We start from the raw sequence: 72089 nt of genomic DNA, 5'->3' as shown, positions 1-72089 counted from the left end.
CAACTGAGGTGGGATAGTGTTCAAAAAATTATTTAAATCACTCCTCTACAAAGGTCGGGATCACAGGGATTCATTACAGGACAGAACTTCACCTCAGGATTATCATTGTGACTATAAACCTTCTGAACAGCCTGAAAGTACAGAGAAACATGAAGCTTTAAGGATGAGAGGTGATCTTCTGTTAAAGAGCAAGAAAAGAAGCTAGAAGCCACAGCTGTTAGCGGTCACAGCACAGGTAGCCAGGACAGCACTGATAGTCATAAAACTGGAGCCTCTAGATCTCAGGATTGACTGCCTGGTGCCAAGCCAGAGTCCTCTGAATTCTCTTTTCACTGGCAACGTAATCCTAAACTGAACAGGTTCAGGCACTTTTGACATTGCTGCTGATTACTGTGATAGGTACTTAAAATGGACAGATTTGCAGAGCCCAATTTTCAGTCATCATTCAGTGGTTACATAAAAGGCAAGCAGAACTGGTTGAATTCAATGACATCTCTATTATGATTTATGGCACGACAACCACATTCGCTGTCGGTTTTCCTGACATGCAGCATTTCTTTAAAATGACACCCAGCTGGTGGAGGCATACATAGCGCAGGACAATTTATGTCCAGGCATAGTTAGATCATACTTGCCAAAAGGGTGTGATAACTTCTCTTCTCGAGCAGCTTGCCAACAAATATTACCCTCTGCACCATCATCCAAATCAATAAGGCGAAGTAGATATTAGAGGAGATTCATTCTCAATGCAGGCTGGTATAAGCCCAGAAAATAGTGGACCATCTAGGATCAGAAAGGGAAATTAGATCTTTTCACCGCTATTTGTGATTTGAAGTGGGTGTCTGATTCAAAATGCCTCTATACTAATTCACCTTTACTTTTGTGTACCTAAACCTGACAGCAAGATGAATGTAGGTCTACCAAAGTCAGAAAAGAGAAATTTATAATGAGGAATAAAGAGGTGGAAGACCTATTAAATACATACTTATCATTCTGTTTTCCCAAAGGAAATGGAAAGGAGGAATTGGAAGTAATTAATCTTAGTAGGGAAATAGTGTTGGGGAAGCAAATGGGATTAAAGGCAGATAAATCCCCAGGGCCTGATACACATCATCCCAGAGTACTTAAGGAAATGGTTCTAGGAATAGCAGATGTGTAAGTGGCCATCTTCCAGAACTCTACAGACTTAAGAATGAGAACTTTTTGAGATGCCTTTTCTTTTTCTGTGCAGAAGAATTGTTGTCCAAACCCTTGGTCAACAGACGTGCTATATGATGAAACTGCAGCTTTATATTACACGATAGATAAAGCAGATCCTGTTCAGCCAACAAGTCCAAATGGGAGGATGTTCTTTTCCGTGGACATAGAAATGTAATTGTCAGGTAATTCAGGTGTCCATGCATACTTTTGCTGGTGTGCACTCAAAGGGCAACAGTTTTGCAAATGCGCAGGAAATTAGCTTGTCTGTGTGACACCTACTTGTGAGAGGCCTGCACAGTTAGTGTATTCACGAAAGCAGAATGGGCGGCTAATCAGGATAAGCAACAAATTCAATTACTAGATCTGACAAAAGAGAATCCAATCAAAGTTCTTCTAATTTGAGATCTCAACTGACAATGTGCTACTTAAGTTGGCCAAGGGTATTTGTGAGCTACCTCTGAGTCACAAACAAGAAAGCTTGTAATGGAAGTGTAGAAGAATCATAGAATCCCTCAGTGTGGAAACAGGTCCTTCGGCCCAACAAGCCCACACCAACCCTCAGAGCATCGCCCTCCCCATCGCAGACCCATTCCCACCTAATCTACACACCCTTGAACACTACAGGCAACTTAGCATGGCCGATCCACCTACCCAGTACATCTTGGGACAGTGAGTGGAAACCACAGCACCCGGAGGAAACCCGCACAGACACGGGGACAGTGTGCAAACTCCACACTGGCATCGCCCATGGGTGGAAATGAACCCCAGTCCCTGGTGCTGTGAAGCAGCAGTGCTAACCACTGACCCACCATGCTGCTTGTCAGCAGTGTCAGCATGTCAGGATATAATTCACAGTGTGGTGCCAAAAAAGCACCCTGCAAACTGACGTGTAAATAAGGTGGCACAGTGGTTAGCACTGTTACCTCACAGACCAGAGACCTCGATTTGATTCCAGCCTTGGGTGACTGTGTGGAGTTGGCAAGTTCCCCTCGTGGATGTGTGGGGTTCTGCTGGGATTACCAGTTTCCTCTCTCAGATGACAATATTTAGTGTTGTCCATTTTACAAAACTCACCAAGCAAGCTAGACAATGAGGAAACTCAAAGAAGAAACCAGAGCAGGTACCTGTTGGGATAACAAGGTGTAGAGCTGGATGAACACAGCAGGCCAAACAGCATCAGAGGAGCAGGAAAGCTGACGTTTCAGGCCTAGACCCTTCTTCGGAAATGGGGGAGGGGAAGGAGGTTCTGAAATAAATAGGGAGAGGGGGGAGGTGGATAGAAGATGGGTAGAGAAGACAGGTGGAGAGGAGACAGACCAGTCAAAGAGGCGGGGATGGAGCCTATAAAGGTGAGTGTAGGTCGGGGGGTAAGGAGGACATAGGTCAGTCCTGAGAGGATGACCAGGTCAAGGGGGTGGGATGAGGTTAGTAGGTAGGAGATGGGGGTGGGACTTAAGGTGGGAGGAGGGGATCGGTGGAAGGACAGGTTAGGGAGGGAGACGAGCTGGGTTGGTTTTGGGATGCGGTGGGGGAGGGGAGATTTTGAAGCCAATTTCAGTTCACCACTTGATCAAAATTACAATCAATGTTGTCTGCTGCAAACCTCCGCCCAGGACAATGTCACCGGGCACATACATTCCTCCAAGGACATTGGCATCTGGCATCTGTCAGCCTATCATGGCCATCTTGGCACTTCTCCTCTACACTGGCAGCATTTCTGGAAGCATAGACTTGCACTGAGAGGCTGCAGCATGAAAATGTTTTGTGTACAGCGTGAAGCACACAGCTTGCAGACTGGACTAAACCTGCTTGCTCTCTGAGTGCTCCCTCTCTTAGCACCTACCTACATGCTCACAGCATCTATGCTTTGCTGTATCTTGCCGATGTTTACAGTCACATAAACAAATAAACTGTCTTACTGCTAAGCAGTTCTCAGGTCTAGGAGGTGCACATCTTGTAGACAGTGTGCTACGTAAAATTAGCATCTATATCATGAGCCAGCTGCTTCTGCAACAAACATACCGCACGTTCGGCCATCAGCAGCCATATCTTATGATCTTAAGGTTTCGTCCTCATTGAAGACCATGGAGACAGCCAAAAGTCAGGGAGTCCCCATATATTTAATCAAGGACAAACTCTCATACTAGTCAAAGGAAATGGCCACAGTCAGGCATCCAGTCAGGGTTTCAGGGGTCATGGGATCTGCAGTTCTGCTGTCTACTGTGTGGGTTCGTGTTTCTCAAATGGCTTCATAATATGTCTGGTGGGTAGGGCTAATGTGATCAGGGAGATGTATCGGCACGAGGCAGGGGTCTTGGCACGTCTTTCCTGGGGCTGACCAGTCATGTCAGTCAAGAGGATGGGCCACAGTCAGTCCATTGGATCCAATCACAGAAAATACAAAGGAAAGGACAATTGTGGCTGTTGTCATGGGACAGAGTCTCACCAGGTTAGTCTGTGGGACAGGGGTCTGCAGGTTCTGGTTAAGGGCCAGTACAACTGTGATTAGGCAGGTCAGGGTCAGGGAGGAGGCGCAGCTGGGTTTGGAAGGGGACAATATGGTGAAACAGCTGGGAACGGCGTGATGTGGCATGAGGTGGGTTAGGAGCATCCTCGTTTCAAAGTGGGTGGAGCAGTGAATGACCACACCAGGCATGGTAAGCTTATATGCTAGAGACTGAGTGAGAAAAGCTGGCAGATGTAGGCACATGTGCATAGATTTAGTGGCAACATGGGATATGTAAAGCTTGTGGGGCTAATGGGATAGACTGTCAAGAAGCGGATGTGGTATTTGAGATGGAAGCCACTAACTGAGGAGTGCTCACGATCGTCTTCATTATGATGCAAATCAAAAGTGCATAATGGAGAAGAAAACGGCTGAGAGAGAACAGGGTGACTGACTACAAGGGAGGGCACTGCAGAAAGCTCTGACTGTAGGATTTTTAATGAGAAAGAGGTTTGGTCACTGGCTCATACAACGTACAGCATGCAGGCTGCCTGTGCTTTGGTTATTCAAAGCATCGACTCTCTTTGAATATTGCACTTCCCCGACACAACCACTGCTCGTCAACTCTTTGACAGCTATGCCTTTCTACACAGAAGGAGCCAAATATTTGGGATGTTGAATGAGAAGGGACAAAGACATCACCATAATCCAATGCCACTTGCATACATTAACGCTTCTGCTTTCAGTAGGCTGAAGCACAGGCCTCCATCCATGGACCCTTGTCTGTGGCTATAAAGTACTGCTAGATAATGTGAAAATGTGTTTAACTTCTGCATAGAGAACCTCTCAAACACATGAAAGTAAATACCAGGAATATTAATGGATAAATTGAAAGTGATGCACAACCCTTTATCACCCAAGCAGCCAAAGTACCCTCAATACATTTTCTGCTTTCTCTCTTTTCCTCTACATCTGAGTATACTCCCTGGTCCTGCAGATGGACTGACGGGAGGCTGCTCAGCCTTATAGACTTTGCTAAGCAGGTAACGGGTTTCCAACAATGCTCCGAGTGTCATCACCTGAGTCATTCTTCTTTGGGTAGCAAGGAACTGTTGCTATCAGGTACTCACCAGACTGTGTACTGACATACTGTGTGCCTACAGCCCCTCCCAAGGCGTCAGTATCTAGGCTGGTGAGGGGTGGAGGAGGCAGCCTCGTTGATGCTTCATCTGACACTTCGGTGCTCTTGTCCTCAATAGTACAGGTGGGTGCTTCTGGGGGACCTAGGCGTTTTTCTACATAGGTCATAGGGAAGGTGGCAGAATCTGAAAGATAAAAGAGACAGAAGGCATTGTGGCTAGTGGTGAGAAGTGATCTGGAATGATTGAGAGTGACAGCGAGATCCATGTGAACATTTCTGTTTAATGAACAGTGTTGTTTGCTCATTTGGTGGAGCAAGGATGTTTTGGCGTGCCCACAGTAGCAGTCCTCGTTTTTCTCTTTAGAGGACTGGCAACTTCTCTACATAGGGGTGAGGACATTAATGATGTGAGAGATTGGGTAGGGAGCAAGGCAAAGAGAGGGAGGATGTTGCTTCCAACAAAATGCTAGAACATGAGCTTTGGTGGGAGGTGCAGTACTGGGATGGAGTGAGCAGAGGTGTCAGTGAGAAGAATATGACACTTGCCCTAGTGGAGCAGAGAAAGGCATTGGCTTTCTTTCTGCATTACTGGCCACCTCTCTGCACCTGAAGACAGCATTTATACCTGGGTGGCAACCTCAGAACAGGCTGTCAAGGTCGGGTTAAGTCCAAGTTGTGTCGGGTTCAGGTTTTATGGAGAGTTTGTCCTTGTAAGACCTAGTATAATTACTCCCTCTAAATTACCTAACTTGCCCTGTTAATTGGCCACCACACCAGTCTAGAGTCTCTCATGTCCAATTTCTGCTGCACCTTACCATGTGCCTTTCTGGAATCAACTCACCATTCGGCAGATGTCTGCCCAAATTTTGGCAACCCTTGTGCCTGTGCCAAAACCTGAACCCGACACAACTTGGACTCAGCTGTAAGATTCAGCCCATTATTATTGTGGATGTTGCATCCAAATTCTTCCATTCTGATCAGGGTACAGCCTATGTGTCCAGAGTTTTAAAGACTTCTAAGAACAAAGGGGCATCAGCACACCACACCATCCACAGGCAGCAGGGCTGGTGGAACATAAAACACAGGAAGCTAAAGGGCTGTTGGTCAAACTGTTTAAAATCGGTGAGAATATGTAAACCAACATAATTGCGGCAATGTAGCAATCTTTAAGTAATAAGCCCAGGGACAATGTCACTATAAGTCCCTATTATTTACACCAATCCCCCATTATCATTGGAGAAAGAACAATTGAGGACATTGATCACTTCCCGACCCAGAAAATAACATGCCCAGGGAGGGAAATGTGGAGGTCAATGACCACATGAGAATTTTAAAAGAAGTATCCATCAGCCAGCAGCTCAAGGGGTGGGAATTCCACATCAACATGGCCATGAAGCTGCAACTTTGCAAGTTTAAAGTAGTAAAATGTGAGGCTGGATGAACACAGCAGGCCAAGCAGCATCTCAGGAACACAAAAGCTGACGTTTCGGGCCTAGACCCTTCATCTGAAGGGTCTAGGCCCGAAACGTCAGCTTTTGTGCTCCTGAGATGCTGCTTGGCCTGCTGTGTTCATCCAGCCTCACATTTTATTATCTTGGAATTCTCCAGCATCTGCAGTTCCCATTATCTCTGAAGTTTAAAGTAGTACTGGCCAGAAATGTATTCCACTGAGACATGGAGAGAATCACTGTCCTGCAAGTTAGATATCTTTCACCAGCACTCTCTATTTGAGAGACAGCAGTACCTTTCAGGAAGACTATGTAGCACTTGACATGGGATCAAAAGAAGACTAATCGTGGGATACCTTTGCTTTTTACACACATGCTCCATTACAGTAGCAGTAGAGTGGATACAAGCAGGTGAAAGAAAATGGGGCTGGCCAAAAAGATCTAATGAAGAATATTTTTAAAGGGGAGAGGGACCAGCAGGAAGCTGTTGTACACATTGGAAGTAATGATATAGAAAGAGAAAGGAATGAGATTCAGAGGAAAGAATATAGAGAATTAGGCAAGAATTTAAAAAGCTGGTCCTCAAGGGTAGTAATGGCTGGATTACTTCTGGTGGCTTGAGCTGGTGAGGTAGGAATAGGAGGATGGAGCAGATGACTGCATGGCTGACGAGCTGGTGCAGGGGAGAAGAATTCATTTTTTTGGATCATTGGAATCTCTTATGGGGTAGCAGTGACCTGTATAAGAAGGATGCGTTCTACCTGAATTGGAAGGGGACTAATATACTGTTGGGGAGATTTGCTAGAGCTACGAAAGGAGGATTTAAACTAGTGGAGGCAGTGAGAACCCGGGGAGATAGTGAGGAAAGAAATCAATCTAAGACTGGTAGAGTTGGGAAAAGGAGCAAATCAAACTTCCAGGACAGGCAGGAACAAAGCAGAGAACAAAGTCAGACTGATAAATTAAACTGCAGTTATTTCAATGCAGGAGGCCTAACAGGTAAGGTAGATGAACTCGGGGCATGGTTGGAAACATGGGACTGGGATATCATAGCAATTACAGAGATGTGGCTCAGGGATGGATAGGACTGGCAGCTTAACATTCCAGAGTATAGAAAGGGTGGGCAAGAGAGGAAGGGGAGTAGCGTTTTTGAAGGGATAACATTACATCTATACTTAGGGAGGATATTCCTGAGGATAACTCTACGGAAGTTATTTGGGTGGAACTGATAAATAAGAACAGGATGATCACCTAACTGGGACAGTATTACAGATCCCCCATTAGTCAGCGGGAAATTGCAAAACAAATTTGTAAGGATATCTCCGTTATCTGTAAAGAATAATAGGGTGGTTATGGCAGGGATTTTAACTTTCCAAACATAGACTGGGACTGCCATAGCATTTGTGGAAAGCATGCTTCAGGACATGGTCACCCATAGAATCTCTACAGTGTGGGAAAAGGCCATTCAGACCGACGAGTCCACACTGACCCTCCAAACAGCACCTCATCCATATCTATCCCCCAACCTACCCCTGTAACCCTGCATTTCCCATGGTTAACACACCTAACTCACACATCCCTGACCACTATGGGTAATTTAGCAAAGACAATCCACCTAACTTGGACGTGTGGACTGTGACGGGAAACTGGAGCACCCAGCAGAAACCCACGCAGATACAGGGAGAACATGCAAATTCCACACAGACAGTTGCTCAAGGGTGGAATCAAGCCCAGGTACCTGGCACTGTGAGGCAGCAGTGCTGATCACTGAGCTACCATGCTGCCCCTGTAGCTTATGGTGCAGGCAGTGTTGAAATGGAAGACTGATGGACAGAAAAAGTGATTATGTCACTGGGAAATTCACTTGAAACTTTTTTTGGCTTTGGAAAATGTTGGAAGTGACTGCTCCTTTGCGGATGCCAGCCACAGCCAAGGATTTTAAGATTTCATTTATGGGAGGCGGGCAAGTGCACAGCCTTTATTGCCCATCCCTAGTTGCCCTTGAGAAGTTTGTGGTGTGCTACATTCTTGAATTGCTGCAGTCTATTTAGTGGAGGACACCTCCAATGCCATGAAGAAAGGCGTTCTAGGATTATGACCCATCACATATGAAAGAACCATGATATATTTCAAAGTCGGGCCAGTGGGCGACTTGCAGGTGGTGGTGTTCCCATGTATCTGCTGCAACTGTTCTTCTAGATGGAAGTTGTCATGGGTTGGAAGGCGCTTTCTAAGGAGACTTGGTAAGTTTCTGCAGTGTGTATCTGGTAGGTGGTACACTACTGCTACTGAGCATAAGTGCTAAATGTTTGTGGGTGTAGCATCAATTAATTGGGCTGCCTTGACTTGATGGTGGCAAACTTGAGTGAGGTTCGAACTGCACTCATCCAGGCAAGAGGGGAGTATTCCATTACGCTCCTTACTTGTGCCTCGTAGACAGTAGACAACCTTTGGGGAGTCAATAAATTAGTTTCTTCCTGCAAGATTCCTAGCAAGACAAGGCTGAAGCATTTGCAGTAATCTTCAGCTAAAAGTGCCGAGTAGATGATTGAACTCAGCTTCCTTCAGTGGTCCCCAGCATTACAGATACCAGTCTTCAGCCAATTTGATTCACTCTATATGATATCAAGAAATGGTTGGAGATGCTGGATACTGAGGTTACGGGCCCTGACAACATTCTGGCAACAATACTGAAGATTTGTGTTCGAGAACTTAACGTCCACCCCCAGCCATGCTTTTCCAGTACAGTTACAGCACAGGCAGCGACCTAACCAATGTGGAAATTGCCCAGGTATATCCTGTATATAAAAAGCAGGACAAATCCAACCTGGCCAATTACTGCCCTACTAGTTTACTCTTGATCATGTAAAGTGATGAAAGGTGTCATCGACAGCACTACCAAGCAGCACCTGCTCAGCAATGCTCACTTTGGGTTCTGCCAGGGCCACACGTCTCCTGACCTTATTACAGCTTTGGTTCAAACACAGACAAAAGGGCTGAATTCCAGAGGAGAGGTGACAGTGACTGCTCTTGATATCAAGGCTGCATTTGACCAGATGTCGAGGAACCCAAGCAAAACATCAATGATTATTGGGGACAAACTCTCTGCTGGTTGGAGTCATACCTGGTACATAGGAAGATGGTCATGGTTGTTGGAGGTCAGTCATCTCAGCTCCAGGACATCTCAGTAAGAGTTCCTCGGGGTAGTGTCCTAGGCCTAACTATCTTCAGCTTCTATCATAAAGTCAGAAGTGGGGATGTTCGCTGATGACTGCTTAATGCTCAGCATGACTTTGTAACTCCTCGGATACTGAAGCAATACGTGTTCAAATGCAACAAGATCTGGATAATATCCAGGCTCCGGCTGACAAGTGGCAAGTAACATTCACAGCTAGGCTGTGACCAACACCAATAACTGAAATCCTAACCACCACCCCTTAATATTCAACGGTGTTAGCATCACCAAATCCCTACTATTCAACATCCTGGGGGTTACCATAGACCACATACTTAACTGGACTTGCCACATAAACATACTGGTTACAACAACAGGTCGGAGGCTAGGAATACTGTGGCAACTAACTCATCCCCTGACTCCCTAACGCCCATCCATCATCACAATGCCCTACTTGCCTGGATGGGTGCAGCTCCAACAACACTCAAAACACTTGACACCATCCAGGACAAAGCATCTGTTTGACTGGCATCACATCCACTCCCTCTACCACTGACATTCAGTATCAACGGTGTATACCTTCTGAAAGATACACTTCAGAAATTCACTAGAGATCCTTAGACAGCACCTTCCAAATCCAAGACTTATTCCAACTAGAAGGACAAGGGCAACATATATAAAGGAACACCACCATCTTCAACATCCTCTCCAAGCCACTCACCATCCTGACTTGGAAATATAGTGCCATTCTTTCACTCTTGCTGGGTCAGAATCCTGGCATTCACTTGCTAATGCCTTATGGGTTAACACACAGCAGGTGGACTGCAGCAGTTCATGGCAGCAACTAATCACCATCTTTAAGGGCAACTAGGGACGGGCAATAAATGCTGGCTAGTCAGTGATGACTGCATCCCACAAATGAATTAAATAAAAACTTTTGATCTGCTAGTGTAGCCACTGTACTTCTATGACACGCCTAGCTCAGTTTCTAGTTAATGGTGACCTCCATGATGTTGACAGTTGAGGATTCAGCAATGGTGAATATCAGGGGGGATGGTTAGGTTCTCTCTTCTTGGAAGTGGTCATTGCCTTGCACTTATGTGGTGTGAATGTTGCTTGTCATTTGTAAGCTCAAGTGGCATGCAAGGCCATGATCATTGCCATCTAGAAGACCAAGGCAACAGATACATGAAAATACCAACACCTGATACAATTTGAAGAAATTGAAGTTTTAAAGGAAATAAACTTTGACAGCAACACTGATGCCAGAAGATGTCTTCAGCAAAAGACAGTATTTGGGAAACCAAAAATTCCCAAGGTCTGGTACGGCAGTGATATGTGCCTGAAAATTTTATAAATTTGTTTTATTTTTATTGACTTCAAGTCCGAGACTTAGTGTGCAATGGGTAAAGATAAACCTACTTAATTTATTGGAAACATTATACAAAGAATTAACTACCAAACCAAAGCTTGACAGCATTAAGCAGAAAATGCTGAGAAACCAGCAGATATAACACAATGTAGAGCTGGAGGAAGGCAGCAGGCCAGGCAGCATAAGAGGAACAGGAAAGGTGACGTTTCGGGTCGGAACCTTTCTCCCAACCTAAAACGTCAACATTCCTGTTCCTCTGACGCTGCCTGGTCTACTGTGTTCCTCCAGTTTCACACTGTTATTTCTGACTCCAGCATCTGCCGTTCTTACGATCTCTGAAGAAACCAGCAGGTCTTGCAGCATCTGTGAACTTCAGTTATGGAGAGTCATACAAGACTCAATGTTAACTCTGATTCTTTTTCCAGAGATATTGTCGGACATGCTGTGTTTCTCCAGCAGTCCATGTATTTATTTTATGATTTCCAGCAACTGCAGTATTTTACTTTTTATTTTAAAGCTTGAGGGAGATGTTGTTAAATTTCATTTCATACCTGAAGGGGTTAACTGCCAATATGTTATAATTCCTCTGGATGAATTGAGCCTAAGGTTGTTGATATGCTTTTATGAGTGTTTGCAGTGCTTTTCTCAGCTGATGCTACAAACATAAAAGGCATATAGCCGATCACATCTACTCCTGTAAACAAAGATCTGGCTTCACCAATTCCATTTTCCAGCTCCTGGCCCATAGCCCTGTTGGCGATGTCAATGCAAGTGTATATCTATGTACTGCTCAAAGTTTGTCAGTTTCCAACGCAACCGTTCTTTTGGGCAGTGAGTTCCAGACTCTGACCACCCACCGAGTGAAAAACAATTCTCTTCAAGCGGCATCCTTTTGGTTTGTAAGCATACATTTCACTCCTCCCAGACTATCCCCTTCTGTTTAAACAATGCATTTAACTCCTTTTACTTTATTTATCTTCTGTCAGTTTGCCAAAGGATCAAGTCGTAATCTAAGATTTTTACCTCAGGGGATTCTGATTTAAATTTAGTTCTGAATGCTCAAAGTCATTCAGTAGGACCTCCTTTCCAGTCCTAGTAGTATAATTTGTACCAATGTTGATGGCAACAAGTGGATGCCTCCTTTCCGACTCCCAGTTAATGTCTTTAACCCTGACACCTGGCAGGCAATATAGCCTCTGGGACTCATGCTCACAAATGGCATCTATACTACCTCCCCTCAACCTCCCGCTGTACCACTCTCATCCAAACAAACTGCAGGACCCTTGCGACTGTTATATAATTTCAGGGACTGAAATTTCCTCAAGAACAGCCCTTGGGTCCCCAAACCTGCCACACCTACAATCACATGCTCCCGCCTTGATAACAGACCAAGTATAAGTGGACCTAACCTAAGGCGTATGACTGCCTCCTGGAAGCAAGTGTCAAGGTAATGTTCCTGCTCTCACCGGTGAAGAAAAAAGACTTAAGTTTGGACTCCAGATACTCAACTTGGGATCCAAAATTATTTGAACTACAAACATTTGCTGGAGATGTGGTCACTGTGGATCACGGTGGTGTTCAGCAGCTCCCACATGTTGCAGCCACAATATGTCATATTTAATTAATTTATTAAGTTGTATCATTCTAGATTCCCTGCTCTTTACTGCATTATTTTCCTTTATTGCATGGGTATCAAATAAAAAAAATGAATTGTAGAATTTGACAGGAAGAACAGAAGATCTGAATATTATTTAAATGGATAAAGACTGCAGAAAACTGTAACAAGAGAGATTTGGAGATCCTTGTGCATGAATTAGAAAAAGCTAGCATCTAAGCTCAATAGGTAACAAGAAAAGCCAATGGCAACTGGCCTTTATTTCAAAAGAAATGGAATATAGTACAAAAATAATAAGGTTTTGATAAAATCATACAAGGCATTGACAAGACCTTGAACAGTTTTGGTCTGCTTATCTAAGGAAAGATATGCTGGCATTGGAGGCAATCTAAAGAAGGTTCATTAGATTGAGTCCTGGCATGAGAGACTGTCTTATGAGGAGAGATTGAGTAGGTTTTTGTTGGTTAATATTTGACGATTGTTTGGATTTTAAAAAGGCTCTTGCTGTCTGCAAGGCAACAAATGTAATCCAACAATTTAAGTAGGGAAGAAATGGGAGAGGAGGGAACTACAGAACTGTTGGTTTGACATCAGTCACAGGGAAAATGTTAGAATCTGTCCTAAAAACTGAAAAAAACTGAACATTTAGAAAAGTGCAACAAAATTGGGTGGAGTCAACACAGATTTATGAAAGGTAATGTTTAACAAACTTTGAGCTTCAAGATGTTACTTATAAGGCAGACAAATCAAAACCAGTAAATTTTGTGTATTAGAATTTTCAGAAACCTCACACAAGACGTTCATAAATAAAATTACAGAACATGCAAGTGGGTGGAATATGATAATATGGATTGAGAACTGGCTAAAAAACTGAAAGCAGAGAGTAAGAATAAACGGATCATTCTCAAGAAGGCTGGTTGTTAGTTGTGGTGTACGACGTGTCAGTGCTAGGACCAAAAAAAAAGTTGCTGGGAAAGATCAGCAGGTCTGGCAGCATCTGTGAAGGAGAAAACAGAGCTAACATTTTGGGTCCGGTGACTCTTCCTCAGCAGGGAATATAGAATGATATTACTTAAAAAATTAATTTTTTGCCTTTCCAGCAACTTTGTTTTTGTTCATGATTCACAGCATCCGCAGGTCTTTTGGTTTTTATTTAGTGATAGGACCACAACTGCTTGTTATCTGTATTGCTAATTTGGATGGTGGACTGTTGTAACTGTGATAGAAAGAGCGCGCTGATAATCAAGCTGCATTATTTGTACAAATGTTTAAACTCAATCCTCAAAATACCAATTGTTTCTCTTTGGTACGGCTATCCAGACTAAAAGAATCTTTCCTGAGTCTTATTCAATAACTCAAAACAGTCTGTTTATTATAACACCACACCTATTCTTTAGAAAATGTCACATAACCAGTTAATATCTAAAATGTAATCCATAATTAACTTTTAATCCCAAAGAAATGCACTCACATGAACAGGTCAAAAACAACCATGTAGAAATGTGACAACCAATCATCTGTAAATAAAGGATCGACGTTGATGACGTATCATAGTCCACCAAGGTTCTTGTTGATAAAAATCAAATTGCTGACAGCCATATACTTTTGGAAGGACTTTTAAAAACATTTCAACAAGCCTGATTAGAAATCAAGATAACAAAGTGTGAAGCTGGATGAACACAGCAGGCCAAGCAGCATCTCAGGAGCACAAAAGCTGACGTTTCGGGCCTAGACCCTTCGTCAGAGAGGCGGATGGTTCTGGAATAATTAGGGAGAGGCGGGGAGGTGGACTGAAGATGGAGAGAAAAGAAGATAGGTGGAGAGGAGAGTATAGGTGGCGAGGTAGGGAGGGGATAGGTCAGTCCAGGGAAGACGGACAGGTCAAGGAGGCGGGATAAGGTTAGTAGGGAGGAGATGGAGGCGAGCCTTGAGGTGGGAGGAAGGGATAGGTGAGAGGAAGAACAGGTTAGGGAGGCGGGGACAAAATGGGCTCGTTTTGGGATGCAGTGGGGCAAGGGGAGATTTTGAAGCTTGTGAAGTCCACATTGATACCATTGGGCTGCAGGGTCACTCCCCTCCAACCCCACCACACCTGGCACCTTCCACTGCAACTGCAGGAAGTGCTACACTTGCCCCCACACCTCCTCCCTCACCCCCATCCCAGGCCCCAAGATGACTTTCCATATCAAGCAGATTTTCACCTGCACATCCGCCAATGTGGTACATTGTATCCACTGTACCCGGTGTGGCCGCCTCTACATTGGGGAAACCAAGCGGAGGCTTGGGGACCGCTTTGCAGAACACCTCCGCTCGGTTTGCAATAAACAACGGCACCTCCCAGTCGCGAACCATTTTAACTCCCCCTCCCATTCCTCAGACGACATGTCCATCATGGGCTCCTGCAGTGCCACAATGATGCCACCCGAAGGTTGCAGGAACAGCAACTCATATTCCGCTTGGGAACCCTGCAGCCCAATGGTATCAATGTGGACGTCACAAGCATCAAAATCTCCCCTTCCCCTACTGCATCCCAAAACCAGCCCAGCTCGTCCCCGCCTCCCTAACCTGTTCTTCCTCTCACCTATCCCTTTCTCCTACCTCAAGACGCACCTCCATTTCCTACCTACTAACCTCATCCCACCTCCTTGACCTGTCCATCTGCCCTGAACTGACCTATCCCCTCCCTACCTCCCCACCTATATTCTCCTCTCCACCTATCTTCTTTTCTCTCCATCTTCGGTCCGCCTCCCCCTCTCTCCCTATTTATTCCAGAACCCTTTCCCCATCCCCCTCTCTGATGAAGGATCTAGGCCCAAAACGTCAGCTTTTGTGCTCCTGAGATGCTGCTTGGCCTGCTGTGTTCATCCAGCTTCACATTTTGTTATCTTGGATTCTCCAGCATCTGCCGTTCCCATTATCTTTGATTAGAAATCAAGTTGGTTCCAAGACTGTGGCAGGTCATTACAATTTAGTTTTTTGTGGTTTGCTCGGTGATGAAATTCTGAGGTTTTGTCAATTTTGCAAATTTCAACCACGAGAATGAGAGAGAGCAAGTGAGTGTGAGAGAGATCCTTTATTTTTACTGATTGTTCTTTGATTCCCCCAGGTGTTCAAAGCAGAAGTCAAACCTAGCCAAGGTTTCTCGACAACCATTTGCCCAGAGGCAAGAGTTCCAGCAAGTGACCAAACAATTCAACACTCTCCAGCCTTTTCCTCACAAGTCTATAAATATATACATGCATTTATAACAAGACTAATTGTAAAAATTTCCAAATTTACTGATGACAATAGCTGAGAACACAAGTTGTAGGAGTGATGCAAGGAAATTTGAAAGGCTAGAATGTGGCAGATGGAATATAATGCAAATGTGTGTGAATTTATTCGCTTTAGAAGAAAGAGAGGCAGAATTTTTTTAAATGAAGCAAGGTTGGGTAGTTCATGCATCCAAAGGAATCTGGGTATCCTTGTCACCAAAAATTAGCATGCAAGTGCAGCAAATAGGAAGGCAAATGGTATGTTGTCACTTATCAAGGGGATCTGTGTACAAAAATAAAGATGTCCAGTGTTGCATACAGCCTTGGTGAGTGCTCAACTGCAGTATTATGAATGGTTTTGGGTCACCTTATCTAAGGAAGGATACCCCTGCCACAGGGGTGTTCAGCAGAGGTTTGCCAGATTACTCTCTGGGATAGCAAGCCTGTCTAATGAACAGACATTGAAGAAATTGGATCTGTAGGGGAGGGGATCTCAAAACTAGAGGGTATAGGTTTAAGGTGAGAGGGGAAAGTTTAAAAGGAACCTGAGGGGCAACTTTTTCACACAAAAGGAGGTGCTTACATGGCATGAACCGCCAGAGAAGTCGTAGAGGCAAGTACAGTTATAACACAAAAGAGACACTTGGATTAATACATGAATAGGAAAGGGTCTTGTGGATAGTCAAACAACATGGAAACAGACCCTTCGGTCCAACTCATCCGCGCCAACCAGATATCCCAATCTGCCTAGTCCCATTTGCCAGCATTTGGCTCACATCCCTCTAAACCTTTCCTTTTCACATATCTAACAGACGCCTTTTAAATGTTGTAATTGTACCTGCTGCAATCACTTCCACTGGCAGCTCATTCTAAACACGCACCACCCTCTGAGTGAAAAAGTTAGCCTTCAGGTCTTTTGTAAATCTTTCCCTTCTGACTGTAAACATATGCTTAGTTTTGGATTCCCCCACCCAAGAAAAAATATATTGGCTTTTCACCCTATCCATGCTCCTCATGATTTTATAAACCTCTAGAAAGGTCACCCCTCAGCCTTTGATGTTCCACGGAAAAAAGCCCCAGCCAATTCAGCCTCTCCTTACAACACAAAAACCCTACAGTCCCAGCAACATTCTTATAAATCGTTTCGCACCTTCTCAAATTTAACAATATCCTTCCGATAGAAGGGATAATGGCCATATTCCTGCCAAAGCTCTTTCTCAACTTCTAGTTCACCCTCACCCTATCTGCGATTGACGTGCATGCTACTAATCCGGAAAACTATGAACATCTTGTTTTCCACCTTTTCCTCTCACCTCAACTGTTCCCTTTTTGATACCCTTTCAGTTCACCAGAAATGTTGCCTTCTCAGACACAGCACATTGTACAGGAAGCAAGGCCAACACCACTGCAATCAGAGTGGCCCTCTCATTTGACCTGGCACCACTCAGACACCGCTAATGCAACCAGACCAGAGGTGGAGGATAAATTTTGCACCAGCTCAGTGTAGGGTGTGGTCCAAGATGAATTCTGCTGCAAGATGCTTCAATTATGCCATAAATTGGGTGGATATACAGGACAATGCTGATGATGGTGCACATCAAGATGCTCCAGGAACTCGCCATTACAACTCCAAAGTATTTTAATAGACTTACATTGTAGCAAAAGTTCTTCAAAATGACCTCGCATACAATTTGGGTGCTTGGTTCTTGGAGCAATGTTAGTGTTAGAAACTTCTTACAGTTTAACATGTTCATCTTTGTTCAGTGATTAGAAATTTACTGAATGGACATACGTGATCCTGGTCTGGTAAACAGCATCATATCAACCAGTCAGACTGCGTGACACTGGGACATGGAATTAAGTTGCTTGTTGTGGTCGCAGTGGTTTATTGTGAGACCCATGCTGAAAGTGGGAAGTGGTGTAGTGCATCCTTAGGAGAAAACTAGTCTTTAACTTCTTGGTGAAGCAGTAACAAGGGAGCACAAGTTGAAAATGACGAGAAAATACACTGGAGGTTGGAAGATGTAATTGTGTACACAATGTTATTATAACATGGACGGTTCATCACAAGTGGTTGTTGAAGCACATGTGATAAAATGTCATAGAAGAAGAAACCTGTCGTATGACATAGGAACAATATTAAAGTAGACAAGGTGTGGAGCTGGAGGAACGCAGGAACAGGAAAGCTGATGTTGAGGGTCTGCACCCTTCTTCAGAAGAAGGGTCCCAACCTGAAACGTCAGCCTTCTTGCTCCTCTGATGCTGACTGGCCTCCTACGTTCCTCCAGCTCTACACATTGTTATTTCTGACACCAGCATCAGCAATTCCTACTATTTCTGAGCAATATTAAAGTGAAGTGTCAAAGACAAGGGAACAGAATTTGAGAGAACAGCTCCAGCTGAAGAGCAAATCTACCATGTAATTCTCATGTCGAGTTCACCCAATGAAATAGGTATCTTCCCTCTGCTCCTGATACTGACTGTTGTTTCAGCAGCTGGAGCCTTTATGTGCATTGCCCTGTAATAAGACTGGAAATCTTCTTCACCGTTATGCAACTTTACAACTTCCACAAAACATATTATATCCACAAAGACTTACAAATATACATTTATGACTTTCATAGAAACAACTTGAAAGTTCTCCTTTGCTATACTTAGCTTTACTATGGGGCCAACTAACAAATGTGAATCCTTTCTCTTGGTATTTGAAGTCAGAATATTAGATATAATGAGATATAAATCATTCAATTAAATCAATTTTATTTTCTCCTATATATTCATAAATAACCACATATTTCTAAATTTAAAAAGGCAGACAACTTGCTTTTCGCAGACAATCTGGTTGAGGGAGATATGGGCCAAACATAGGCATACGAGACTACTTTAATTTGATAAACCTGGTCAGCATGGACAAGTTGGACCAAAGGGTCTGTTTCCATTCTGTATGATTCTATGAATGAGAAGGTTGGCCCTGTACTCATTAGAGTTTGGAAGAACATATAAGATTATTAGAGGGCTTGACAGGACAGATTCAAAGAGGTTGTTTTCCCTTGTGGGAGACTCTAGGATGAGGGGACATAATCTCAGGCTAAGGAGTTCCCTGTTTAAGACAGGTGAGAATGATTTTTTTTTCTCTGAAGGTGGTGAATCTTTAAAATTCTTTACTGCAGAGGGTTGTAAGGCTGGATTGTTAAGCATATTCAAGGTGGAAATACATAAATGTCTAATTATTAAAAAGGAAGCAAAAATTATGAAAATATGGTCAGAATGTGGAGTTGAGGAGTGGACATAATATGCTAAAGGTCCTACTTCTGCTCTTACATCTAATGGTCTCATGGTTTCAAAGTTAACCTATTTGCATTGTCAAAGCCATTTTCAAACATTTAAGTATTGTCAAAATGTTTTAAAAACATAGGTATACTGAATTTTATATTTTCTTATATAGGCGGGGGTGGGGGGGATTCAAGATTGCAATTTTGCACTGATTCCTCCTCCTTCAGTGGCCTTTTTAATGCAATGGATAATTTGGGCCCTTTGTTTCCTGAGCTTTTCATGTTGGTGTTTACAGTGGGTGAACAATGTTATTGTACTTACTTTTTTAAAAAAAATTTAACCTATTTTCTAATCAACCTGTTTAGAGAAGTCACACACCACTGCAGCAGGTGGGATTTGAAGCCAGGCCTCTTGGGATATGGACACTGCCACCGAACCACATCAGCCCCAAAACTTTGAATAGCATCTTTAACCATGATGGTAGAAGCCTAATTCACTCTCCTTTGTGCTGCAGAGTCACAGTCATTGCACTGACAATGCTTCTGGAAGAAATCCATTCAGTTAAACAAAAACAAATCCCCTTCAAGCACAGTTTTAAGTAAATTGCTGTTCTGCCTTCAGTTTTTCCATGTTTATTAGTTGAGCTATATTGCTGTTTGGCCAATTTTTTCTAAACAAGTGTCCTTCATGCAAATATTTTTATCACAGCTGTTCCCAATATTTATTTAATAGTGATAATAAAGCTTATTTGTTTAATACAGTGATTTAAGCAGTCTTTTAAGTTTTAAGACGAGGGCTCCTCTTTCTAAGTAAGAGTTTTCACCCTTCCATTAAAGGAACTTAACCCACGTCAGGTGTTTGACATTGGTCACAGCAACCTGCGTCATGATTTGGATTCTTCCCTTTTGTGGCTCTTTTAAAGCTCTCCACGGTCTATTCAAGCATTAATATGCCATACTATTTCTAGCTGTTTAAAGGTTGAGCACTGTTACTTTTTAAATTGCCAGCTGCAAAATTCACAGAAGGTGACTGCGTTTTTCAGCTGCTGAATATTTAAGATATGGTCAGAATATAATTTTCTTTTCTTCTCTTATGGTATTTGAGACTTCTGTAGAATTGAAGATTTCTTCAATCTGTGCCCACCAGTGCTGTCATATAAATTGGCAAGATTCACACTGTTCATCATGTCATGCCTCTAAGCTGCCAGCCTATAGTACTGATGTGACTGACAAGCATTGGGGCAGTTTCACTGTCACCAGTCATCTTCGTGGTGTTTGTCTCACTTATTGATACAGGAGAAAGGATGTCAAGACAGAGTCTTAAGCAGAATATAGTTTCAATCTTGATTAACATCAAATAGGGAATTACATGATGGCCTCTTGTGAGACATTGGGCTCACTTACAGAGTAGGTGGACATTAGAAGCTGTTAGGAAGAGATTTCCAAACTAAAGTGGATCGAAGCAAGTCACTAGTTGTCAGACTTCCACAAAATAATTTTTTGCTCAAAGAAATCTGCGAACCTTGAAAGTGGGATGCCTGGACAGTAATAAGAATTTAGCAAAGTTGTGAGAAAAAATATAATTGGGTTTGCTTTGTGATTAAACACATCTTTTACAAAAGAAGGGGGAATATGGAAGACATGAAATATTAAGTTTAATGTTTATCAGTTCGGGGAGGTGATGGCCTACTGGTATTATTGCAGGGATACTAATCCAGAAACCCAGATAATATTGTGGAGACCTGGGTTCAAATCCTGCTTCAGCAGATGGTGGAATCTGAACTCAATAAATATCTGGAATTAAGAATTTAACGATGACCTTGAATCCATTGCTGATTGTTGAGGAAAACCCCATCTGGTTCACTAATGCCCTTAGGGAAGGAAATTGCCATCCTTACCTGGTCTGGCCTACACGTGACTCCATACCCACAGCAATGTGGTTGACTCTTAACTGCCCTTTGAACAATTAAGATGGGCAATAAATGCTGCCTAGCCAGTAATGCCCTTGTTCCATGCATGAATAAAGAAAAAAATGTTTTACTTACAGATTGTTTGTACATTTTCTGATTTTTAAAGAGGTTAATTTGTTTACTTGGCATGTAGGTAAGTGGATGATTAGGATTAATTGGCAATTTAACTGACTGGGTACATAAAAGGGGGAACAAAGGGGACTGATGCATGGAAGGAGTGGTAAGGCTGAGTACTTAAACTCTATGCATTAAGAAATGTGACTTGGATCTAATTTTGCAAATCATAGTTACAGTGGTCGAGTAGTGATGGCAGAGATTGGAGCATAATGAGGAAAATGGCTAGGGGTAGAGAGTGACCCTCCTCAGTGGTAAGAGAGACAGTCCAGAGACTAAGGGTGACTTAAGAGTTCTGACAATGTGTGTTTTGTCAGAAGATATGACAACTGCAGAAAATTTCAATGAAGCATTTGCAAGACTGAGCAGGGCTCTTCTGGAAAATATTATCTCAGTTGGTAAAGCTGATGACAAATCTGTAGATTGTCCCACTTAAGTTGTGACTGTGGGAGTAAGTGCAGAAAATTATGAAAGCTTCTTTTTGGGTAAGTGTAATTTCTTGCCTACTGAGGAAGATAGGATAATTGTTATTCTTAGGTGTGAGATCACTGGTGGCAGATGGCAGTGATTCCCTTCCAGAAAATTTACTGAACATAAGTACTGATTTGGGATCTACCTAGAACTTAAAACTGTTCCTTTTTAGGTAGTTCTTTTAAAATTTGATTTAACTAATGACCCTGTAGTTGTGAAGTTGATTTTTAATTTACCTGCTCATTCTTTAAATTAAGAAATGACTTGAAGATAAGGTCCTGTCATCTCCAGTTGTTTACAAACAACTGTTGACATTGTTAAAACTAGAGTGGTATCAGAAAGAGGTGTCTTGAACCAAATCCATGGTTTCCTGTAATCTTGTTGCAAAAAGTATTGTTAATGAAAGATGTATTCCAAGAGTAAAAAAGGCACTTAATTATAAAGGGACATTGCAGCACCAAGCTGATGATAATGAGCAAACCAGCAGCTGAAACCTATTTAAAGCCATTAGCATGGGAAACAAGAGCAAGGTGTTGGAGAAAGATGATGACAGCAACAATGATGATACTCGAAGTTAATGACACAACAAGAAAACACATGCTTTGAAAGCATGTGACAGAGCTTCGGCTGATTTTGATACCACAGACTTCTGAGGAAGAATGTGTAGTTGAATGTAAAATAAAACAAATTACAAAACAATTGTCCTTGCTAATAAAGAATTTGACAAAACTGAAACTGAATGGAAGGATAAAGAGCAAAAATAAATTCTAAGTTTGTGAGCTGACTTTTTAAAAAAAAGTATTGATCTTTCTTGGCTGACCACTGACACAACTTTAATAAAGCAGATAAAGTGGACTTTATTACCCCAGAAAAATGAACTGCTTGCTGCATAAGGAAGCAGCAGTATATCTGTGGTGTTTTTTATCAACAGATAATCAATCTTGAGACATTTTTAAAAAGAAAAGTGATTCTGATTTTAAACTTAAGTAGATTCCAACATTAACAAGCCAATCATCCAAATTGTCCTGTATTAGAGCTTACTCTTACAGATTTAGACCTTACAACATGCAAATATGGAAGAAAATGAACAATCAGCAATTAAAACATGAAAGCTGTTCAGAAGTCTCTTAAAAACACTGTACAACCGAAGACATCACTGAATCCAGAAAGAAGCACTACAGCAGTGCCTTTCTCCTTGGATTTCAGTTCACAGCTGCCTATACCCAGAGTCACATGGTCTGCCAACATCAGCAACGTTCCTGACAAGAGTAAACAGGCCGAATAAACTGAAATGTTTGGGCTCAAAAATATCATCCCAGAGTCCAGACTATGCATATTCCAAGACAAATTTTCAAAAATCATGAGCAGTGCAAACCATAGTTCAGTAATTTCATTCAGGACATGGAAATGCAAATAAAGATGAGGCAAAATGAAAAATGAGGTCTCTTGTAAATGATAATGGGAACTGCAGATGCTGGAGAATCCAAGATAACAAAGTGTGGAGCTAGATGAACACAGCAGGCCAAGCAGCATCTCAGGAGCACAAAAGCTGATGTTTTGGGCCGAGACCCTTCATCAGAAAGGGGGATGGGGAGAGGGAACTGGAATAAAAAGGGAGAGAGGGGGAGGCGGACTGAAGATGGAGAGAAAAGAAGATGGGTAGAGAGGAAAGTATAGGTGAGGAGGTAGGGAGGGGATAGGTCAGTCCAGGGAAGATGGACAGGTCAAGGAGGCGGGATGAGGTGGTGGGTAGGAAATGGAAGTGTGGCTTGAGGTGGGAGGAAGGGATGGGTGAGAGGAAGAACAGGTTAAGGAAGCGGAGACAGGCTGGGCCGGTTTTGGGATGCAGTGGGGGGAGGAGAAGGACTGGGCTGGTTTTGGATGCAGTGGGGGAAGGGGAAATTTTGAAGCTTGTCAAGTCCACATTGATACCATTGGGCTGCAGGGTTCCCAAGAAGAACCCTGCAGTCCAATGGTATCAATGTGGACTTCGCAAGCTGCAAAATCTCAAAAATTAAATATCCATGTGACCTGACCAGGTTACTGGTGTTCCTGTAAGCTTACAATAAAAGAACAGTATGAAATTCTGGAATGGAGTTGGAATCCTGAATCAGTCCCTGGCCATCTTTCATGAATTAAGTCTAAATATGCTAATATATCAGTCCATCAATCTGTTTACTCAGATCTTGAGGGCAATTCAAAGGCTTCCAGCTCTGAAGGGATAACAAAGTGTGGAACTGGGGAACACAGCAGGCCATGCAACATTTTATGAGCACAAAAGCTGATGTTTCAGGCCCAAAACGTCAGCTTGTGTGCTCCTAAAATGCTACTTGGCCTGCTGTGTTCCTCCAGCTCCACACTTTGTTATCTCGGATTCTCCAGCATCTGCATCCCATTATCTCAGCTCTGATAAGGGTTGTGATTTCTAATCGTGGGGTGAATAAAAGTGTCAGGAGATGATGATATTGGGTGAAAGGATGGGTTGAAGTGGTACATAGCTGAGCTGCTGATAACTTGGAAGTACTAAGCCCTTTGCAAACGGAGGTGTGCTTTTTAATTTGCCTGCTCTGGGCTCACTTCGCTTCCAGTTCTTAAGGCAATTGGCCCACGTCATGTCACTTTTAGCTTTGGAATATCTCCCTTGCTACAGTCATTAAACAGAGATGGAACTATAACAGTGGAATTAATCACCTCTGGGACATGAAAATCCACCCACAGGAATTCCTTTCAATCATTAAGCAACTGTATCTATTAATAGAGATAGTTACTGATTCTGGAGTCAGAGATAACAGCGTGGCGCTGGAGGTGCACAGCAGGCCAGGCAGCATCAGGAGCAGGAAAGATGACATTTCGGGTCAGGACCCTTCTTCAGAAATGGGGAAGTGGTGGGTAAGCTCTGAAATAAATAGACAGGAGGGGTGGGGCTGGGAAAGGTAGGCGGAATGGTGAAGGGTGAGTGCGGGTAGGAAATGGTGGGGATTGGTCACTTAGATGGCAGGGCTGGATAGGAGGGAGAGAAGATGGACAGACTGTGTCAGGTCATGGAGATGGGGATGAGAGGGAGGGTTGGCCATGGGATAAGGCCAGGGATGGGCAGATTTTGAAACTGATAAAGTCCACATTGAGACCATTGGGTTGCAGGGTCCCAAGGCGGAATATGAGGTGCTGTTGCTCCAGTTTCCAGGTGGTGTCATTGTGACACTGGACGAGATCCAGGATGGATGTGTCATCCAGGGAGTGGGAGTTGAAATGGTTTGCGACTGGAAGGTGTTGGAACGTGTCGTCATTTGCATCTGCTTGCTCTCACCGATGTAGAGGAGGCCACATCTGGAGCAGCAGGTACAATACACCATATTGGCAGATGTGCAGGTGAACCTCTGTCTGGTGTGAAAGTTTTCTCATTCCTTAGATTGAGGTGAGGGCAGGGGTATCAAGGCAGATGTAGTTTCCTGCGGTTGCAGGGAAAGGTGCCAGGGGAGGTGCGGCTAGTGGGGAGTGTGGAGTGGATGAGGGAGTTGCGGAAAGAGTGGTCCCTACGGAAGGCAGATGGGATGGGGAGGGAAATATATCCTTGGTTGTGGGGTCAGATTGCAGATGGCGGAAGTGGTGGAGAATGATACATCCAATCTGGAGGTTAGTGGGGTGATACGCGAGAACAAGGGGTGATAGGTGAGTGCAGGTAGGCAGTGGTGGGGATTGGTCAGTGAGGTGGGAAGAGCACATAGGTGGGAGAGAAGATGGACAGGTCGAGGAGGCTGAGATGAGATGCAGGGTTGGTCATGGGATGAGGCTGGGGGTGGGGAGATTTTGAAACTAGTAAAGTCCACATTGAGACCAGTGGGTTGTTGGCTCCCAAAGCGGAATATGAGGTGCTGCTCCTCCAGTTTCTGGATGGCCATACTGGAGGAGGCCCAATATGGACATGTCGTCCAGGGACTGGGAGGGGGAGTTGAGGTGGTTCACAATTGGAAGATGTTGCCGCTCTGTCCACCCTCTGTGGAGCCATTTCAACGCTGATAGAGATGTGAAACAGCCATTAATAAGTCAGTTAATTGCCTCTGGTCAGTGTGGTGAGCTATTGTTGTTCCCACATTTCAATATCTTTCACGACTAGTGAGGAAATGTTAGATTTCCTTCCCGAAGCCTTTTGCCACTACTTCACCAATTCTCCTGTCTCATCCCCAAGACTTGGTCTAATCTTAGCCTGTGCATTCTTTTAAATATAGGAGATATTTGAAGTATTATGTTTTTGAGAAACATTTAAACAATTAGGCTAATTGAATGAGCTGTTTCAATTTTGTGAATTAAATCCCGAAACAATTCACAAGTTCATCCTCATCATATTTTGCTGCTGAAGATACTGTGGAGAGGGACTGCAACTTTCTCAAAATTGCACCCATGGCTAGCTGCCCGTTGCCAGCATTTCCTGTATTAAAATATTTCTGGTGGGAACCTGTGCCACTAAGAATGGCATGCTTTCCTCAGGTGAAGGATTGGAAGCTAGTTGCCTTGCTGCAATACAAGTGGAACCTACAACTGAAAGAGATCTTCAAGTATTTTTGGTTTTAATCGGCTGGTTTCAATCCGGGTATCAAATGTTTTATGAAGCACTGTAGTTAGGAAACACCATAATCCTCAATTTTAAATATCGCGGATAGCTTCAGCAATAGTGGATGCCAGCAACACAAATGGAAAGTGTAACAACATACAATATTTCCACCTTTTCCCCTCCCATGTGAACGTATTTGGCTTCTGCTCCAACTATTTTTCAGAAATTCTGACACAGAGCAGAAAAGTTTTGGAATTGACATAACCAAACTCCACTTCAGGTAAGAGCTGTTTAACATCAAAAAAACCAAATTAATTTCAGGGTCACTGTCATTTTCTTCAAATTTTAGTTGAACTACAGGTCTGAGGCACAAGGAAATATTCATATTACTGCCATAGCAAAGAGAGGGACAAATAGGTTAAGAACTTAAGAAATAAGAACAGGCGTAGACAATATGGACTGTCAAGCCTGCTCTGCCATTCAACACAATCATGTCTGATCTTTAATGTGAGGTAACTAACTGAGCAGATAATTGAAACTTTGGAGTTCAGGCTTCACAAAAGATACTTGAGAGAAGATCGTTTGGATGGAAAGGAAGTAATCTTCAGTAAAACTAAGTTTACCTTGAAAACTGGATTGACATTCAGCATCGCATTTATCCACGAATAATTCATCACATGACTCTGTACTTGTACTATCCTCACAATCTTCAGTTGTGTCATATGTATTTATTTCTGGACGGATCAATTCACAAGCTGTGCACAAAAGAATCAGAATTTTAGAAAATATTTTATCTGCTAATGTCCACTTCATTGAGAATAAGTTCTCAACTTCACTCGAAACATATCCTGAGTTGACACTCCAGGGCAATATTGAAAGAAATCTTGCCGAGTACATAGTCAAAAATTTCTTTGAAAGCAACTTCTGCATCACCCTATGAACAGCACGTTTACCAAACTTACTTCCGAAATAACTTTGAAATACTTCTAAACTAAATTCCACATGCTTCTTCGCATGGACCAATATGGTCCTATGCAACACTGTCCAGAACAGCAAGTTACCTTAACCAACATTGTTCCCATAACCAAGAAAATAAACAGATTAATTATTAAAATTTAAGATAACAAAGTGTGGAGCTGGATGAACACAGCAGGCCAAGCAGCATCTCAGGAGCACAAAAGCTGACGTTTCGGGCCTAGTCCCTTCATCAAATGAAGGGTCTCTGATGAAGGATCTAGGCCCGAAACGTCAGCTTTTGTTCTCCTGAGATGCTGCTTGGCCTGCTGTGTTCATCCAGCTCCACACTTTGTTATCTCGGATTCTCCAGCATCTGCAGTTCCCATTATCACCAATTATTAAAATTTAATTTTCCACTCATTCGAATTCTTTGTGCACAAATCAATGATTTCATATACGATACTGACTTCACTTTAAAACTAATTTATTGGATGGAAAATGCCTTGGATGGTCAAGGGACATGATAAACAGATTTATAAATGCAAGTTTTGCCTTTGGTTAAACATGGGCTAGAATGTTTGGTGGAATGGTATTAAACCACAGAGGAATTTTTGTACATTATTCAATCGTCCATTGAAGTCAAAAGATTAGGTGAAGACCAAATGAGATAGGACCATTTTCCGAAAGTAGCCAGAAAATACTGCCTCAGAATGTTCAAAAGTGTCACCAGTTGAATTTTGAAATGACCCAGTTATCTTCACTGGCATTTCCTTGAAAATTGAGGCAGAGATTTTAAGTTATGTTAGAGTCAGAGAAGGGAAAAGACAGAGAAATAGAGAGAAAGGGTAAGAAACAAAACACAAATATGAAAACACACTGTTTTAATCTATACTGATTCCATTTTCATTTTTAAAAATTGTTTAAAGTGTCTTTAAAACTAAAATTCAAACAAAGACACTTTAAAGGGAAAATCAAGGAAGGTAGGAGTTAGCCATTTAGTCCATTAAACAGTTGCCACAATTCTAGATCATGTCTGACAATGCTGCTTTCCCACACCATTAACATATCCTTTCATGTTATTTGTCTCCTCTGTCAATTTTAACTAAGCTGCCACAGTCCCCTGGGAGAAGTCCAAAGATTTATCACACTTCGAAGAAATGTCTTCTCATCTCAGTCTGAAATCTCCTTATGTCCTTTGATTCTAGAATCTTCAGCCAGGGAAAAATTCCTGTCTATATCTGCCACAGAGTCATACAGCACAGAAACAGGCCCTTTGTCAAGCAGTCCACGCTGAACGTAATCCCAAACGAAACTAGTCCCACTTTCCTGGGCTTGACCTATAGTCCTTCAAACATTTCTTTTTCAAGTACTTACCTAAATGTCTTTTTTAAATGTTGTAACTGTACCCATATCCAGTGCTTCCTCTGGAAGTTCATTTCATGCACTAAAAACAAATGCCGCTCGTGTCTACTTTAAATCTTTCCCCTTTCACTTTAAAGGTATGCCCCCTAGTCTCGAAATCCTCCACCGAAGGGAAAGTACACCTCCAATTACCCTATGCATACCCATCATGATTTCATAATCATCTATACAGGTCATCCCTCAACCTCGTATGCTCCAGTGGAAGAGGTCCCAGCCTATCCTCCCCTTTCAAATCAAACCTTCCATTCCCGGCAACATCCTGATAAATCTCTTCTGAACCCTCTCCAGTTTCATAGTATCTTTCCTTTAACAGGCAGACCAGTACTCCAGAAGAGCCTCACTAATGTACTGTACAGCCACAACAAAATATCCCAACTGCTACACTCAAAAGGTTTCAGCAATGAAGGCAAGTCTGCTAAATGCCTACTTAACCATGCAATCGATATGTGATGCAAACTTCAAAGAATTATGTACCTGAACACCTTGGTCTCTCTTCTCTACAACATTACCAAAGGCCCTATTTTTAATTGTATAAGTTCTGCCCTTGTTTGTTTTACCAAAATGAAATAGTTTGCAATTATCCAAATTGAAGTGTGTCTGCCACTCTTCAGCCCATTGACCCAATTGATCAGTATCTCCTTGTAAGCTTAGATAACCTTCTTCTCAGTCCACTACACCAATGTTGGTGTCGCCTGCAACCTACAAACCATGCCTTCCATAAATCTCATCAAAATCATTTATATAAATGACAAACAAAATCCAGCCCAGTTATGCCCTGTAATGAGTGTGATGTTTCAATTCAATCACTGCTCATTCATAGAATCATAGAGCAAGGAACATATCCTTCTGTCCAACTAGTCCATGCCAATCAGATTTCCCAAATTAAACTAGCCTCATTTGGCCCATATCCTTTTAAACCTTTCCTATGTTGTGTACCTGTCCAAATGTATTTTTAACATTGTAACTGTACCTGTCTCTACCACTTCGTCTGGCAGTTCATGCCATATATGCACCACCTGTGCGAAAAAGTTGCCCCTCGGGTCCCTTTTAAATCTTCCCCTCTCACCTTAAACCTATACCCTCTAGTTTTGAGATCCCCTACCCTATAGATTCAATTTCTTCAATGTCTCTTCATTAGAACTTGCTATCCCAGAGATTAATCTAGCAAACCTCTGCTGAACACCTCTATGGCAGGGATATCCTTCCTTAGACAAGGAGGCCCAAAACCGTTCATAATAATCCACGTGAGGACTCACCAAGGCTCTACACAACTGCCACTGGACATCTTTTTTTTACACAAATCCCCTTGATAAGTGCCAACATACCATTTGCCTTTGCTTGTTGCACCTGCATGCAAAAATTTTACTGACAAGGATACCTAGATTCCTTTCGGAAACCTGCACTTTCCAACCTTTTACTATTTTAGAAAAAGTTCTGCCTTTGTTTCTTCTAATGAAGACAATAAATTCACACACATTTACATGTTATTCCATCTACCATATTCTAGTCTATTCACCTCAAACTCCTGTTGAAACCTCCTTGCATCATTGTTACAACTTATATTGCCAGGTAGTTTAGTATCATCAAGTAAGCATGGAAAATTACAATTAGTCTTATTGTAAATGCATGTACTTAGGCGTTGTGAGGAAAGAGACTGGAGGGTGTTACATTATTTGGTCACTTGCTGGAACTCTAGCTTCTGTGCCAATGCTGGCCTAGAAACCCTGGCTAGCTTTGACCAATGCTTTAAACGCTGGGGGAATTCAAAGGAGCAGAACAATCAGAAGAATAAAGGACCTTTCTCTCATTTGCCTGGCTGAATTTTGGAAATTTGATAAACCCTCAGTATTCTGTCAGCTAGCAAACCACGAGAATCTGAATTATGACTTGCCACAGACTTGGAACTGGCTTGATTTCCACTCAGGCCTGTTGAAGCCTATTTAAAAGATCTTCCGTTAGCATGTGGCTGTCAGCAATTTGATTTTGTTGACGGGAAGCTTGGTGGACTGTGAAGAGTCATCTACCTTTACAGTTTATTTAAAACAGTCGATTTGGTTTGGTTAATAATGGTTCTTTAGCTTTGTTTTAATGTCATTTCTACAGAACTGTTGCTGATCTATTCATGTGATTGCAATTCTTTGGGATTAGGAGTTTAAATTTTGGACTACATTTTAGACATTAACTGTTTTATGACCTAAGAAGAAGTTTGTTATAATAGAGATTATATGGGGCCAACTCAGTGGCTCTATGGTTAACACTGCTGCCTGACAGTGCCAGGGGCCCAGGTTCAATTTCGCCCTCAGGTGACTGCCTGTCTGGGGACTGCACATTCTCCGTGTGTCTTCGTGGGTTTCCTCTGGGTGCTCCGGTTTACTCCCCTAGCCCAAAGATGTGCAGGTTAGGTGAACTGGCCATGCTAAATTGCCCATTCTGTCCAGGGACGTGTAGGCTAGGTAAGTGAGCCATGAGTTCAGGGGTAGTGTGGGGTGTAGGTCAAAGTGGAAGGTTCTGAGACCCAATGGGCTGAAGGGCCTGCTTCCACAATGTAGGGATTCTATGATTTGAGTTTATCGAAGGAGTCTGATTTAAGTTTCTTTTAGTCTGGATAGCAGGACCAAAGAGAAACTTGTGGGCATTTTGGGGATTGAATTTAAACATTTATACAAATCGTGATTGGTTGAATAGTGCAGCTTGATGTATACTCTTACCATTATGGTCACAACAGTCCAGCATTAAATCAATTACATAGATAATGATCAGTTGTGGTCCTAGCATTGACGCACATTGTACACCACTAGTAACAATCAGCCTTTTTCAGAATGTCAGAAATCATATGATGCCAGGTTCTAGTCCAACACAGGTGTATCTGAAACAATGCTTTCAGAGCCTCAGTCCTCCTTCAGGTGTTTGTGAGAGAGGTAGTATCAGACTCAGAATGTAAGCAAAAGATCAAAAGATTCACACCATTGATGAGGTTATACAAAAACATACCTAAAATGCTGTTAAATCTTGAATCAGTTAGAAGATTTTAATTGATTAATATGTGTATTTAAATCCCCAATTCCTTTTGAGTCAGGGTCCTGACAGAATCCATTTATTCTTATTGTCTGCTTTCAAATTTTTAACCAATTCAAATCCATACTAAGATAATAAAATGTGAGGCTGGATGAACACAGCAGGCCAAGCAGCATTTCAGGAGCACAAAAGCTGACGTTTCGGGCCTAGACCCTTCATCAGACTAATATGTTTGTGCGGTAATTTTGTGAACGTCTTGTCTGAGGCTGTATCAAAAGTCTACTGAAAATCCTATGAAACCATTTTTACCAGTTTTGCTGGAATAGAATAGCCTTATTGTCAAGTGCACTCAATAAGTGCAGTGAAAGGTTTGTGAAGATGGCGCCAAAGCAGCGACATCTTAGGTACAGCGTTTGTTACAGAATTGAAAGAGTTAAAAAATTCTAGTTTAGGAATATAAAGTTTTAAAAAGTACATGTACGACTCAAAGTCCAGAATAAAAAGTATCTTTAAAAAGCAATCAAATAATGGCCCTTTTCAGTGAGTCCGTGCCTGCTGGGCTTCAGAACATGAGGCCTCGCAGCCTCAATGCGCGGGGTTCCGGCCTGTGACTTGCTTCAAGGATTAGTCTCCTTGGCTGGCCTGTGCTTAGACTGTCTCTTGCTCTGGGCTCTGGCCCACGACCTGACTCCAGGATTTGTCTCCCAGGCTGGCCTGGGCTCAGACAAGCTGCTGTTCTGCCCTGCGCCCCACCAAACACCTCCGGGACCCATCTTGCAGGCTGGTTTGCAACTCACCTCTGGCATTCGCCTCTTGCGGTGGCATGGTCTCCAACTCAACTCCATTCTCCATTCCCTCCATGGAATTTGAAGGAGTTAAAAATTGAGGCGGGGTGGGAAAACTGCAGGAAAAGGAAAAAAAAGGAACTGGCGAAGCAGAGGAGCTCCAGCTGGAGAGTCCTACCTGCTGCCATCTCAGAGCAGGGGCCTTAATGCCGAACAATGCTGGGCAATATCCATTTCCAACAAGACAAGACAATCGACTGATCTGTCTATGCTATAAGAGCACCTTGAAAAGCTGTGTCAAAAGTTAGTCAAACATGGTTACCTTTCATATTGACTCTGCCCAATTTGCTACTCTTTTCTAAATTGTTCAGTTTTTAGGATAGGTCCGAATATTATTTGCATTACTGATGTCAAACTAACTGGTCTGTTGTTCTCTGCTCTCCTACTTTCTCCCCACTTAAATTGTAGGATTATGTTTGTAACCTTGCAGTCAGAGTTCTTTCCAGAATCCAAAGAATTACCAAATGCTAACGAACAATGCATCCAATGTCTCTTTTGCTACTTCCTTCAACAATTCCCTAGCCTTACATTCATCCCTGGAATGTATGGGCATCAAAGACACTTACATCAGACTCTTGTTCATTGACTACAGCTTCACCTTCTACACCATTATCCCCTCCAGAATGATCTCAAAACTCCATGACCTTAGTCTTGGGTCCACCACTGCAGCACGTGGGTCAGAAAGCTGAGGATCCAGCTGCAGAAGAAGATCGATAATTATACCTCCTCCACAACAGTGGACTCCCCCAAGGATGCGTCCTCAGACCCCTACTGTACACCCTTCACACCTACAACTGTGTTGCCAAATTCCAAATGAATGCTATCTACAAGTTTGTTGATGACACTATCCTAGTGGGACAGATATCTAACAACAAGTCAAACTACAGAAGGGAGATACAGGGCTTGGTGATGCGGAGCAATGAAAACATAATCTGTTCTCTCAACATTGGCAAAACCAAAGAACTGATTATCAACTTCATAAAGAAAGTAGGAGAACACACCCCACCCACATCAGGAGCGGCACGGTGGCTCAGTGGTTAGCACTGCAGCCTCACAGCGCCAGGGACCTGTGTTTGATTCGAGCCTTGGGGGACTGTCTGTGCGGAGTTTGCACGTTCTTCCCGTGTCTGTGTGGGTTTCCTCTGGGTGCTCCGGTTTCCTCCCACAGTCCAAAGATGTGCAGGCTAGGTGGATCGGCCATGCTAAATTGTCCGTAGTGTTCGGGGGTGTGTGGGTTATACGGGGATGGGTCTGGGTGGGATGCTCCAAGGGGCGGTGTGGACTTGTTGGGCCGAAGGGCCTGTTTCCATACTGTAGGGAATCTAATCTAATCTAAAAACTGAAGCTGAGAAAGTGAACAGCATCAAGTTCCTCTGAGTGACAATAATTCATAACCTCTCCTGGGCCTTCCACATAGATGTTGCATTCAAGAAGGCATAACAACGCCTCTTCTTCCTCAGGTGGCTCAGGTAATTTGACATGTCTGTAAGGTCCTTCACTAATGTCCACAGATGCAACACTGAAAGCACACAGTCAGGGGGTGTAATGGCTTGATATGGCAACTGCTCTGCCCAGGACTGTAATAAACTATGGAAAGTGGTGTGCACAGCCCAGACCATCATGGAAGCCAACCTTCCATCCATGAATTCTATTGACATGGCTTGCTGCAGTGGAAAAGCTGCCAACATCAAAGACCCATCACACCACGGGAATGATCTCCTACAACCTCCTCCGTCAGGCAGAAGACATAGAAGCCTAAACACATGCGCAAGCAGGTTCAGGAGCATAAACAACTGCACCTCCCAGTCGCAAACCATTTCCACTCCCCTTCCCATTCTTTAGATGACATGTCCATCATGGGCCTCCTGCAGTGCCACAATGATGCCACCCGAAGGTTGCAGGAACAGCAACTCATATTCCGCTTGGGAACCCTGCAGCCCATTGGTATCAATGTGGACTTCACCAGCTTCAAAATCTCCCCTTCCCCCACCGCTTCCCAAAACCAGCCCAGTTCATCCCCTCCCCCCACTGCACCACACAACCAGCCCAGCTCTTTGCCTCCAACCACTGCATCCCAAAATCATTCCAACCTCTCCCTGCCTCCCTAACCTGTTCTTCCTCCCACCCCAGCCGTACCTCAATCTCCTACCTACTAACCTCATCCCATGTCCTTGACCGGTCCGTCTTCCCTGGACTGACCTATCCCCTCCCTACCTCCCCACCTATACTCTCCTCTCCACCTATCTTCTTTTCTCTCCATCTTCGGTCCGTCTCCCCCTCTCTCCCTATTTATTCCAGAACCCTCACCCCATCCCCCTCTCTGATGAAGGGTCTAGGCCCGAAATGTCAGCTTTTGTGCTCCTGAGATGCTGCTGGGCCTGCTGTGCTCATCCAGCCTCACATTTTATCTTGGATTCTCCAGCATCTGCAGTTCCCATTATCTCAGGAGCAGCATCTTCCTGGTTGTTATCAGACTGATGAATAGACTCTCTAGCCTCAAATAATGCTGATTTGCTAATCTTGATCTTGCTAAAGTTAATCTCGCCTAGCACAGACCCTGTGCAGTATAATCTATGTGCCTCTAAATAGCTTACAATGATCTGCCAGTACTGCTTGTAAACAAAGCTTTTTACTATATTTTTGTACACGTGACAATAAATGAAGTCAATAAATAAATAATCAATTCAAAATCTGAGATGAAGCCCATCTGGTCTTGGAGATTTATCAACACTCATTGTAGCTGTGTTTTTCAAGTATCATCTGTATAAATACTAATTTACTTTAACACTACAGTTACAAAAATCCCTTGGACACTGAAGAAAATCTCCCAGAAATAGTAACTTCTTCCATGACACAGGTGCAAAGAAGGTAATTATGAGATTGTGAATGCATCATTTTTAATTTTCTAAAATCCTTGGATTCTGCTGAAGCACAAGAGGGTTGGAAAACTGCTGATGTTTAACTCCTATTCATAAAATAGGGAGGAGGTGAAGGCAGATAACTATAGGCTGTTTAGCATAACAGCTATTGTTGGAAATATGAAGAAATTAATTAAGGAAGTAATAGCAACACACCTGGAAAATAATAATCCAATCAAGGAAACTCAGCATGGCTTTATGAAAGGAAAATTATGTCATCGGTGGCCACTTTGTCTGCCTATGTTAAACATCACACCTGAAAGGAGAGAACAGGCACAGACCCACATAAAAAGCAAGTTCAACAGGATAACTCAAGCATAGAAGATGTGAGACTGATCTAGTGAACGACAACAATGCACAAAGATGTCATAAATGGATGACATAAATGGATGCCTAAATTCTGCTTGTAACATTGAGGAGAATGAAAAACATAACTTAATCAAGAGCACTGATGCTGAAAACTGCTGAAATATTCAGTACAGCAAAAGCGTCTGTACAAACTCCATTTGTGTCCTGTTGGTATGCATCCAGTAACACAGTTGGCAGTGACCATAAGATGGGAACACAGTAAGGACAGTTGGGCCATTGAGTGTTTGCCATTCAATCAGAGAGGGTTATATTTCTCAATCTCATTCTGCTGCCTTCTTCCGGTAACCCTTGCAAAACCATGAAATTTCTCAAAATAACTTTTCCTCACGTAAGTGAATCTACACTGATCTTGATCCCCTGGATTTTCTTCAGAACTGCATGTCACTAGTCAATGAAAGCAAGCATGCAGGTACAGCAGGCAGTGAAGAAAGCAAATAGCATGCTGGCCTTCATAACAAGAGGAATTGAGTATAGGAGCAAAGAGGTCCTTCTGCAGCTGTACAGGGCCCTGGTGAGACTGCACCTGGAGTATTGTGTGCAGTTTTGGTCTCCAAATTTGAGGAAGGACATTCTTGCTATTGAGGGAGTGCAGCGATAGGTTCACGAGGTCAATTCCCGGAATGGTGGGACTATCATATGTTGAAAGATTGGAGCGACTGGGCTTGCAGACACTTGAGTTTAGAAGGATGAGAGGGGATCTGATTGAGACGTATAAGATTATTAAGGGATTGGACACTCTGGAGGCAGGAAGCATGTTTCCGCTGATGGGTGAGTCCAGAACCAGAGCACACAGTTTAAAAATAAGGGGTACGCCATTTAGAACAGAGTTGAGGAAAAACTTCTTCACCCAGAGAGTGGTGGATATATGGAATGCTCTGCCCCAGAAGGCAGTGGAGGCCAGCTCTCTGGATACTTCCAAGAAAGAGATAGATAGAGATCTTAAAGATAGTGGAATCAAGGGTTATGGGGATAAGGCAGGAACAGGATACTGATTGTGGATGATCAGCCATGATCATAATGAATGGTGGTGCTGGCTCGAAGGGCCGAATGGCCTACTACAGCACCTACTGTCTATTGTCACTCGTCTGGCATTAGGCTTATGCATTCCATTAGGAATCACCTTTTCCGTACATATCTGCGTTGAGAGTTTGGGCTAGCAATGCCCCTACCAGACACCTCTGCAGGCAAAATTTCTCTCCAGACTTGTAGTTATGGTTTCAGAGATAGTAGGAACTACAGATGCTGGAGAATCTGAGATAACAAGGTGTACAGCTGGATGAAGACAGCAGGCCAAGCAGCATCAGAGGACCAGGAAAGGTGATTTCTTCAGAAATAGGGGAAGGGAAGGGGATTCTGAAATAAATAGGGAGATAGGGGGAGGTGGATAGAAGGTGAATAAAGGAGAAGATAGGTGGAGAGGAGACAGGCAGGTGAAAGATGTGGGGGTGGAGCCTCTGAAGGTGAGTGTAGGTGGGGAGTTAGGGAGAGGATGTCAGTCCAGGGAGGACAGACAGGTCAAGGGGGCGGAATGAGGCTAGTAGGGGTGCTATGGGGGTGGGGCTTGAGGTGGGAGGAGGGAATAGGTGCGAGAACGGACAGGTTCGGGAGGTGGGGACAAGGTGGACTGGTTTTGGGAAGCAGCTGGGGGAGGGGAGATTTTGAAGCATGTCAAGTCCACATTGATACGATTGGGCTGCAGGGTTCCCAAGCAAAATATGAGGTGCTGTTCTTGCAACCTTCGGGTAGCATCGTTGTGGCGCTGCAGGAGGCCCAGGATGGACACGTTGTCTAAGGAATGGAAGGGGGAGTTGAAATGGTTCACAACTGGGAGGTGCAGTTGTTTGCTGCAAACTGAGCATAGGTGTTCCCCAAAACTCCGCTTGGTTTCCCCAATGTACAGGAGGTCACATCTGGAACAATGGATACAATATACCACATTAACAGATGTGCAGGTGAACATCTGCTTGATGTGGAAAGTCTTCTTGAGACCTCTGGTGGGGCTAAGGGGGGAGGCATAGCACTTTCCGCAGTTGCAGGGAAAAGTGTTGGGAGTGGTGGGGTTGTAGGGGAGTGTGGAGCGGACAAGGGAGTCCCAGCGAGAGAGGTCCCTGTGGAAAGGAGATAAAGGTGGGGAAGGAAAAATGTCTTTGGTGGTGGGGTCAGATTGCAGATGGCAGAAGTGTTGGAGGATGATGTGTTGGATCCGGAGGTTGGTGGGGTGGTATGTGAGGACGAGAGGGATTCTGTTTTTCAAGGACCGCACCATCCCCGCATCAGTGGTCAAGAATGCCCTTGACCGTGTCTCCCACATTTCCTGCAACTCCACTCTCACACCATTCCCCACAATAACAACCACAACAGAATCCCCCTCATCCTCACATACCACCCCACCAACCTCCAGATCTGACACATCATCCTCTGATATTTCTGCGATCTGCAATCTGACCCCACCACCAAAGACGTTTTTCCTTCCCCCACCTTATCTGCTTTCTGGAGGGACCACCGTCACCGTGATGCCCTTGTCCGCTCCACACTCCCCTCCAGCCCCACCACCCCTGACACTTTTCCCTGCACCCGCAGTAAAAGATATAGCTGCCCCTACACCTCCCGCCTCACCCCCATCCCAGGCTCCAAGAAGACCTTTCACATCAAGCAGATGTTCACCTCCTGTGGTGCCACAACGATGCTACCTCAAAGTTGCAGGAACAGCAACTCATATTCCGCTTGGAAACCCTGCAGCCTAAGGGTATCAATGTGGACTTCACAAGCTTCAAAATCTCCCCTCCCCCAGCTGCATCCCAAAACCAGACCAGCTTGTCCCCGCCTCCCTAACCTGTCCTTTCTCCCACCTATCTCCTCCTCTCACCTCAAGCCCCACCCCCATCTCCTACCTACTAGCCTCATCCCACCCCCTTGACTCCCTGGACTGACTTATCCCCTCCCTAACTCCCCACCTACACTCACCTTTACTGGCTCCACCCCTGCCTCTTTAACCTGCCTGTCTCCTCTCCACCTATCTTCTCCTTTATTCAACTTCTATCCACCTCCCCCTCTCTCCCTATTTATTTCAAAATCCTGTTCCCCTCCCCCATTTCTGAAGAAGGGTCGAGGGCTGAAACCTCACCTTTCCTGCTCCTCTGATGCTGCTTGGCCTGCTGTGTTCATCCAACTCTACACTTCGTTATCTTTTGTAATTGTGGCTGTTTGTCATCTTTTATTAACTTATATTTTAATCTTTTCATGACCACTAAGACTTCTCAATCATTTGGTGTTCAGCATCTGGTGGTATCCTGGTCTGTCCTATTTTCTTGTCCTTCTTCGACTATGCCCCTTGTCTTGCCTCTTATCTATTTCTTGAATTAACAGAATTCCTTTCAATGGTTTTATGGGGTATGTTCACTTCCAGATCTACTGTCCAATGTGTACTGCATTTTTAATTCCATTTTTGCACTTCATATTCCTCATCCATAAAGCTAATCTCCTAACACTCAACCTATAAATTCAACACCAACTTTTACTTTTTCCAGTGGCGTTCCCTGCTCTACTCACAGTCCCGTTTCTCTACTGACTGGCTCATTATGTTTGCTTTTAGAACTCACTTTTGGCAGTTGTCTTTTGGACTAATAACCTCAATTTAATTGTCAGAACTGATCTGTCCATTATTAGACAAACTTTCAACTGGAACAGTTTAATCTCCATCGCTGTCGGTAAGGGGTGCTTGGTTCGTCTTCATTTTGTAAAACTCCTTTCGATTCTGTAAGTTTGTATTTGATGCCAAGCAGCTTCGAAGTGGATACCACAATGTTCTGGCTCTCTTACAAGGCAATTATTTGTGCTTTTGCTTATAATCATTTTCACAAATGTCTCCAATCTTTAAGCCTCCCTCTCAATAAACATATATCCCTGAATGAAACCGGTTTACAAAGGCTTAGATTATATGTTAAAGCTGGTTAAATTCTTGGAGAGACTGCAGCTTTTTGCTCGAATGAAGTCCATTCAAACGTTTCAAAAGGCAAAGCTAATTGTAATCCTTTCCCAAACTAAGGTTGACTGTTTATTACTGATAGAACTTCAGGATCTCTACCAAAACACAATTGACGTGGACTACATAAGACCTAAAAGAACTGCAGATGCTGTAAATCAGGAACAAAAACATAAGTTGCTTGCAAAGCTCAGCAGGTCTGGCAGTATCTATGAAGAAAAATCAGAGTTAATGTTTTACAATGAATGATAATTTACAATCTGGCTTATCCTGCAAAGTTTTATCAACGACTGCAGCTATGATTGCTTTCACGCACCCTGTTGTCATAGGGGTTTTCTGTTGCTGTATTCATATGTATTATGATCATATTTGCACATAAACAGCTGAATTCATTATGAGTAAAGTTTCCCCTCAACCAATGAGAAATTTTGCCAGTGGTCCAAGTCCAGTCCCTATCTAAATTTTCATTATTGTCAATCACTATTATTTTCTTGCTTATTATGTATTATTGTTGACTGGCTAAATCTGGTGCCAAATATATGAAGTGTAAAATGAAAATGTTCTTTTTCTCTACATCTTAAAATCAACAGCCGCTACCTTGATGAAATCTCTTGCAAAGTGTAGATTTTTTATGGGCTTATTACGGGGACCTCTTGTGGCATGATGGTAGTGTCCCCACTCCTAGACCAGGAGGTCTAGGTTCAAGTCCCAACTGCTCTGAAAGTCTCATAACATATCTGAACAGCCTGATTAACAACAGGTTACCATAGGCTGTGATGGCATCCTTCAGTATTCCTTACATCTATCACTCAGCTGTACTATGAACATATCACAACCCCAACTACTGTTCCTGTATCCTTCACCAAATTTTTACCACACACCTTAAGTGAAATAAAAATCCTTAGGGGAGGCCAGAGATTCAGGCAAAGCAAACTGAAATAAACAGGATATCAAAATTGGCCAAAAAACAATGTAGGCTGGGAGTGCCAGAGCCAAGACAGGCTCTTGTAAGAGACAATTCTGCTCAGGAGCAAGTCCTTGCCCAGCAGCCAAAGACCCCATATACCCCAGCAATGCTCTCTTCCATCACACAGAAGACACAGAAGCTTAAATACACATCCAAACAGACTCAACAACAGCTTCTTCCCTGCTGTTATGAGGCTGCTGAACGGACCTCTAATTTCAAATCTCATGTCAATCTTGCTTTTGTGCACCTCCTGTGCAGCTGTAACCTTATATGACTTGCTCTGTCTAAACGCTCTATGATCTGTATGTCCTTGTACGTTATGATCTGCCTTATGAACTGCATGCAAAACAACATTTCACTGTAACGACATATGACAACACTAAATCAAATTAAATTTGTTATTTTCAACATCAAGTTTCATTTGTGCCTCCTTCATTGATGGCCTACCTCATAACAAAGGAATTAGACTGGATATTACACCTGTGAATGAAGTGATTAATTCTGTCTATTTTAGAAGGAATGATTACTCTTTTTAAAGATTTTTGTGTGTTACCACCCCCAAATCTGAACCTGGCGAAACTTGCGAATTATTTAGTATTGTCAAAAAAACTGGAACACAGTCCAGCATTTTAGCCAGTCTATTCTACATGGCACACACGCATCTGCTCTAATACTGGAGAAGTTGAAAGATCTGTTGCTAATGTATTAATTGAACTAAAACTTGTGACCAACTTAATGGTTTCTTTGATTCACATTTCCATCTTCCTCCCCAGAATCTTCCACTTCATGTTTATTTTGGAATACCCTGTCCTATTACCTGGGACATTCACTGTGTAACGGTACTTTATTTGACTATGCTGTGGAATTTTTGGGGTTTATTCTGTTTTTCTAAGTCCTAAGGTCTCTTCACTTCTCTCAAAATTAAAAATATTTATGCTCCTATTTCATAGTTATATTTTTTCTTACATTCTGTTTTCTGTGACAGTATCTGAATGGTCTTATCATTCATTAACATAGTATTCTCTATTTTTTTGTTGCATGGTTAATTGCTTTCTGTGCCACAAATGCTGCTGGAAGTGAATGCTTTCCAAGCAGTTTTAAGTACTTCTGACATTTGTTCCAGCAGTATGTTACCTGCAAATTTAATTTCCATAATTAAAATATGTTCAAACTTGACATTTTGACATCTAATAACTTATGTGCCAGCATAATTTGGGGAATTTCCAAATCAAGGGTCGTGCATAGTCCGCTGGATTTCATTGTGTACTCCTCCACAAAAATCCCTTCACTTTCTAAATAAGCCAAAATCCTTCCATGCCTCAGTAGTAGTGAGTAAATCATACTTTGTTAAATTTCACCCATGAAAATGAACAAATCTGTCTTAATCTTTAGCAACATTCTCAGCGTCCACTTCTGAAAAACCCTCTGTTTCAGTATGGTAGTGAAAGTACTGAGGCTATAATTTGTTTTCTCTTTGGTAAAGTAGTAATCCAGGTCAACATGGTTCAAAGTGTCAGATACTTTAATATCTGCATGAAATTAATTGAAGCACAGACAAATGTTAACAGGCAGTACAGATCCATGTGCAAACCAAGCAGGAACGAAGCCAAGTCATTAACGATTCAATTTATTTAACATGTTTGGCATGATGCACTCCATTGGGAAAATTGCCGATCCTTAGGGAGCATACATGACCAAACCTCCACAGCATGACCTCAATGAAGTATCTGGAGTGGTGTCTGGGTGAGAGCCTCGGCATTGGCTAGCCAACAGCAGAAAGTTAAACACCACTGGCAAACATATGATACATGTGATTTCTGAAGGAGGGGCAGTCTGAAAGAAATGGAAGCTCCTCTCCAGGGTTTCAATTGCTGAAGAATGCTTTAACAGTGACAGCTATTCTATTTGATAACTCAAGTGGCCGCTACACAGATACAACAGGTCACATCCACGCAGTGGGTCAGGAGTACATGAGCCACAGCCACCTCCTTCATTAGTGCAAGAAAAAAATGACAGCAGGCATTCTTGAAGTAAGGATGACCTTACAGAAGTTAATAAAATCATAAAGGGTATAAAGAAGGTGAACGGCAGTGTTTTTTCTCTAGCATGGGGACTTCTAGACAGGGCATATTTTTAAGGTGAGAGGAAAAAGATTTAAAAGAGACTTGAGGGGCAATTATTTTTTAATAGTGTGGTTCGTGTGCAGAATGAAGTTCCAAAAAAAGTGCTGGATACAAGCACAGTTACAATGTTTTACAACATATTTGGATAAGTACACGAATAATAAATATTTGGAGGGAAATGCCCAAGTGCAGTTTGGGATTATGATCAGCCTGGATTGATTGGACTGAAGCGTTTGTTACATATGTCTACTTCGAGTAGACACAGAACATGGGGGAGTCTAACAGTGCAATGGTAAACTCTCTACCAATGGTCTAGAAGGTCCGGGTTCAAGTCGAAACATGTCTAAGCATGGTGGTTAAAAATCATAGGGCTCGTACTGTAGGGGGTGCTGTTCCCTATCACTGTTTCAGATGTCTGCATTTGATTTCCACTTGGTCATAACATGTCTGTACAAATTGATTAAAAAATAATCAAACAAACAAGCAAACAACTGCAGTCAGGGTGACAGTACGATTCTAGGTCATGAGGTGTTAGTTGGGGGCCTGATGTCAGGAAATTGGGGCAAGAGTGAGGATTTGGCTTCATCTTGAGGAGGGAGGGAGTGATGAGCTGTATGAGTCTTTAGTGCCATGGGATTCTGGGGGAGCAGGCGAGATTTTGATCTGGGTTGGGTCAGTTCCAACGGGGCTTATTGGGTGAGGGCTTCAGAGTCAGATGATGTGTGGCAGATTTAAAATCTTTAAAAAGCTTACCTCGAGTGTCAGAGCCTTCCATTTCTTTGTGCAGCAGCAGCACCTTGCAGCAGAGGTTTCTGGGAAAGGAGGGACCTTTTTTATCATCCCTCAGCTATATAAGCGATCGTTGTCTAACCCCAAGACCCTACCCTTGAAGGGCCTCTCACCCATCCACCTCCTCTAACCTTATACACCAGGGACAAATCAAGGTAAGCTGCTCTTTTTTTCACTTTCTGTTTAGGGGGTTAGCAGGGATGGCAGTGCAGGTAGAGGAATGTTCCTCCTGCATGATGTATGAGGTGAGGGTCGCCATTAGTGTCCCATCCAAATATGTCTGCAGGAAGTGCACCCAACTCTTGCTCCTCCAAGACCGCGTTAGGGAACTGGAGTGGGAGCTGGATGAACTTCGGATCATTCGGGAGGCAGAGTCAGTAACAGACAAGAGTTACAGGGAAGTAGTTACTCCTAAGCATGAAGAAAGCTGGGTAACTGTTAGAAGGGGGAAAATGCAGTCAGTGCAGGGATCCCCTGTGGTCGTTCCCCTGAAAAACAAGTATACTGTTTTGGATACTGTTGGTGGGGAGACTTACCAGGGGCATGCAATAGGGTGTAGGTCTCTGGCACAGAGTCTGTCCCGCTTGCACAGAAGGAAAGGGGGGATAGGAAGACAGCGACAGTCAATGGGGACTCAAAAGTTAGAGGGACTGATAGAAGGTTTGTCGGGAACAAAAGAGGCTCACGGTTAGTGCGTTGCCTCCCAGGTGCCAGGGTCCGTGATGTCTCGGATCGTGTCTTTGGGGTCCTGAAGGGAGAGGGTGACCAGCCCCAAGTCGTGGTCCACATAGGCACCAACGACATAGGTAGAAAGAGCGATAGGGATGTCAGGCAGGATTTGAGGGAGCTAGGGTGGAAGCTGAGAGCTAGAACAGAGTGGTTATCTCTGGTTTGCTACCCGTGCCACGTGATAGCGAGGAAAAGAAGAGGGAGAGATTTCAGCTGAACATGTGGCTGCATGGATGGTGCAGGAGGGAGGGCTTCAGGTACATGGACAATTGGGGCTCATTCTGGGGAAGGTGGGACCTCTCCAAACAGGGCGGTCTCCACTTGAACCAGAGGGGCACTAATATCCTGGGTGGGAAATTTGCTAGTGCTATTCCGGTGGATTTAAACTAGCTCAGAAGGGGGATGGAAACTGAGGTGTAGTCCTAGTAAACAGGAGGATGAGCGTAGGGAGGACATGGACAGGACAACACTGTCACAGGAGTGTGCTGGCAGACAGCAAGCTGGGTTGAAGTGTGTCTACTTTAACGTCAGGAGTATTCGGAATAAGGTATGTGAGCTTGCAGCTTGATAGGGTACCTGGGACTTCGATGTTGTGGCTATTTCGGACACATGGATACAGCAGGGCCTGGAGTGGATGTTGCAGGTTCCAGGGTTTAGATCTTTCATTAAGGTCAGGGAAAGTGGTAAAAGAGGGGGAGGTGTGGCTTTGTTAATCAAGGACGGTATAACGGTGGCTGAAAGAACTTTTGATGAGGATTCGTCTACTGAGGTGGTATGGGCTGAGGTCAGAAACAGGAGAGGAGAGGTAACACTGCTGGGAGTTTTTTATAGGCCCCCGCAAAGTTCCAGGGATGTGGAGGAGCGGATCAGCAAAACTATTCTGGGCAGGAGTGAAAAGAACAGGGTGGTCATTATTGGAGACTTTAACTTCCCTAACATTGACTGGAAATGCTATAACTCTAGTACGTCGGATGGATCAGTTTTTGTCCAATGTGTGCTGGAGGGTTTCCTGACTCAGTATGTCGAAAGGCCGACAAGAGGGGAGGCCACAATGGATCTGGTACTTGGTAATGAACCAGGCCAGGTGTTTGATTTAGTGGTAGGTGAGCACTTTGGAGAGAGTGACCATAATTCGGTTATGTTTACTTTAGCAATGGAAAGGGATAGGAACATGCCACAGGGCAAGGGTTATAGAAGGGGGAAGGGCAATTATAATGCGATTAGGCAAGACTCAGGAGGCATAGAATGGGGTAGCAAAATGCAGGGGATGGGGACAATTGAAATGTGGAGCTGGTTTAATGAGCAGGTATTTGATAGGTCCTTGATAGGTATGTCCCTGTCAGGCAGGGAGGAAGCGATAAGGTAAAGGAACCGTGGTTTACTAAAGAAATTGTATCTCTTGTTAAGCGCAAGAGGGAGGCTTATGTGATGATGAGACAAGATAGCTCAGATGAGGCTATGGAGAATTACAAATTACCTAGGAAGGGTTTAAAGAGAGAGTTAAGAAGAGCAAGGAGGGGATAGGAGCAGACATTGGCAGGTAGAATAAAGGAGAACCCTAAAGCTTTCTATAGGTATGTGAGGAATAAGAGGACGAGTAGGGTAGGAATAGCGCCAGTCAAAGACAAAAGTGGAAAGTTGTGTATGGACCCTGTGGAGATTGGAGAGGTGCTAAATGATTATTTCTCATCTGTTTTCACTGAGGAGCAGGAGAATATTGTACAGGGGCTTAGATTAGTTCACAGGTCGGTGCAACATCGAGGGCTGAAGGTTCTGTTCTGCACTGTATTGTTCTATGTTCTCATGTCATCTTTGGTGGGGTATTTATGGGGATTTGTTAAGTGGATATCTGTTTGTGGATGATTGGGTGTCGTTCCAGGGCTGATGAGACAGGTGTGGGTAAGTTGGAGTGCTGAGTTTGGTTTACGTCTGGGAGAAGATATGGGGTTGGGACATGTTGGGGTCTGGGGTGAAGATGACGGACCAGATTCAGCAGTGTTGGGTCAAGTATTGCTGAGGAGTGTGTAGCATGACTAGTAGGGTTGTGTTGTGTTGTGGATGGAGGCTGACTGATGACTCTGACACAACGTATAGTCAGTCATGTGTCAAGTGTTCTATTTAATAGTTACCTAAGTGTTAGGTTTTAAATTTTTTTCCTGGGTAATTAAGCTTAACTGATTCACAACCCTTAATTTCAAAAAAGGGGCTTTACTGGGCAAGCTGGGGAATTGCCGATCAGAATTTTCCATTTCTGGGCCAATACCTTGGAATCCATCGTGCCAGGATTTCATATGATTCCTTTCCATCCCACTGCGTGACTCCAGACTATGTTACTCCAGTGATTATCTGGCCATCAGAACATCTGGGCCAGTTACTATGTGACTGCATTATTTAATAAATTAATCAGAATGAACATGTCGCCTCTGAAAAACAAAACACAGCTTCCAAAAATCAAGAAGAGCTCTTAAGAAAAGATTACTTTTGCCCCACACACTTATTCATTAACAAAATGAGAATCTGGTTCAATGTCCTCAAATTATTTTCAGTAAATTAGCCAGGATACTGCAGCTGGTGCCATAAAAAAAGGGGCATGTCTTGGCTTCCCCCATTGATCTGGTATTACATGGAAGGACTTGATTTCAGGTGCATACCCCATTTCTGAAGAAACTGGCATTTGAGGTTCCAGTTAGAAAGGGAGCACTCCATTGGAGTGGAGAACAGAGAAAAAGGGAGAGAGGGAGAGGGGGAGGGGTCGAAAGAGAGACACAGAGAGAGAGAGAGAGAGGGGGGGGGCAGAGATGGAAGATTCGGGCTGAACTGTCCATTTAACCTTGATCTGGCTGCTGTCCTTTCATGCCCCTTGACTCATCACGTGCTAAACCCTATTCTATACTAGAAGCTGGTGGTTGCAAGGTTTCTTGCAGCTATGGAGGTTCTTCAGTGTTATTGTTCTCTCATTACATCCTGGGATGTTGTGAAATGGTTCGGCAGGGTGACTGAAAGCAGGATGACAGAAGAGAAACACAAGGTCAGTGGATTTACAACATTAACTCTGTCCCTCTACAGATGCTGCCAGACTTGAAGTTCTCCAGCACTTTGTTTAGTTTATTTCAGATTTTCAGCATCCACAGTTCTGTTTTTAATGTCAGTAGAGACAGATTGGACGACTGCTGTTTGACAGACATGATATTATTAATGCCATGACAATCAATGTCTCCATTCAAAAAACTTTACAATTCAAACTGGTCAATCTCAATCAAATTGTAGTAAATTGTAGCAAAGAGATTTAAAAAATCATTTTAGTTGTCTTTTGTCTCATATTTCTTCTGTCACTTAGAATTATAGAATCCCTATAGTGTGGAAAAAGGCCATTCAGCCCAAGTCCACACAGACTCACCCCATACCATATCCCTGTAATCATGCATTTCCCATGGCTAATCCACCTAACCTACACATCCCTGGAGATGATGGGCAATTTAGAATGGCCAATCCACACAACCTGTACATCTTTGGATTGTGGGAGGAAACCCACAGAGGCATAGGGAAAATGTGCAAATGCCAGACAGGCACCTTCACCAGGGCTGGAATTAAGCCCCTGGTGCTGAGGCAGCAGTGCTAACCACCGAGCCACCTTGCTGCCTACTTTATTAATCTTTTGTTTTTTTTAAATGACCCAGATATTCCATAACCTTTACCATACCACTACAAGTTTGCGATTCTAGAAATTTTACAGTGCAATTTACACTTAAGCTGAAGGGTGCAAAAAAGTATTGGTGGACACACAAGATACTGCTCAGTAAGACTGGCCCATTATTGCATGTAATTGTACTATGTAAGAAATGAATGGATCCCACAGTGGATACGTTATGCCATTGATCCATCTATGTGATTCAAAAATTTTAAAAAGGTGTTATATTTATGAAGCAGCAATCAATGCCTAGGGTCATCCCAAAACACTTTATAGATAATGCACAGTCACTCACAGGATAGGAAGCACAGCAGCCAATAGGTGAATAGCAAGACAATGGATTCATACTGAACCTGCCTCAATGAAATGCTTTCAAAGGGAAGAAATGAGGAAGGGTGTGATATCACACGAAACAGTTTATTTTACTGCTGCTCATGGAGTGAGGATCATGGAATCCAGTTAACATTAGACAGCAAAATCTAAATTCCTCGTTGCACTGCTTGCTGATGAGCGTTACCATTAATAATCAGCTTATAAACAGGCACTGTATAATGTTCCAGTGACACAAGCATTACTATGAAATTGTTGCTGCTCTTCACTCAACCTATGAAAGAACAAGATGCTAGAAGTACTTTTGTGCACAAGAAGCCATTTATTATGATCAGAGGTAGTAAGAATGGCAGATGCTGGAGTCAAAGATAACACAGAGTGGAGCTGGAGGAACACAGCAGGTCTGGCAGCATCAGAGGAGCAGGAAAGTTGATGTTTCAGGTCAGGGCCCTTCTGAAGAAGAGTCCAGGCCACAAATGACAACTCTCCTATTCATTATGATCATGCCTGGTCTTGGCCATATTCTCTGATTCCCTGGTAGGCCAAAACTGATATCAGGCCAAAACTGATATCACAGTCTTAAATTTGTTTCAATAATAGAGGATCTGCAACTCAGTGGGACACAGAATTGCAAAAATTCATAACTCCATGAGTAAGAAATCATCTCAGCTCTAAATCAACTGTCCCTTCTCCTGAAACTGTGTTTCTGTATTGAGATTGCTTCTATTGGTCACACAATCGCAGCATCTATAAAATACCTTCAGAATCTTGACCCTTTCAATGAGATCACCTCGCATTCTAAAAGGAGAAGAATATTAGACAATTGACAATAGTGCAGGAGTAGGCCATTTTGCCCCTCGAGCCAGCACCACCATTCATTATGATCATGGCTGATCATCCACAATCAATATCCTGTTCCTGCCTTATCCCCATAACCCTTGATTCCACTATCTGTAAGAGCTCTATCCATCTCTTTCTTGAAAGTATCCAGAGAGCTGGCCTCCACTGCCTTCTGGGCCAGAGCATTCCATATATCCACCACTTTCTGGGTGAAGAAGTTTTTCTTCAACTCTGTTCTAAATGGCCTACCCCTTATTTTTAAACTGTGTCCTCTGGTTCTGGACTCACCTATTAGCGGAAACATGCTTCCTGCCTCCAGGGTGTCCAATCCCTAAATAATCTTATACGTCTCAATCAGATCCCCTCTCATCCTTCTAAACTCAAGTGTCTGCAAGCCCAGTCGCTCCAATCTTTCAACATATTGATTTAATTTACTCAGTCTCATCATAGGAAAATCCCTTATTTGAGGGGGGAGTTTCACGAGACCTATACTCCCTCCATTGTAAGTAGATCTTAAATGTGGAGACCAAAACTTTAACATCCTTCACCCGAACATCAATTTCACCTGGACTATCTCCGATACCTCCTTCTCCTTCCTTGGCCTCTCCATCTCCATCTCTGGTGACTGCCTCGAAACTGACATCTATTTCAAGCCCACCAATTTCCGCAGCTACCTGGGCTACACCTCCTAACAACCACCCTCCTGCAAGAATGTGATCCCCTATTCTCAATTCTTCTGTCTCCACCACGTGTACTCCGAAGATGGGGCATTCCAATCCCGCACATCCCAGATGTACTACTTCGATGACTGCAACTTCCCCACTCCAGTAATCAAAAATGCCCTCAACTGCATTTCCTGCACTTCTGCCCTCACATTCCCTCCCCTTGAAGATAAAGCCAGATTCCCTCTTGTCCTCACATATCACTCCAGCCACCTTTGCATCCAGCATATCATTCTCTGCCACTTCCGCCACCTTCAATCCAATCACACAACCAATGAGATATTTCCCCCCACACCGCTATCTGCCTTCTGTAGGGGCTGGTCTCTCCACGACTCCCTCATGCTCTCCACACAGCCCACAGATCCCATCATGCCTGGCACCTTTCCCTGCAACCGCAGAAAGCACTACACCTGCCTATACACTCACCCCTCAACTCATTCAAGGCGCAAACAGCTTCCATATCAGACAGGGGTTCACATCATGTCCGTCAACTTGGTCTACTGTATCCACTGGTCCCGATGTGGCCTCCTTCACATTGGTGAGATGAAGCATAGAATCAGACTGTTCTGTAGAGCATCTGCGCTCTGCACGTGTCAAACAATACCACCTTCCAGTCGCCAACTATGTTACCTCATCCTCCCCTCCCACTCCCTGGGTGGCATGTCCACCCTGAGCCTCCTTCAGTGTCACAATGACGCCACCGGCAAACTGGAAGAGCAACACCTTATATGCCACCTCAAGAACCTACAGCCCAATGGCTCAAACATGGAATTCACCAGTTTTAAAGTCTCCCCAGCCTCATCGCATGTCCAAACCTTCCTCTCATCCCCACCTCCTCGACCTGACACAACCTGTCCATCTTCTCTCCCATCTATCTGCCCTCCAACCCTCCGAACAATCCCTACCTGCACTCACTATCATCATCCCACCTCCCTACCCCAGCCTCACTCTTCCTCTCTGTTTACTTCTGAGCTCCCTTCTCCCTCCTCATTTCTGAAGAAGGGTCCCAGCCTGAAATGTCAACTTTCCTGCTCCTCTAATGCTGCCTAGCCTGCTGTGTTCCTCCAGCCTCCAGCTCCATACTGTGTTATCTCAGTACTCCAGATATGATTTCACAAAAACCTTTAACACTGTAACAAAATTCTCTTTATACTTGTACTTTAATCCCCTTACAATAATGGTTAACATGCTATTTACCTTCCAAATTGCTTGTTGCACATGCACGCTAACTTTCTATACATCTTGGGCAAGCACACTTAAATTTCAAGTCTCTGAAAATTAAATGTCTCTCAACGTTTAAGATATTTTTCCTTCTATTGTTTCCAAAGTGAATACTTTCCTATGTTATATAATCAAACTACCATCTTATTATCCATTCATTTCACCTAACAATACCTCTATGCAGTCTGCCCTCCTCACAGCTTATTTTCCACTTAGCATAGCAGGCCAACGTACATTGATGTCTTTTCAACTAAGTCATTAATATAGATTGCAAATAGCCAAGACCCCCAACCTGATCCTTGTGGCAATTCATTACTCATTGCCTAAATCTTGAAAATGCCCTGTTTATCTTGTTGGAAACTCATAAAACATTGTGGTGATGGAAAATTAATTATTGCAACAACTACAATTTCATTGACTTAATTGCCATTAAGACATATTACCTGAATATTCAGAGTATAATTGATTGCATATATAACTATAATTTTGGATAATTTATAAAGAACACTTTGCAAAACAAAACTCTGCATCAGGGAAAATGTTGTATTTGTAAAGAATACAAGCTGCTTGATTTGAGTCACTCAGTCTACAAAATTGAGTGAAGTCAGATGATCTAGTCTGTGTATATAAGAACTTTTAATTTGTTATCAAAGGAACCTGGCTGACATGTTTCTGGTCCTGACCTCTATGCAGTCTGAATATATATAAATATATGTATGTATATATAAATATATATCATTACGTATCACATCCCTTTGTAAGTTCAAACTTTGTTGTAACCAGTGGAGGAGTAACAAAATATAAAATACCTGTAAGATCAGATTGACATGAAGCATTATTAGGTATCCCTGAACTGGTACACCTGTGTGGTTTTGATACTGTTGTCAGATTCTGTTCATTAGTTCTTTCATCTGAATACAAAAGAATGCAGGTTTTAAAAATATATTCACCTGAATATTTGGTTTGTTTTCATCTAGAACTTTAACAAATAATTATAGCTTTGACACTCTTAAATGGAGTACTAGTACATGTATACTTAGATATTTACATGAAGTTTCTTCCGATAACAAAGTCATCACAAACTGTAGTCACAGTCCCCTTGGGGTGATCTGAAATAAACTGCAGAGGCATCACTTATGCTAAGTAAAAAATAAAATCATATTCCAGAATGATCAGGGTCCAAAAAGAATGGGATATGTTGCTGTTTCTCAATAATCAGTAATCAGGTTTGTCCCGAGGTAACAAGTGGTGAGTGAAATGCAGGTTGCCCCCTCTGCTGCAATTCTGGAAGAACTACACCAGCAATAACGGGAACTGCAGATGCTGGAGAATCCAAGATAATAAAATGTGAGGCTGGATAAACACAGCAGGCCCAGCAGCATCAGAGATGAAGGGTCTAGGCCCGAAACGTCAGCTTTTGTGCTCCTGAGACGCTGCTGGGCCTGCTGTGTTCATCCAACCGCACATTTTATTATCTTGAACTACACCAGCAGTGTGCTGCTGAGAACTGATTCAGATGTGTGATCTTGCATCAGGATTCTACCCAATACTAAAATATTAAGCACCTTGCCTAAATTTGTAATTTCCTTCCCTTTTCTCCAGATTTCCTTTTACAGATATTTCTCTTATAATAGGGTAGTTGCGTTCTTGTGTGACTTTGCAGTATAGAAAATCATGTTATGAAGAAATCACTAAAAACCTCTATACTGTAGTGATAAGTTCACGTTATCCAGTGTCCACTATTCAATCACGTTACAGCCAACTTGCATTAAAACACACGTTACAGCAGAAATGCCTATATTCCAAATCTTGCTCCCAAATTTTACTTAATTTTACTTTTACACTGAGTTGAATTTTCCCATATTTTGGCGAAGGGTCGAAATCAATGTTATTTTTAGGGGATACCCTCAGTGAGCCCTGGTGACATTTCTCACGCATTTCTCCACTGTCCACTTTATAAATTATGCATTTGGTCTCCACGCTACTCTCACAATGTTATGATCAACACAGACTGGTGTGGTCACCAGTGCTGGGATGTCCTAGTGCTCATGCTGCAGTCACCAGATTTAAAGCCAGCTGTACACACTGCAAACCAGGAACAACGCTTAGTGTGTTGCAATGTGGTTCCAAAAAAACATGGTAGAGAGTGACAAATTTTCATCCTGCCTCACAGACAGGGACCTGGAGGTTCTAGTGGAGAGGAGGGCCATCTCTTAACCCAGGAAACTGGAGGAAACAATGTTTCCAGACACTGTCAGTCTCTTCTGGAGCAACCAAGTGAGTGTACACTCCATAGGAAGGCACGGAAAAAATGCTAAAAAAAGGGTAATAACCTTCAGGAATCAGTGCCAGCATTTGCTATCTCTCACTTCCCAAGTCTTCTACTGCACTCATTTCCAAGGCTCAAGATCCAGCATTGTCATCGCTGAATGCAGCATCATCCAGCATCCTCCGTCAACACCACTCACCCAACCCACCACTCCCAAACTACATCCTCTCTATCCTGTGTTTTCCACTCAAGTCATGACATCTCAGCACCTTTTCTGCACTTGCACCAATGGCTGTGCCAACTATCCATTTTCACGTCACTCATTCCCTCTGTCTCACTGCAGGTGATAATGGCTCACCACTGGGTTGAAATGGGCAGATGGCAGATTTGCTGAAATTTGACTCCTTACCCTTGTATGAGGGAAGAAGTCCTCAAGCTTGTGGGAAATAGCCATGATCACTGATGTAACGATACTGAGACCTCCATGTTCTAGCAACCAAGGAAGATTCACTGTGTGTGCTGTACTGCTCTTCCATTACCAGAATAGTAAATGTATTCTTAAGATGTTCAAGCTTCCATTCCTATGAAAAACGTATTCCCCCTCATTTTTTTTGCAAGCACCAGCAGCATCCACTCATCCTCTACCTGTAAGACACCAGACTTTGGATATTAGTTCCACCTCCGACTGAGAAAAAAGCATAAATCCCTCAAAGAATGCACTGAAAAGGCTTTCTCCAGCTACCATCTCTCATAGAATCATGGAATCCCTACAGTGTGGAAACGGACCCTTCGGATCAACAAGTCCACACCGACCCTTGAAGCATCCCAATCAGACCCATTCCCCTATAAAGCACCTATGATACACTACACATCCCTGAACACTATGGGCAATTTAGCATGGGAAATCCATCTAACCTGCACATCTTTGGACTGTGGGAGGAAACTGCAGCACCCAGTGGAAACCCACACAGACACCGGGAGAACGTGCAAACTCCACACAGACATCTCAGATACTTTCACACCTGATTGGACTCAATTGGACTATTTTGGTGATTTTCTGGCAGAGGAAGAAACACTCTTGGTTGCCTGTATCCAGAGGTCTGCCAAAGCCCAGGAAGAAAAGGACCCCAAGGTATCAGCCATTAATAATGTGTGGAAAAGCATAGACAACAGCCGCAGTCAGGTCTTTAGGAGGCACTAGGTAAAGATTGGAAGAGGCCAACAATATTCAGTGCTGTGTTGGTTCCAACATGTGTGTACTGGCTCACTGCATGGTCAGGTTGGCAGATGCCATGGAAAGACAGAAGAAATTCCAGCAGAATGCTCAGTGGCTGTCAGAGTTGCATGCAGACCCAGGGATGCACCTGGAGGCTCTTGGAGGGCAAGGAGAGAGAAAACCTTCTGAAGGCACAGATGACATTTCAATCTAAATACAATTTAACATTTAAACATATTGGCATTTTAAGTCAATAACCTGTCTGGTCATCATTTTTTCTGCAGATACATTAAAAAAATTACAGAAGCTAACTTTCCTTCATGCCACACAACGTCAGAACCCTGTCTGAAGGAGTGCTACTCTCTCTCTATAGCCTATTGCAACAGAACATCTTGCAACTTTTAATTTGAGCATCAAATGTTGAAGTCTCATACAGCTGCTAATATTCAATTTTATTAAGCAAGAGGAAAAGCAAAGGCAGAAACAAAAAGGTTGCGTCTGCTTTTGACTAAATAGGGTCGGCTGGCTTTTGGGGCATCAACACATCAATAATCAATGAATAGTATCTTCTTCCAACTTATATCTATTGAAACTTGAGTGTTGATAAAGTCCAATCTGGCTTGTTGCGCTTGACATATAGTGCTCTATCATTGAGAAGGTGCTGATGATCCTCTTGTTCAAAGTCCCCATTTTCTGAGGAAGGGTCACTGAATCTGAAAACATGATCTCTTTCTCTCCAGAGATGGTACCAGAACTGCTTAGCTTTTGCAGCAACTTCTATTTTCACTTGATTTACAGCATCCACAATTTTTTCAGTTTTTAATTTCAAATTTTCTTCTGCTGCCTCTCTGCTCCCTCTTCAGCATCTCTCATACTTTGAGTTTGTTGTGCTCTGCATATCTGGAGCAGACAAAGAGGGTTGTAATTCCTGTGCAGAGCACAAGAAACTCAATGTATGTGGCACATTGTCTGGGGCGTACTGCAAGGAATCCTCAGATCAATCCAAGCATTCAAACCTTACCTTGAAAGGTCAACTATATGGTTCATGGCTGTCTTGATAGAAGAATTGATTTTATGGTTATCTACCCTTGGCCTCAATCAGGGGACTATGTAATACAGTCATCAGATACAGCTGGAGGCGGTAACGTTTGTCTCTCAAAATACAAACTTGGGAGCAATACAACCTTGGAATGTAGCAGTAACCTGACAGTCTGTTATCAAAGATTCAGACATCATGGCAGCTTACTGAATAATGGCACAGACTTCTAAGGTATCTAAGATACGGTAGGGATGATCACAAATAATCTGTACATTGACTAGATGGAACCTATTCCTATTAAAGAAATTCAGCGACACTATGATATGGCATTCTGAATGCAACATCTGTAAACATCCCCCTGCAAGTGGGGAAGTCGCTCATGCTGGAATAGCCTACTGTCTCAGCTGTAGCACTGACCTCACCATTAGGAAACAAGATGAAGCAGTTTGATGTTCCTTAAACCATGATACCTTTGCAAGTTGAAGATGAGAGAACTCATGCTAGTCTCACAGCAGTTGTTTGGAAGAAGCCAGTAGATAAATTTTTAAGTGCTGCTGTCAGCTTGATTGCCACCCACTTTGAAACTGCAAGTCCTGCTCTAGCAGATGAGTCAGTTCTGTGGCTGTGTCATATGACATCTTCTTTTGGTGGCAGTGTTTTGCTTTATTCATCTGGAGAATACAACAGCAAGGTGTCTATGTACTTGCCTTCTGGAACCTCCTCCATTGCCTGAGGAAACCGTCTGCTGCAACTTCATGTCGACATTTGATCTTCCACAAATCATGATACTTTTGTGAGCTGAGGATTGAGAGATCCCACATTGGTCTCAGTGGCGCTTTGGAAGAAACCAGCTGTGTAAAATTTAAGTGCTGCTGTCACCTTGTTTCCAGCCTCGTTTTTGACTTTGCAAGGGATCTATTCTAGGACATCCACTCTTTGTGATCTTTATATATGGCTTGGATGAGGAAGTGGAAGGGTGGAATAGTGAGTTTGCTGATGATATGAAAGTTGGTGGAGTTGTGGACAGTGTAAAGATCTGCTGTAGGTTGTAATGGGACATTGATAGGATGCAGCGCCAGGCAAATAAGTGGCAGATGGAAGTCAACCCAGAAAAGTGTAAAGTGATTCATTTTTGAGGCATGAATTTGAATGCAGAATACAAGGTTAATGGCAGGATTCTCAGCAGTGCATGGGAACAGAGGGATCTTGCGATCCGCGTCCATAGATCCCTCAAAGTTGTTACCCAAGTTGATAGGGTTGTATAGCAGGTGCATGGTATGTTGGCTTTCATTGGCAGGGTAATTGAGTTCAAGAGCCGTGGGATTATGTCGCAGCTCTATAACACTCTGGTTAGACAACACTTGGAATACTGTGTTCAGTTCTGGTCAGTTCATTACAGGAAAGATGTTGAAGCTTTAGCGAGGGTGCAGAGGAGATTTACCAGGATGCTGCCTGCAGTGGAGGGCAGGTCTTATGAGGAAAAGTTGAGGGAGCTAGGGCAATTTTTCATCGGAGCAAAGAAGGATGGGAGATGACTTGATAGAGGTGTACAAGATGATGAGAGGCATAATGAGTGGATAGTCAGAGACGTTTTCCCAGGACGGAAATGAATATTATGACAGGGCATAACTTTAACATGATTGGAGGAAGACAGCAGTGAGATGTCAGAGGAAGGTTCCTTACACAGAGTGGTGGGCACGTGGAATGCGCTGCTGGTAGTGGTAGTGGAGTCAGATATTTTAGAGACTTTTAAGCAACTCTTGGATAGACACATGGAGAATGGTAAAATGTAGGGTATGCACGGTAGATTGATCTTAGTCGGCACAATATAGTGGGCCAAAGGGCCTGTACTGTGCCGTACTGTTCTATGTTCTAAGTCCTGTTCCAGCAGGTAACAGTCCTGAGGCAGTGTCCTATGATATCCTGATTTGGTGGCAGCACTGTGTTTTACTCATCTGGAGAATATAACAGTAAGGTCTGTATGCTCTTGCACTCAGGAACCTCCTCCAAAGCCTGAGGAAACCCTCTGATGCAACTTCATATGGATACAGTTCTGTATTCACTGGAGGCTGCTGCTTGTCTTGGATCTGTTGATGTCCTTGTACCTCCTCAGCTTCTCTGCGTCTTTCTTGTGCAGCAATCACAACAATGATAACACTTCCTGTGACGAGGTCAATGGGGACAAGTTCCTGTGAACCTATGTTGGGAATATCAGAAACAAAACTGCTCCATAGTAATGTGACTAGTCAATCACAGCCTGTCCCTCTGTATCCCAAATTGCCCAAGAAATACAACATTTCATATAAAAGCATGTTATCGTAGATACATTGCAGTGTGACAGAAAAACAGATCTACACCCTTGTGCAGCCAATGAAACCTTCAAAATTTGTATGACGATTGTTCATAGCAGGTACAGTTTAGAAATTGCATATGACCACCTCAGCTTCAAACAGATTGCCAGAATTAATCTGTACTGATCACATGGTCAGGAATGGTGTGGCTAGGATAGAAACAGGAGGCGGCTATTTGGTTCTTCGAGCCCACTCCGCTATTCATGATCATAGTGGATCATCCAACTCAATAGCCTAATCCTGCTTTCTCCCCAGAACCTTTGATCCCATTCACCCCAAGTGTTATTTCTAGGCCTCTTGAATACAGTCAATATTTTGGCATCAATTATTTCCTGTAGCAATGAATTCCACAAGCTCACCACTCTTTGGGTGAAGGAATGTCTCCTCATCTGTCCTAAATCATCTACTGAATTCTCATACTGTGAGCCCTGGTTCTGGACACACCCACCATCAAGAACATCCTCCCTGCATCTATCCTGCCCAGTCCTATGTATTTTAAAAGTCACTACGAAATCACATTCATTTGTCTGAATGCTAGTGAAAATAGTCCCAACCTAGTCAGTTAATCTCTCCTCATACATCAGACCTGCCATTCCTGGAATCAGCCTGGTAAACGTTCGCTGCACTCCGTCAAGAACAAGAGCATCCTTCCTCTGGAAAGGAGACCAATACTACACACAATATTCCAGATGAGGTCCCACCAAGGCCCTGTACAATTGCAACAACACATCCTGCTTCTGTACTCCAGATCCACAGAGTGTGGTCACGTCAAGCATCCAACTGGCCATGGTTAGCCTCCTTTATGAGATCAGACAACATCCTTGACTGACTGTGGTGGCATTCACTCACCGACAATGTCCACTTTGACTGGACTAAGGGCTCCACATCTTAGACTTTCAGACAAGGCTACTTACTTGAGGCATAACAGTTAAGAAGCCTAACATCACAAGGATAAAGAAGCCCACCCAAAAGGCACAACATCCAAACATTCATTCAATTCACCATCAATGCACAGTAGCCGTCTGGCATACAGACACTATAGAAATTCAACAAGGCTCCTCTGACAGCACTTTCCAAACCATCCAAAAAGACAAGGGCAACAGATACATTCAAACACCACCTGCAAGTTCCACTTCAACTCAACTTATCCTTCTAACTTGGAAATGTATTTCCATTCCTTCACTGTCTCTGGAACAAATTCCTCAAATTTCTCCCTTCATAGCACACCACTAACACCTTCTCAATAAAATTGCCTATGGGGAATAAATGCTAGTCCAGCCAACAAAGGCTACACCTCCTGAACAAATAAAAATGCAGTGGGTCTGCTGTTTTAGTTGCTGGTACAAACTGTAGGTGTGACACTGGCATATCAGTGTCATTCAGCAAATATTCAGTGCTGGCAAACGTGAAGTAAAAAAAAAATGGCTGGCTTTGTTTGCCTGAAAAGACAAGGCAAGATAGAGATGCTGTGAGCATTCAATAAGCACAAAGTCAGAGGGTGATATGAACTGAAGAAGCATCTTGTTTTGGTGCACAGTCTTCTCAAAATGGCCTGGCAGTAAGATGGTAATAAGGTGTCGGTGAGCTCCAAAGTGCAGTGCTGAATTGTATTATTAGTTAGGCTGACAGGTGCCATGATGATCTGGTGAGGATGCTATGTTTCAGATGCCAAAGTCTGTTGACAGAGATGGTGTGTGCGTGCACGTGTGCATGTACGTGTCTTGAGATACTGGCACTGCTGGCCAAATTAATTACCTTGAAGATGCCAGCAAACTGTTCCCGCCAGTCAACTGCTTTGACTTTCAAAAATCAGGAATTGGTGCTATTTTCTCATCGGTACCGAGGAGAATAGCAGCCTTTAAACTGGACATTGATGTACTCTGGTTAACAAAGATTTTATGCATCTTCCGTAAAAGAGATAAATGAAGTTAGGTCTCAAATTAGCTATGATCTTTGAATCAGGAACAGGTACAACAGACTAATTGGTCCATTCCTGTTCTTATGTGCTTAAGCTGCTTTCGGTCATTAATGTTTATAGTTCAGAGATCACATTTCTTCCTGTAATGAGCATGCACATATGCTGTTGTGGAATGCAACTGCTTGGAGAAGAATGAGGACTGCCTGCAAACCATTTGACCACAAACACAACAAGTTCACATGTATTTCAGTGAAGCCCTGTGTTGGTATGCTGTAAACTGATGTACTTAGATGAATACTAGTCCCAGAAACTCTTGGCTATTTTCATATAAGCAAAATCATCGGTATAGTAAATTTATGCTTAATTCTACAGTCTTTCTAGTGTCTAACCTGGCATTAGGCCAGACCATTTCAATGTCTGAAATCAAAACTGATTTTGATGCTGACTACAAGTTTGACTTGTGATAACTTGTGACACTGAAGAAATATTTTTGGCAGAAACAGAAAATTCAACACTTTCACATAAGCAGCTTAAGTACCTGGACAATCAGGGCGACTTGGAGCAAGATCTTTGCTGGTCAATGAACGTATACTTCCACTCTGTTTTGTGACAGTAGACACACTATGAGATCTTGCTATTGAAGAAGTCAAGTTATTATCTGCACACAAAAGAGTTGTTGTTTTAAGAAATATAGCATGAGTGTTTTGCACAGTTTTTGAAAGTTTAGTCTGTTTCTTGCATCTCATGTAGCTGAATATCAAGCAGCATCAGAAGAAGTTCAGTATAAAATGAGACAGGATCCTGTTAGACTCTGTAATACTGATGAATAATTGACATTTATATTCTATTTTCCAACATTGTTATCTCATTTATGTTGGATGTTAATCATATTTGCATAAAGTAGGTTGATATTGTTGCAAGGTTTTAAGTGAAAGGCAAAAGTGGATTTTTAAGAGGCTGAGACGTTTTCATTGAGTTTGGCCACCTCTCCAACCTTTTATGACTACAACAAAACCAACACAGTTTTAAGGCACAAGCTTCATTTGCATTCAGCTGGTAAGCTGTACATATGAAATCAATTCTCTGAAACAGTTTTCATTTGCAGAGCTGGTGGAGCTCTGTGAAAGAGGGCAAGGGCGGGCGTGGGGAGGCAACCTTAAGGGCAGCCATGCACAGAGTGCAGTATTTGTGAGAAGTCCAGCGAAGCATTCCAGCTTCCTCTGGCTCCACAAAAAGAAATGTAAAAAATTTCTTTGGGCACTTTTCAGAAAGGCCTCCAGCATTCCTTTTAAGGATGATGCTGTTCATGCCACGAAAAGTAGATGGAAGTGGTAATTTGACCAATCGAAAGCAGCCTGAAAACAGCTTGGGGCTTTGTCTAGAGATAATGGGAACTGCAGATGCTGGAGAATTCCAAGATAATAAAATGTGAGGCTGGATGAACACAGCAGGCCAACCAGCATCTCAGGAGCACAAAAGCTGACGTTTCGGGCCTGGACCCTTCATCAGAGAGGGGGATGGGGAGAGGGAACTGGAATAAATAGGGAGAGAGGGGGAGGCGGACCGAAGATGGAGAGAAAAGAAGATAGGTGGAGAGAGTATAGGTGGGGAGGTAGGGAGGGGATAGGTCAGTCCAGGGAAGACGGACAGGTCAAGGAGGTGGGATGAGGTTAGTAGGTAGATGGGGGTGTGGCTTGGGGTGGGAGGAAGGGATGGGTGAGAGGAAGCACCGGTTAGGGAGGCAGAGACAGGTTGGACTGGTTTTGGGATGCAGTGGGTGGCGGGGGAAGAGCTGGGCTGGTTGTGTGGTGCAGTGGGGGGAGGGGACGAACTGGGCTGGTTTAGGGATGCAGTAGGGGAAGGGGAGATTTTGAAACTGGTGAAGTCCACATTGATACCATTAGGCTGCAGGGTTCCCAGGCGGAATATGAGTTGCTGTTCCTGCAACCTTCGGGTGGCATCATTGTGGCACTGCAGGAGGCCCATGACAGACATGTCATCTAGAGAATGGGAGGGGGAGTGGAAATGGTTTGCGACTGGGAGGTGCAGTTGTTTGTTGCGAACTGAGCCTAGGAACCTAGAATACACCTCCTCCCACCCAACATCCTGCAAAAATTCCATCCCCTATTCCCAATTCCTCCGCCTCCGCCGCATCTGCTCCCACGATAAGACATTCCACTCCCGCACATCCCAGATGTCCAAGTTCTTCAAGGACCGCAACTTTCCCCCCACAGTGATCGAGAATGCGCTTGACCGCGTCTCCCGTATTTCCCGCAACACATCCCTCACACCCCGCCCCCCCCCCCCCCCCCCCCCCCCCAAAAAACCGCCCTAAGAGGATCCCCCTCGTTCTCACACACCACCCTACCAACCTCCGGATACAACGCATCATCCTCCAACACTTTCGCCATTTACAATCCGACCCCACCACCCAAGACATTTTTCCATCTCCACCCCTGTCTGCTTTCTGGAGAGACCACTCTCTCCGTGACTCCCTTGTTCGCTCCACACTGCCCTCCAACCCCACCACACCCGGCACCTTCCCCTGCAACCGCAGGAAATGCTACACTTGCCCCCACACCTCCTCCCTCACCCCTATCCCAGGCCCCAAGATGACATTCCACATTAAGCAGAGGTTCACCTGCACATCTGCCAATGTGGTACACTGCATCCACTGTACCCGGTGTGGCTACCTCTACATTGGGGAAACCAAGCGGAGGCTTGGAGACCGCTTTGCAGAACACCTCCGCTCAGTTCGCAACAAACAACTGCACCTCCCAGTCGCAAACCATTTCCACTCCCCCTCCCATTCTCTTGATGACATGTCCATCATGGGCCTCCTGCACTGCCACAATGATGCCACCCGAAGGTTGCAGGAACAGCAACTCATATTCCGCCTGGGAACCCTGCAGCCTAATGGTATCAATGTGGACTTCACCAGTTTCAAAATCTCCCCTTCCCCTACTGCATCCCTAAACCAGCCCAGTTCGTCCTCTCCCCCCACTGCACCACACAACCAGCCCAGCTCTTCCCCCCCACCCACTGCATCCCAAAACCAGTCCAACCTGTCTCTGCCTCCCTAACCGGTTCTTCCTCTCACCCATCCCTTCCTCCCACCCCAAGCCGCACCCCCATCTACCTACTAACCTCATCCCACCTCCTTGACCTGTCCGTCTTCCCTGGACTGACCTATCCCCTCCCTACCTCCCCACCTATACTCTCTCCACCTATCTTCTTTTCTCTCCATCTTCGGTCCACCTCCCCCTCTCTCCCTATTTATTCCAGTTCCCTCTCCCCATCCCCCTCTCTGATGAAGGGTCTAGGCCCGAAACGTCAGCTTTTGTGCTCTTGAGATGCTGCTTGGCCTGCTGTGTTCATCCAGCCTCACATTTTATTAACCTGGGGCTTTGTCTAACTGTCAAGGCTGCAATTAAGATAGTAATGGCTGCAACATCAACATAAATGGGGTAGTATGTGAACTGTTAACATTTCCAGAATGGTGTTTTATTCTACAACATAAGTAAACTTTAGATGTCTTTTTAATTTTTCTTAACTTTACTAGTTCTTCATAATTTATTGGCCACCTATCTTTGTTGCTGCCTCAGTACTGCACACCCAACCCCTAATCAACATCAAATTTTCAGAACTCACAAAGGGATTCCATCTATTTGAAATCTGTCCACATCTTCAATAAACTGTTTTTGTTGCTTATAATGTCATCTGCCCTGCGTGCAATGGGAAGACCAAACGTCTATTGGGTGATGCTTTTGGAAACATCTTTCAGTCCACAAAGATGACCAAGATTTCAATTGCCTTTTGGTTTGATTTTCTGCATTTCTCTCACATCACATTGACTAGTCACCAGTATCCTGGAGTGTTCTAGTAAAGCTCATGGCAAATTGTAGGAATGGCATCTTACTTCTAATTAGGCACTTTAGAGCCTTCCAGACTTGCTGATCAACAATCAGATCGGAATCTCTGCCCCCATTTTTTTTTCATGTCCTTTTTGCATTTCAGTTATTTTTCCCATCCATACTTCATTTTGTTTTTGGAAGTCAGCCGTTCATCAATCTGCCATTCATGCCTCCTCTAGATTTACCTTCTCTTGCTGTTACATAACCATTGCCCTTGCCCCTGCACCACCAAATCTTCTGTAATAAAGACCTGAATCTTCATAAAGTAGGAAAACCTCCACATCTTTGACAAAATAGCCAGTCCCAACTCCAAAAGTCCCACCCCCAAACCCAGCAGTCACCACTTTTGCTGGAGGAAGATGGAGTAGGAATGGGGTTGGGCCATATTTTTTCCATCTGTTGCTCACAAAGACGGCTGCGCCAGTTTAAAGTGTAGCTGTAAACTGAAGCAATTTTAATTGCGAGGATTTCCAAAGCACGACTTGTGGGCATTAGATATTTTAAGAAAAAGTCTGAACCGAGCAGAGTTCTTTGGAGACATAAGGTACCCTTTTGGAAAGATCATGTACCATGTTGGGAAAGGTCACGTACTGTTGTATTTGTTAAAACATAAAATACGTATGTGTTTAAAAAAATGGATATATTTTAAATGCATTGAATGGGCTTTTAATCAATTAGTGCTCTATTCAAAATAGAGTGAAGCTTCTAAATGGTTTTTAGAGTTTCATTTTTTATTTTACCTGATGATGGTTCCTTAGGTTTGTTCATGGTGAATACTCAGACATGGAGGGTGTAATGACATAGGGTGGGGGACGGTGACCACGGGTTAGTATCAGTTAGCACTAAATAGGCAAGGGACTATAAAAGATGAGCAGCAGGTTATGAAAGGGAGAGTGACAAAGAGACACAGGTTCACACAGAACATATGAAGGGCTTTGGAAGCTGGGTGGATTACCCAGCTTGCATGGGCTTGAACGGTCGAGGGGGTGGTGTTATTGGGATGGGTGGGCCAGGCAGTGCAGTGGTGGATGAGGGGAAGATGGCAGTAGACTGAAGACCCTTTTATTTTTACAACAGGGATGCAATCCCACAACACTGAGAAGGGCATTTTTTTTAAAGAAAAGTCACTCTGTACTCAGCAGCTCCAGTGGTTATCCCTGAATTCTTCCTGGGCATGTTGCATCACTCCAGATAGCCTCTGCCCCCATCCCCCTCACTCGGAATGAAAATTAGACCACCAGGAGCACTTTATCCTGAGTTGCGTTTGTAGCCTGGTCATTAAAATCATCTGTCAATACCATATCGAAGACATTCCCTTTGATTCTCTCCCTCCCCATCCCAAACTGCATAAAATCTAGGACACTAATTTTTCCCAGTTATGGGAAGAGGTCGTCAAACTGAAACTTTAAGACTTCTGCTGATGCTGCCTAAACTGCTTATAGTTTCCATAATAATGTTTTCTTCACACTTTTTTTGGATAAAAATACTGGTAATGAAATATAACCTGTAACAGTAAATACATACTTAATGCTGGGAAAGGAAAATACTGAATTTTTGATAAGTCAATACCTGGGCAACTGGAATGTGATAGTGCAGAATTTTTCTCTATCAATGGGCTTACATTTTCATCATTTTTTGAGAGACTGTTCCTACTATGGCAACTTCCTTTTGGAGAATTCAATCTATCATCTGAAATCAAAAGAATTGTAGTTTAAAAACATACATAATTCAATTATGCTGTTAGTCTGCTTTGTATTCATGCATTGCTTGTGACTATTGCTGACCAAGCCTGTATTTACTGTTCATTCCCAATTTCTTTTCAGAAGGTGTTGGTGAGCTGTCAACTTGACTATGATTGAGTTTGCTTGGCCATTTCAAAGAACAATTAAAAGCCAACCCTTGATGCTATGGGTTTGCAATCATTAGTTGATCATATTAAGCAAGGGCAGCAGATAGCCTTTAAGATGATACAGGTAAACCAGACAGGATTTTAACAATTCTACATAATTTCACTGTCCACTGGTACAGATATCTGCTTTTACATTTCAGATTTATTTAATTAACTACATTTAAAATTCCCTTGCTGTCAGGTTGAGATTTGAACTCAATCCAGATCGTTAGTCAAACCTCTGGGTTACTCAGTAGCATAACCACTATGTTACCATACCTGTTGAAACAACTACTTTCTTTTAATGCATACTTATTTATTTTAGAATGAGAGTTTAACAAATTTATTGCCTACATTGAGTTACTCTTGAGCAGTTTGGTACTAAGCACCTAATGTAAACTACTGTGGTACATGTGGATAGATGCATCACAACAGGTGTTCAAAAAGGCATTCTAGGATTTTGAAAAATCAGTGACAGCAGAGTACATGCCTGGTGTTCTCAGGCATCTGTTGCCCAAGTTTGCTTAGATAGTGGAGGTTACAGGTTTGGAAGGTGCTTTTGAAAAGGCATTAGCAAGCTGTTGCTGTATATTTGGGAATGAAAGCACTGATGCACTGCACTAGTGGTGCATGGTGTGTATCTTTAATGGTATACCATTGTGTACCAATCATGTGGGCTGCTTTGCCTCAGTGTCATGTTTGAGTAAATCTTAGAGCTACACTCAGACAAGTAGAGAGTACTATATATTTGCACTGCAGATGGGAGACAAGCTTCAGGGAAAATTAGGAGTTCAGTTACTCACTGAAGAATTTCCAGCATCTGACTTGGTCTTACAACCTGGCTTATATAAATGATGTGATTAGGTAGCTACAGAATGGTATGCCCTACAATGTTGATGGCGGGGGTCTTGGTGATGGTAATGTTGTTGAATTTAGTGGTTATAAATTGAAAGAAAGAAACATGCAATGAAACCGAAGAGTCCTCAGTTGCGAAAGTTAAGCAGGCAGGTGCAGCAGGTAGTAAAGAAGGCAAGTGGTATGTTGGCCTTCTTGGCAAGAAGATTTGAGTACTTAGGAAGGGATGTCATGCTGCAATTATATAGGACCTTGAGACCACATCTAGAATACTGTGTGCAGTTTTGATCTCCTTACCTGAGGAAGGACGCTCTTGCCACACAGGGAATGTGATGAAGGTTTACCAGACTAATTCCTGGGATGGCAGGACAGAAGTATGAGGAGACATTGAATCAATTAGAATTAAATTCACTGTAGTTCAGATGATGAGGGGTGATCTCAAAAGAAACCTGCAACACTAGATAGGGTAGATGCAGGGTGTGTCCAATAGTGGGAGTGTCCTGAGTCAGGGGTCACAATTTAAAGGAGGCTAGACAGATCTACAAAATTCCAGGGTTTTAGCCCAAAGACAGTGAAGAAACTGCTGTTGTTCCAAATCAGAATGCTGAGTATTTTGGAAGCAAGTTTGCAGATGGTGGCATTCCCATGCATCTGCTGTCCTTGGCCTTCTAAATGGTACAGGTTCAAACGGTGCTATCAAAGGAGCACTGGTAAGTTGATGCGTTGCAGATTGTTCACATTACTACTACTACTGTGGTGAAGGGAATGAATAAATTTTGGAGTTGTTCAGTGGGGTGTCAATCAAATGAGTAGCATTGCCCTGAGTAGTGTTGAACTTGAATATTGCAGCTACACTCAGACAAATGGACTGTATTACATCAAACTCTTGACCCTGTCTTCTAGGTGGTGGACCAGCTTCAGGATGGCAGGCTATGAGTCAATTCACAGCATCTGACTTGCTGTTGTCACCACAATACATACATGGCGAGTCCATGTTAGTTTCTTGTCAATGTACCCCGAACAAAATGGATGCCGGTGGATTTAGCAATAGTGGTGCCATTAAATGGTCAATGGCAACAGTTACATTCTGCCTTTATGGTGATGGTCATTGTCTGGCTTTTGTATAGTACAAATGCATTTCATATTTTGTTCATGGGCATCACTGACTAGGCCAACATTTACTACCGTATTGCCCTAGAGAAGGTATTGGCAATCTGCCTTCTTGAACTTTTGCAATCCTTTGCTGGTGGGGTCAGCCACAGAGATCTGAGGAACAAGTTCCACAATTTTGAGTCAGGAGCAATGAAGGATTGGCAATATAGTTCAAGTCAGGATGTGTGGTTTGTACATGAACTTGCAGGTGGTGTTATTTGAATACATCTGCTGCCCTCGTCCTTCTAGCTGGTAGCAGTCAAGCGTTTCAAAGGTGCTTTTGGAAGAGCCTCGAGTGTTACTGCAATGCATCTTAAAAATGGTATACATTACTGTCATTGGTGCATTGTCAGTGAAGGAAGTGAATGTAGAAGATGACGGATGGAATGACTGTCAAGCAAGCTGCTTTGTCCTGGATAATATCCAACAACACTTGAAGTTTGACATGTGCTTGAGCAGGCCAGTGGAGAATATTTCATCATACTCTTGTCTTGTAGATGATGGACTGGCACTGAGGATACAGGAGATGAATTATTTGCTGCAGAACTTAAAGCGTCTGACTTGCTCTTGTGGCCACAATAATTATAGCTGGTCCAATTCAGTTTCTGATCAATGCTAACTCCCAGGATGTTGATTATGGGGTTTCTGCAATGTCAATTCCATTGAATGTCAAGAACAGAGTTAGACTGTCTCTTGTTAGTGATGGCCACTATTGGTATTTGTGTGGCATGAATGCTATTTGTCACTCATCAGCCCAAGCCTAGATATTGTCCATGTGGATATGGTTGCTTCCGGATCTAACAAGTTACGAATAGTGCTTGACACTGTAATCATCAGTAAACATTATGATGAAAGTAAGGTCATTGATGAAGCAGCTGAAGGTATATGGGCCTAAGACAAATTAAGAACTCCTGCAGGGATGTCCTGGACCTGATCTTACTGATGTTCAGCAACTACAATCATCCATGTTTAACCTACATACAGTTACAAACAATAGAGAGTTTTCCCATTGATTCAGTTTTCTCATTACCTGATGTAACTGGCCAGTTGGATTTGTCCTGGTTTTTATGACAAGGACATACCTGTGCAATTTTCCCCATATTGTTTGGTCAATGCCAGTATTATAGCAGTAATAGGGACAGCTCCAGTCACTCGTCCTGAATGCATTTGTACAATCTCTTTCAATTCTTGTTAACGCTATTTACCAAAGATATCTCATGTTCTCTTTTTGCCCTAGATTTCCCTTTTAAGTAAACTCCTACTGCTGTTATACTCGTCTGATCTCAGCTGTCTATACTTGACATATACCTCTTCCTAGTTCTTGATCAGAGCCTCGATTTCTCTAGTCCTCCAGCATTCCCTATAACTACCAGACTTGCCCTGTGCACCAATAAGAACTTACTGTCTCTGAACTCATTTTTGAAGGCTTCCCACTTTCCAAGTGCCCCTTTACCGGTTAATAACCTCTCCCAATCAACTTCTTAAAGTTCTTGTCTAATACTGTTCTAAATTGGACTGAAGGCAATTTTGACCAACTTTTAGATCAGGCCAAGATACCAAAGCGTGGAGCTGGTTGAACACAGCAAGCCAAGCAGCATCTTAGGAGCACAAAAGTCGATGTTTCGGACCTAGACCCTTCATCAGAAAAGGGGGATGGGGAGAAGGTTCTGAAATAAATAGGGAGAGAGGGAGAGGTGGATCAAAGATGGATAGAGGAGAAGATAGGTAGAGAGGAGATAGACAGGTTAAAGGGGCAGGGATGCAGCCAGGAGAGATGAGTGTAGGTGGGGAGGTAGGGAGGGGATAGGCTAGTCCCTTGAGGATGGACAGGTCAAGAGGGGGGCGGGGTGAGGTTAGTAGGTAGGAAATGGAGGTGCGGCTTGAGATGGGAGGAAGGGATAGGTGAGAGAAAGAACAGGTTAGGGAGGCGGGGACAAGCTGGGCTGGTTTTGGGAAGCAGTGGGGGAAAGGGGAGATTTTGAAGCTTGTGAAATCCACATTGATACCATTGGGCTGCAGGGTTCCCAAGCGGAATATGAGTTGCTGTTCCTGCAACCTTTGGGTGGCATCGTCGTGGCACTGCAGGAGGCCCAGGATGGACATGTCATCTGAGGAATGGGAGGGGGAGTTAAAATGGTTCGCGACTGGGAGGTGCCGTTGTTTATTGCAAACCGAGTGGAGGTGTTCTGCAAAGCGGTCCCCAAGCCTCCGCTTGGTTTCCCCAATGTAGAGGCAGCCACACCGGGTACAGTGGATACAGTGTACCACATTGGCGGATGTGCAGGTGAAAATCTGCTTGATATGGAAAGTCATCTTGGGGCCTGGGATGGGGGTGAGGGAGGAGGTGTCCCTTACCATTATAATTTATTCAAATAGACACCCAAGATCTCCCAAATATGCTTTTCAATTTCTCACTGACTACTGGGGGCCTTTAGTGCAATCCCAAGAAAGGTGATCATCCTTTCCACCCAAATGACTTCACTGGACTTCACAGGATCTGAAGTACAGCCATAATATTATCCCTAACCAAAAATGCCAATGCCCCTCTTCTGATCCCATTCCTATCCTTCCTATTGTATCCATACCCTGGAACATTAGCCTGCCAGTCCCGCCCTTGAGCTACACTTATTTAATAGCTACGATGTCCTCAACTCATGCCCTCAATCATGCTCTGAGTTCATATGCTTTACATGTCAGGCCTCTTGCATAAATGCAGTTTAATTTACCACTCTTACCTTATTCTCACCGGCCTTGACTACTTCACTTGCTTCTCTTCAACTGTACTAGCCTCAGACCTCTTCCCATTGTTCCAAGCATTTAGGTTAAGATAAAGGTGAAAGATAGGGCCTATGATAATTTCACAAAGTAACTGTTCAGGACATTTGAAGTTGCATAAAAATATAGTGGTGAAGTGAAAAGTTAGTAAGGAAAGCAAAGAGAGGGTACGAAAAAATATTGACCGGTGAAATGAAGGAAAATTGAAGGATGTTTCATCAGTTCATTTACAGCAAGCTAAAGTGACTTGTAAGTGGGTTCTAAATGAGCAATTCAAAAGGAGAATGATATGGCCAATCTAGGTAAAGAAAAACCATGTGACATATTAAAGAAAGGAACATTGAGAAGGGAAGCACGGAACAGACTGACTTCCTTGAAGTGGTTAAATCGCCAGAGCTGAATGAACTGTATCCCAGGCTATTAAAGGAAGACAGGGAAGAAATAATGAACGTTCTACAGATCATTTTCCAGTCCTTGTTAGACAGAGGCAAAGTGCTACAGGATTGGGGGTCAGCAAATATCACATTATCATTCAAAAAGGGTACAGGCGAAGGGTTATTGGACCCAAAACATTAACTCTGAATTCTCTTCAGAAATGATGCCAGACCTGCTGAGCTTTTCTGCTTTTGTTTCCCATATTAATATTTATTTTAAGTATCCATTATGTGAACACATCCTTTTACAAACAACTATTTTATACTTTCTTGCATGCGTTCTGACTTTGATACAAATGGACTTATTAACTACTCAGGAATGGAACCCATTCATTAACCAGGGACTGCCTGCTTACTGTTGACTGAAACATGAGGAGGGACCAGTGAGAAGTTTGCAGATGACAGTTATTGGGAAGGTAGTTGATAGTGAAGAGGGCAGCAGTTGACTGCAGGATGACACTTGATTGAGTGAGCAAAGAAATAGCAAATGGAATTCAATCCAGACCAGTGGAAGGCTATATTTGTGGTGGTTAAACACAGCATGGGAATAAACAATTAACAGGAGAGAACTGAAACAGGTTAAGGATGAGAGAGACTTCAGTGCATGTCCACAGGTTCACTGTAGTAGGATGGATAGGTATGGTGGTAAAGAAGCTATATTGGATACTTTCCTACATTACTTCCACAGTCCAGTTCTGAAGAAGAGTCACTGAACTTGAAATGTTAACTCTGCTTTCTCTCTACAGATGCTGCGAGACTTTAGTTTCTTCAGCAATTTGCTTTTGTTTCATATTTCCAGCATCTGCAGTTCTTTGCTTTGACAAATACAAAAAACAAAAACAATTTGGGAGTTTGTTATGTTTACTAACATGAGCTGTTTATTCCATTCTATTACAATTTGAATTTGAAATACCCACCTCTGCTTATGACTGGTTGCCTCTGAGTTATTAGTCCAGTAACATAGCCATTATGCTATTGTGTTGGGCAGTTTCCACTCAGGAATTAAAATCCACACTGACTTAATAAGCACAATAAAATAAAGGTTCGTATATTCATAAAGCTCTTTGAAATATTATCATTGCTGATTCAGTGTAAGATAGAGACAATTCACAGGAACACTGCCAGAAACTTTCAATATTGTGTTTTCAATTAGGTAGAAAGAGTGAAGAATTAGTACCTTGCTGACTGAACTCACAGGGAGCATTAGTTTGTTGCATCTTTAAACTTCTGTTATTATTTGAGACTTCAGTCATGCGTTCTTTACTTTGGGCTGGAGAGTTTGATCTAATATCTGAAGATAGAGGAACCATAGTTTTAAATAATTTTTCACAAAC

Source organism: Stegostoma tigrinum, chromosome 8 (assembly GCF_030684315.1).
Source record: "Stegostoma tigrinum isolate sSteTig4 chromosome 8, sSteTig4.hap1, whole genome shotgun sequence".
Taxonomy (NCBI): domain Eukaryota; kingdom Metazoa; phylum Chordata; class Chondrichthyes; order Orectolobiformes; family Stegostomatidae; genus Stegostoma; species Stegostoma tigrinum.
This window is presented reverse-complemented; position numbering follows the sequence as displayed.